The sequence below is a fragment of the Ovis canadensis genome, chromosome 13 (assembly GCF_042477335.2).
Source record: "Ovis canadensis isolate MfBH-ARS-UI-01 breed Bighorn chromosome 13, ARS-UI_OviCan_v2, whole genome shotgun sequence".
Taxonomy (NCBI): Eukaryota; Metazoa; Chordata; class Mammalia; order Artiodactyla; family Bovidae; genus Ovis; species Ovis canadensis.
Genome location: NC_091257.1, coordinates 82,520,678 through 82,571,449, shown reverse-complemented (window position 1 = coordinate 82,571,449; position 50,772 = coordinate 82,520,678). Strand labels below are relative to the sequence as shown.

At 47.9% G+C, this 50,772-nt stretch overlaps 1 protein-coding gene across 1 annotated transcript; it reads right to left on the bottom strand.

The window, feature by feature from the left end:
* Positions 1-5,475: 5,475 nt before the first annotated feature.
* BPI (bactericidal permeability increasing protein) lies at positions 5,476-36,656 on the bottom strand. The gene is made up of 15 exons (XM_069548549.1): positions 36,220-36,656; positions 32,975-33,089; positions 31,566-31,694; positions 29,548-29,709; positions 28,053-28,116; positions 26,291-26,354; positions 24,747-24,838; positions 20,479-20,655; positions 19,398-19,457; positions 16,685-16,852; positions 15,556-15,623; positions 12,934-12,976; positions 8,757-8,820; positions 7,454-7,530; positions 5,476-5,839 (listed from the first exon to the last, which is right to left on the bottom strand). The coding sequence occupies exons 1-15, from the start codon at positions 36,347-36,349 to the stop codon at positions 5,801-5,803; spliced, it is 1,452 nt and encodes a 483-aa protein (XP_069404650.1). The 5' UTR covers positions 36,350-36,656; the 3' UTR covers positions 5,476-5,800.
* Positions 36,657-50,772: the final 14,116 nt, after the last annotated feature.

Below are 50,772 nucleotides of genomic sequence, written 5' to 3'. Positions count from 1 at the left end.
CAACCTGGTTACCTGCAAATTTGTGTGTGTATGTGACACACACACACGCATACACATGAGCCCTGAGGCATGTGGATTTACCAAAAAAAAGAAAAGAAACAGTAGTCAGTGACATCCAGTTTGGTTCAAGACTGTATCCCCTGCTTAGGATGTCAGGACACCTCTGGAGCAGGACTAGCCAGGAGGACACATAACCACCCCCACCCCCCACCCAGGAAACTATAAGGAACTCAAAGACCCTCCTGTGTCTCCCTCCACCCGTTCTCTGCCTCTGCAATTGGCAGCATCTAAAATCCAATCTAGCCTCATTTCACCAGGTCTTCATAGCTTTGGGGACCCTAAGGAGCTTCTGTTAAAATGAAAATGTCTCAGCAAGAAAAAATTCTGTCATATTTGCTGGAGCTCACTTTATTGGATTCTTCTCCTAGAAGTCCAGAGGGCTCTTGCTTTTACAGATGGGGAGGCTGAGACCAAGAGAGGGAAGACAGGCCACACAGTGAATCCATCACTGAACCCAGATTTCCAACCAGGCAGTGGTTCTGATTCTTGAGGTCAGGAAGCCAGCCTTGGCTCATACTTTGAACACCATCACAAACTGGCTTTGAGCCATGCAGAGGTGGATTCAAATCTGGACATTTTAAAAATAAATGCATATTGAGTGCCAACCGTATGGCAGGCATTGACAATATAACTGTGGCAAGTCAGATAGAGTCCTTACGGTATAGTGAAAATTAGTGGTGCGTTAATGTTTAATGCTGATTTTGGTTACTGTTTGTCAGATCCCATAAGACAGATTTCACATAGATCTGATTCTCATAACAGCTCTATGAGGTGGTTATCATTATTTGTTGTTGTTCATTCGCTCAGTCACGTCTGACTCTTTGTGACCCTGTGGACTGCAGCATGCCAGGTTGCCCTGTCCATCACCATTTCCCATTATTACTATGATCCTCATTTTACAGATGAGAAGACTGAAGGACAGGGATTTAACTGCTCCAAGTCACACAGCAGATAAATAGCAGAGCAGGAACTTGAACCCACAGTGTCTGGGACCACGGCCCCTGCTCTTAATCACCACATCACGAGCTTATCACTGGTACCATTCATTCTTCCCAACAACCTTATGCCAAAGAGGAGGGCAAGGTTTTATCTCTACTTTTCAGAGGACGAAATAGAGGATCAGAGAGATTAAGTACCATCTGGAAAGTTCTGCAGCTCAGGACGGCTTGGGTTGACACCTCCCCTCCTCTTGGGTACCCCTGCTTCATATTTAAGTCAGAATTGCTGGAAGGAACCCCAACAGGGCAATGCTTAACCAGAAGTGAAGCTGCTCTGATGATGAGTTTTCAGGCAGTCCAGAGCGAGCAATTCTTTTTTTTTTTCCCCTTCCAACACCTTTGTTGACATGCATCTCACACACCATAACATTCACCCATTTCAAGGGTAAGTTGAGTGGTTTTTAGCATATTCACAGGGTTGTGCAAGCATCGCCACAATCTAATTTTAGAAGATTTCAGCATCCCCCAAAGAAACCTCGTACCCATTAGCCACCAGTTGGAGTGAGCAGTGCTCAGCCTGAAGGGAGAAGCCGCTCCAGTAGTGGTCTTGCAGGCAGCGTGGCAGATAACTGGGAGTGTCCTGGGGGATGCTCTTCACACCAGACCTCCAAACAACTGCCTATTTCTCAGCCATTAGCGAGAGCTCCCCAGGGCACACTGAGTTCCACTCACCAGTCTTTAGATACAAGAGATAATTGCACTTATTTCTATAGATAGCGTGGATAGGGGCTGCCTGAATGTCTTGGGAAGCAGAGGGTAGGGATGGGAGCAGGCTGACCATCTCCAAAGAGAGTAATGGGAGAGAAAGTGGTGGTTTTGGTGGAGGATAAGGGGAGGCTGGGCTATGTTCCCTACTTAGCAGCTGTGCTCCCACCCCAGGCAGAGGGGTCTTTAAAAAATGTGATTTGGAGTGTGTCCTTCTCTTGCTCAAAACTCTCCAATGGCTTCCCTTACTTTTTGGAACAAAATTCAGAGCCCTTCAGTTCAGTTCAGTTCAGTTCAGTCACTCAGTCGTGTCTGACTCTTTGCAACCCCATGAACCGCAGCGCGCCAGGCCTCCCTGTCCATCACCAACTCCTGGAGTCCACCCAAACTCTTGTCCATCGAGTCAGTGATGCCATCCAACCATCTCATCCTCTGCCGTTCCCTTTTCCTCCTGCCTTCAATCTTTCCCAGCATCAGGGTCTTTTCCAATGAGTCAGCTCTTCACATCAGGTGGCCAAAGTATTGGAGTTTCAGCTTCAACCTCAGTCCTTCCAATGAACACCTAGGACTGATCTCTTTTAGGATGAACTGGTTGGATCTCCTTGCAGTCCAAGGGACTCTCAAGAGTCTTCTCCAACACCACAGTTCAAAAGCATCAGTTCTTCAGCACTCAGCTTTCTTTATAGTCCAACTCTCACATCCATACATGACCACTGGAAAAACTATAGCCTTGACTAGATGGACCTTTGTTGGCAAAATAATGTCTCTGCTTTTTAATATGCTGTCTAGATTGGTCATAACTTTCCTTCCGAGGAGTAAGCGTCTTTTAATTTCATGGCTGCAATCACCATCTGCAGTGATTTTGGAGCCCAGAAAAATAAAGTCTGACACTGTTTCCACTGTTTCCCCATCTATTTGCCATGAAGTGATGGGACTGGATGTTGTGATCTTCGTTTTCTGAATGTTGAGCTTTAAGCCAACGTTTTCACTCTCCTCTTTCACATTCATCAAGAGGCTCTTTAGTTCTTCTTCACTTTCTGCCATAGGGTGGTGTCATCTGAATATCTGAGGTTATTGATATTTCTCCCAGCAATCTTGATTCCAGTTTGTGCTTCCTCCAGCCCAGTGTTTCTCATGATGTACTCTGCATATAAGTTAAATAAGCAGGGTGACAATATACAGCCTTGATGTACTCCTTTTCCTATTTGGAACCAGTCTGTTGTTCCATGTCCAGTTCTAACTGTTGCTTCCTGACCTGCATACAGGTTTCTCAAGAGGTAGGTCAGGTGGTCTGGTATTCCCATCTCTTGAAGAATTTTCCACAGTTTATTGTGATCCCCACAGTCAAAGGCTTTGGCATAGTCAATAAAGCAGAAATAGATGTTTTTCTGGAACTCTCTTGTTTTTTCCATGATCCAGCGGATGTTGGCAATTTGATCTCTGGTTCCTCTGCCTTTTCTAAAACCAGCTTGAACATCTGGAAGTTCACGGTTCACATATTGCTGAAGCCTGGCTTGGAGAATTCTAAGCATTACTAGCGTATGAGATGAGTGCAATTGTGCGGCAGTTTGAGCATTCTTTGGCATTGCTTTTCTTTGGGATTGGAATGAAAACTGGCCTTTTCCAGTCCTGAGGCCACTGCTGAGTTTTCCAAATTTGCTGGCATATTGAGTGCAGTTCTTTTACAGCATTGTCTTTCAGGATTTGAAAGAGCTCAACTGGAATTCCATCACCTCCACTAGCTTTGTTCATAGTGATGCTTCATAAGGCCCACTTGACTTCACATTCCAGGATGTCTGGCTCTAGATGACTGATCACACCACCGTGATTATCTTGGTTGTGAAGATCTTTTTTGTACAGTTCTGTGTATTCTTGCCACCTCTTCTTAATATCTTTTGCTTCTGTTAGGTCCATACCATTTTTGTCCTTTATTGAGCCCTTAACAGTCTTAAGAGCCTCCCGGCCTCATCCCATGCTGTGCTCCCACTTGTCCTCTTCTTCCAACCTAACACACTGCTTTTTTCTGTTGCTATTCAGTGCTTCCATTAAAGGTAAATAGAAAAAGATGCACCTTCTTGGGGGAGGAATTAGAGAAAGGATTTTGTTCCTTCAGCCTGGTGTCTTTTTACAGTGCACGACCTAGGCCACTGAGCCCAGTAGTCCTGCCTTTAATATGCCATGCCCCAAACAGACAAGATTTGGACATCTGGGAGAAGTGGAAAGAGCCTGGGCTCTGATGGCAGAAAGGGCAGGAATCCCAGCTCTGCCACTTGCCAGATGTGTAATCCGGGACGTGACTCAATCGAAAAGGACTGAACAGGTCCCACTCTGGGGGATGGAAAGTGCTGTGAGAATTAAATGAAATCATTAGTGTGCTGTGCTTGATCAATATCCCTCCCTTCTGCCGTGTGGCCCCAGAGTGTCTACCTCTATTAATGGAGAATCAATGCTGTTAGCAGAAGCATGTACATTTTTCTTTTTAAATTAAAAAAAACAACAACTTTTATCTGCTTTTTTTTCAATACAAATGCTTCTCTCTGTTTTTACTACCATCAGCCTGGAAGAAGTCTGCATGACAACAGACTCCTAATTCGTTCCCGCCCCCTTCCACTCTTGCCTTTCCAGTGCTTTCAGAAGTCACAACGTTATAACTAAATCTGGTCATGCCACGCTAAACCCTGCTGCCTGTTTCAAGCTCTTCCTCATCCTTCTGGTCTCAGACCAAATGTCAGCAGCTAAGGAGGACCACTTTATCACTTTCAAGTACAGTGCTGTTAGAATCCATCTAATGGCCTGAGACAGTCACACCTGGTGTCCCACGGCAGAAAATGGCCCATGGTCTCCAAGAAATTCACCAAGGATCCAAGGACGGTCCGGGTTGGTGATCTTGCTTTCACACCAGCCTGGAGAGTCATGCGTGCGTGCTAAGTCACTTCAGTCGTGTCTGACTCTTTGCGACCCCGTGGACTGTAGCCCGCCAGGCTCTTCTTCGGTCCATGGGATTCTCCGGGCAATAATACTGAAGTGGGCTGCCATGCCCTCCTCCAGGGGACCTTCCCCACCCAGGAAGTCTCCCGCATTGGGCAAGCAGGTTCTTTACCACTAGCACCAGCTAGGAATCCCCATCTGGAGAGTCATGGGGAAATGTTAATTTTAGCTGAGGATGTGACGGACAGAAAACTCCGATGGCTTCTGTCTCCTAGCCTAGTGTTCTGCTTTAGGCAGAATGACTGGGCAGAAAGCATGGACTAAGGGAGCCATCAACGCGGAGCCCAGGTATGGGGCAGAGAGAACAGGCTGTGTGGGCTAGCTGCTCAACAGCGTCACCATGTGGCGGTGAGAAGAGCCACAGTCGCAGTAAATACACAGGAAAAGGGTGGACTGTGAGGAATCACTGCTCAACAGCGACACCATCTTGTAGTGGCAGGAACAACATCCCAATGAACAGATCCACTCTACGGACCGCCCCCTGACATGAGGAAGCAAGACGTACTCCTTTTGGACTAAGTAAATCCCAATTATTTTTAGGCAGTGTGGAATGAGGGGTGTCCTCAAAAAGGGACAGTGGGACTTTCTGCTCAGGAAGGCATGTGGGAGCTCAAAAGGTTTATTAGAGAACTAAAAAGAGGTGATTATATCTTGGCCACACCAGGTACAGGCAATAAATGAATGAATGGACATAAAACAAGAAGAAACAACATGCTCACCAGAATTCGAAAGAAAAAAAAAGGTTTTTTTGTTTTTTAATGTAGTATGAAGCACAAAGAGAAATATTGTGATTACCACTGAAACGCAATTCCTGGAGGAAGTGTCCCTGCAGCCTTAGCCCTTGAAAGAAACAATTCCTAAAATACACACCACTCAGTTTTCCAAAGGACCAAGTTTCATGTTTAGATCATTTCTGAATCTGAGTTCAGAGAAGTCTGCAAGAGTCTCTGAGTCCCGAGCTAGAGAGGGAAGCCTAGAGAGGGGGCAGCCTGTGCCCCAGGGGCCTGTCAGGAACGGGTGCTGACAGCCCCCTGGCACCCATGGGGTCTTCAGCTGTAGTGGACATCTGCACCGAACAGCAGGAAATCCTGGGGGAGAGATGAGAACGCCATCAGATGCCGGAAGAGTATCCCTCGTTTGTGACGGTGGGAATGCTGGGGTTTTTACAAGAAAACTTTGGGAGCTTGCCTGCTGGGAAAGAGAGAGCCTTTCTGCTGACAGAGAGGCAAGAGTGAGTGGGGGGCGGGGGGCTGGCATCCCGCCCCTACGGTCTGCACACTAGCGGCTGCCCATGCCCAGGAATCTGTCAGCAGCTTCCCTGGCAGCTGTTTTCTGCTCAGACGTGCAGACCCCCGGGCTGCCGTGAAGGCCTTCATTTGTCATCCCTGCCTCTTGGCAGCTCCAGGGAGCCCTCCTTGCCATCAAGGCTGCAAAACCACTTCTCTTTTGCTCCTTCCTGCCCTTCACTCAAGAATGTTCAGAAAGGAAGGAATTCAGTTGCGCCCAGCGGGTCATTTTTTATTTTAAGGATGAACTGGGTTAGATGCGGGGGACGTGGGGGATGTGTTTCCTCTGCTCACTCAATTAACTTCTCCTATTGTCTCTTAGCCCTGGGAGTTCTCCCATTAGGTTGAAAGAATTGGGGACTGATGGACTGGATGTTGGGGGTGAGGGAGAGTGAGGAATCTGGGTGGGGGTTTCCCATGAGGGTCATCAGAAAGCCCTGGACTGAGGTAAGGAATCCAAGAGTGGGTGATGGCTTCCTTGTAGAGTTATCAGCTCTTTGGGACATAGTGGTGTAAAGAGCTTTAGAATGGAGACACTGAAGAAGCCAGCATGTATACTTCGGGCACATAGAAGAGACCGGAACCTCGGCCGGGTCACACAGAGGTGACTGTTGTGCTTATGCTGATGAAAGTGACCAGGGAGGAACTTCTTTGGTGGCCCAGCGGCTGAAACTCCATGCTGGTCAGGGAAATAGATCCCACATGTCATAACTAAAGAGTTCACATGCAGCAACTAAAGATCCTGCATACCGCAACTAAGACCCGGTGCAGCCAAACAAATAAATATTAAGAAAAAGAAGAAGACAGTGACCAGGGAAAGCAATTTTTGGGGAAAGGCAGAGGCCAGGGCAGGAACTCTGGAGAACTCTCTCTGGGAGGGGAAGAAGGAACCAGTAAAGGAGACCAAATAACAGTGAGAGGTGGCTGGAAAACCTGGAGAGAGAATCTTCAAAGCTAAGAGAAGAAAGTGTTCCAAGGATGGGGAAAATAGTGCCAGATGCTGTTGGGGTCAGACCAGGGAAAAGGGAAGAGGAGGCTGTCCATTTCGGTGTCTTAATCTGCCAGACACTGACCAAGGGCCTGGAAGGACTCTGGATGCAAAGGAAGGCATGCGTCACATATCTGTCAAATATTTAAATGCATCCACCTTATAAAGGAGGCTTGGGGCCACCAAGTGAGTTCCACTTTTACCGAGTATCGTGTGGGAGTGGTACAAGTCAGGGGTTAAAAACCGGGACCTGGCTTTGACTTTGGACTTCATTTAATGGCGGTGTGGCGTCCCTGAGTCTTAGCCTCTCTTCTGTTTAGCAACACACCCTGCGGGAGTGTTGGAAGGGTCGACAGCGCTTGATCCAGAGCTGGAGGAAGGTGGCTATCGAAGTAGGAGATTTGGCAAAGGAGACCCTGGAGACTCACCTGGTAAGGCTGAAGGATCAGGTTGAAGAGCTTGATGTAGGCGGGCAACGGGAGAGGGAAGCCTCTCTGTAGCTTCTCTGCATTGGAGGTTAAGGCAGAGGTTAAGGTGAAGGTGCCACCTCTGATGGGAGGGGCCGGGGGAGGGAGAGGGCGGGGCCGGGACTCGGGCAGCCAGTCCGCAGCCTCCCTGGACCAGCGCTCCGGGCTCTGGGAAGAAACCTAGGCAGGCAGAGTCTGCCCAGAGTCTCCTCTTCTCTCTCCTCCACTGACCTCTGGACACTGCAGACACAGGAATTCCCTCCCCCTCGGCCCCAAGACCACCCGCCCGAGGGTGGCAGCACTGCTGGGGCACCCCTGGCCCGAGGACAGCCGGGGCAGCTGCTTGCTGGGGTGTGGAGGCCTGGAGACCCCTGACGGATGTGCACATGAAGCCCCTCAATGTTTCGGATGAAACCAGAACTGGGTGGTAGCCAGGAGCCAGCTCCCCCTCCCCACCACACTCTGGCATGGACCTCTGGAGAATTCTAAGCTCCAGCCTAGTCCCTCAGGTCATTATGAAGCTGCACGTGTGAAGGCAGGAGGAGAAGCCAGAGTCGACATGTAACAATCCGTTGTCTTCATTCATAATTTCTAAGTGGCCTAAATCAGGGGTCCCCAGCCTCCGGTGATGTGAGGTGGAGCTGATGTAATAATAATGGAAATAAAGTGCACAATGAAGGTAATGCGCTTGAATCATTCTGAAACCGGGCCCTCCCACGCCGTCCATGGAAAAATTGTCTTCCATGAAACCAGTCCCTGGTGCCAAGAAGGGTGGGGGCCGCCGGCCTAAATGTCCTCATCATAGGGTGAGTGGCCCTCTATTTGCACCCTTGCACCTGGCTCTGCAAAGGTCAGGGGTTTCACCAGTGAGTGAGCTGAGTTGAAGCGTTGTTAGCCCAGGTTAGCCCTTCTTCCTTAGCCCTTCTCTCTTGGAAAAAGACCAAAGGTTCTGGCTTCAGAGCTGGGATCGAATTCCAGCTTCATCTCTTACCTCCTCTGTGACCTGAGAACCACTCATTTCTCTGATCTCCCATTCCCTCCCATGAAAACTGGAGGTATTATTCTCCATCTCAACAGACGGTCTCATAGTTCACGAAAGAGGAACTCAACCCTTTCCCCCTCCCTTTTCTGGGCCAGGTGTCACTTGAGGTTCATTTGAGGAGACCACCTCCAGCCTCCACACTGGGGGCCGGATAACGCGTGGCTCTAAGATCCACCCCCCTCACTGGGACTGAAAATCAATCCTTTCTCCAAAATTCCTTACTGTTAATCACCGGAAGCACGACGGTGGGCACGGCGTAGTTCATGACAGACTGCAGCAACTCAACCTGGGGATCGGGAGGACAGGACCCACGTCAGGGCATTGGGGCATCAGCTGTCCTCTGTCACCTGCCCTTCCACCCAGAACAACCTCAGGAAGAACTGCTGAGAGACGGACCCAGGGGTCACCTGGAAACACTGCAGCTCAAGGTCACCAAAGTGATCTCTTTTGGTTTAAAGGCTCCAGATGCAAATCACATTCTAGACTTGTAGGGGGCAAGGCGGAAGCAAGGAAGGTCATCACAGAGCATTGAAAGGTGAAAACGTTTGTGTAAGAAAATGCATTCTCTCAGACACTGCCGGCTAGGGGGGCAAGTTAAGTCAACCTTTCAGAGGGCTATTTGGCGATGCTCATCAGAGGGCTACCTGGCAATGCTCATCAGAAACCTTAACAATGTGTGTGCCAGGTGGGCCAGCAAACATGCCTCCAAGGCATTTATCCTAAAGAAATGAGGTAGTGCAATAAACAGAACCAAGACAATAAAAGCAACCTACAGGTCCAACAATTGCGGAATCATCTGTGGCAGGGTGGGGGGGGGCGGGGTCAGGAGGGTGGTGGGGGAGTGGGGCGGGGCTTGCGAGGTAGCACTTGGATAACAAGAGATACTATGTAACTATTTGGGGCTTCCCTGGTGGCTTAGATAGTAAAGAATCGGCCTGCGATGCAGAAGGTCCAGGTTAGATCTCTGCGTCAGGAAGATCCTTCGGAAAAGGGAATGGCTACCCACTCTAGTATTCTTGCCTAGAGAGTTCCACGGACAGAGGAGCCTGGTCCATGGGGTTACAAAGAGTCAGACATGACTGAGCAACTAAAACTTTCACTTTTCATATGTAATTATTAAAAATGATCTGGCAGAAATGTAGCATCACTGACTCAGTGGACATGACTTTGGGCAAACTCTGAGAGACAGTGGAGGACAGAGGAGCCTACAGTCCATGGGGTCTGGGGCGGTTCTACAGTCCACGGGGTCTGGGGCGGTTCTACAGTCCACGGGGTAGAAAAGCATTGGATACAACTTAGTGACTGAACCCACAACAGCAACAGAGATATATTGGGTCAACCAAAACATTCATTTGGGTTTTTCCATAACATCTTACAGTAAAGCCTGAACAAACTTTTTGGCCCACCTGAGAATTATCAACATAGATTTTTTTGTGACCTATTTTTGAGTTTAAAAAAAGCAGGCTAATGTATAACTAATTCACTTTTCTCTACAGCAGAAACTAACACAACACTGTAAATCAACTGCACTCCAATAAAAATTAAAAAACAGAAAAATCAGGCTACAGAAACCACGTAATTCCATCCTGTTATTAAATACGCATTGAAAAAAGTCAGGAAGGATATACACCAAATTATTAAGTAAGTGGTGAAAACAGGAGTGATTTTTATGTTTTGTTCTGCAAATCTGTAGGTTCTGACTGTTTTATAATGTACATGTTTTGCTTCTGCAATAATAAAAAAATTCAAAAATAACGTAACACCTTCGAGATGATGGCCTGTAGTGGTGACATTTACAATTTTTGTTTCTGGAATAATTGAGTTTCCTTCCCCCGGCTGTAATTCCTGGGGCTGACCAAATGTGGTGCCCTTCTTCCCATGAATCTGGGAACTTTAAATTTTTATTTTCTGCAGAAGCAGAAGTTAGTTCTGGCATCAGTCAATCCATGAAAATACAATGAGGTTGCTTTGGGTCTCTCTGTTTGTTGTAATCTTATCAGATGGGAATGGCTGGCTGGATTTCCATCGGATTTGGAGGGGATGTTGGGACTGACTTCAAGGTTGGGTGATGGGGGTGCATTTCAGAGATCTAAGGAAATATTCTCCAGAGGTTTGGCAAGAGGCTCTCTGGCAGACTCGGGCCGTGAGCAGTAAGACATGGTGGGAAGAATTAGCATCTTTTAATAGAGAAGGAAACAACCCACTCCAATATTGTTGCCTGGAAAAATCCCATAGACAGAGCAGCCTAGTGGGGTCGCTTAGAGTCAGACAGGACTCAGAGGACACGACTTAGCAACTAAATAACAACAACAATGGAAGTCACAGGAGCAAGGCTCATTCAGGTCGGCTGTTGAAGAGCATCTGACCTGCTGTTTATAGGGGCAGCTCCCCATCAGGGCCAGAGGGTATGATAGGAGAGGGAGCAGTTAACCTCCTGTTTTTAAAAATAGATTGTGAGAGGATGTGGACCATTTTTAAGGCCTTTATTGGATTCGTTACAATATGTTTCGCTCTGTTTTGTTTTGGCTGTGAGGCACGTGAGATCTTAACTCCCTCACCAGGAACTGAACCCGCATCCCCTGTATTGGAAGGTGAAATTGTAACCACTGGATCGCCAGGGAACTCCCAGTGGTGAGTCTATTTGATGACAGTGATTCCAGGTAGTGGAATCATCTCTGTGGGCTGGCGAGATACCTGTCGTCTCCCTCCCATCTGCCCTATTCTATTTGTAAGTGACTCTACCATTCATTCACTCATCTGCTCAAGTCAAAAATCTGGGAATCATTCTTCATTGCCTTCCCCCCCTACCCTGCACAGAAAATCTCTCACCAAGTTCTAATTCTGTTTCCGAAGTATGTTTCCCATCTGCCATCTTTCTCTTCCTTCCTGGCCTTGTCTCAGCCTCCATCATCTCTCACGTGGACAAATGCACCAGCCTCCCCAAGGCAAGGATCCTTATACTCTGACTCATCCCCCATAGTCCATTCCCCCCATTTCTGCAGGGGCATCTTTTATAAAGTGTAAATGGGATCATGTCCCTCCCTGCATGCAACAGTTCGCTGGCTTCTCACTGCCCTCTGAACACAAGCTACTCTAGCCTAGGAGGCTCGGGGTGGGCCCACCCCTGCCTGCCTGCCTGCCTGCCTCTCTCTGCCCCCTACTTATCTTGTTTCTCCAGCCACACTGCTTGCCCCCATTGCCCGAACAAGCCAACCTGTTTCACCACAGGGCCTTTGCTCCTGCTCTTCCCTCTGCCTGCAACATCTTCACCTTGTGGACTCCTTCAGCCCAAATATCACCTCCCCAGAGAGGCTTTTCCTGATCATAGGCTCTAACCCTTAACCTCACCCATCACTTTCTACCCCACCTCCACTTAGTTTTTCAAAGCATTGATCGTGGCTGAAATGATCTTCATTTCTCATTGTCTGTTTCTCCCCTACAATGGAAGTTCTAAAAGGAGTTGTTTTCTTGTCTAACTCATTAGCACATCCCCATCCGTGCAACAGGGCCTGTCACATAGTAGGTACTCAGGAAGGTAATTCACTTGTTTATTCAATACACATCTGTTGAGCAGATTCTCTGTACCTGATTGTGTACAGTTAATCCCATTTAAAACTCACTGCACTAACTCAGGCAGAAATTATTATCCTTGATTTGTAGGGAAGGTATGAAATTTGTTGAGTGGAGGTGACTTGCTCAGGGACCATAGTTAGTAGGTTTGAAGCTGCAATTCCAGCTCAGGTCTCTGTGCCAGCAATTGTGTGTGTGTGTGTGTGTGTGTGTGTGTGTGCGCGCGCGCATGCTCAGTCATGTCCGATTCTTTGTGACCCTATGGACTGTAACCCACCTGCTCCTCTGTCCATGGAATTTCCCAGTCAAGAATACTGGAATGGGTTGCCATTTCCTCCTACAAGGGATCTTCCCGACCCAGAGGTCAGCACCCTATCTCCTGTGTTTCCTTAGTATAGGAAAAATCGTAGTATATGTAGAGTTCCCTTCTATGTGTGGTTTCAAGCAACCCAAAGGTCTTAGAATATATCTGCTGTGAATAAGGTGTACTACTGTATTCAGTTAAGCTGTTCAAGAGGAAATAAAGATTTCATCACACAATTCATTGTGACAAAAACCTAGACTATCCCACTTTGCTCAAAGGTAATATGACCGTATATATCTTTTATGATGCTACGTCTCCAAATGCACTTGTCTCTACTTGGTCGTAGAGACATGGAAGGCAGTTGTGCACAAAACCCACAGTGCTCCTCCCCTCATTATTTCACATGCAAATTATATGCAAACTAATCAGTGGTCTGTCGAAATAATGCTATGAGCCCAGGTGGCCCTCAGGACAGTTACCTCAAGATCAGAGGAAGGAAGGAGCCACCAAGGGCCTCAGACTCACCGAGAAGGGGCCGACGTCTGAGTGCTTCAGTTCCAGGAGCAGCCTGTGAGAAGGGGAGGGGAAAGTTGAGACCACCATTTGCCTGACCCATATTAGAATTCAGTTACTGGGGAGAAGGGCTTCCCAGATGGCACTAGTGGTAAAGAACCTGCGTGCCAGTGCAGGAGACATAAGAGACGGGTTTGATCCCTGGGTTGGGAAGATCCCCTGGAGGAGGGCATGGCAACCCACCCCAGGATTCTTGCCTGGAGAATCTCCTGACAGAGGACCCTGGGTTGACAGAGTCAGACACAGCTGAAACAACTTCGCACAGCATTGAGGAGAAGGGACACTCTCTAGTGGGTGTTGTCTGCTCTTCCCATCCTGTATCCATTCCTCCTTCCTCTGGTGACAGCTCCCTGATTTTTGCTTTGGGATAGTCATCTGTTCCCTACAATGTTAATACTGGGTTCTGGGCTGGGCTGGCCAAAGGGCAGAGTCTACCTCCGCTGCCACAGCGATTGCTTCGAGAACTGACCACTAACCCATACTGGTCCAAGGACTTCTGCTGGAAATATTTGGAATGAGGTATTCTCTTTTCTCCAGCAAAATTAGCTGGTGACCATTTTTGCCACCACTCGGTGACAGCCTGCTGGGAAATGAAGCCAGTATCGGGGAGAGCAGAGCCAAGAAGAGAGTCCGAGTCCTAAGGATATCATTTGAGCACCTGGATCTACGTGTGTCTGAAACCCCCAGACTTTTGAATAATTTGAGCCCATGAACAATCCCCTATTTATGGACTTTATGACATCTTAACAATGATCCAGGAGAAAGGTAAATAAATGGCTATTTAATGAATCCCTTTTATTCACTATGTTGGATGCTATATCCCACTGAATTCCTGTAACACCCAAGAGGCAAGGGCCATCACACTCCCATTTTACAGATGATGTCCTTGACAATCAGAGAAGACAAGCAATCTGCCCAAGGGCACGCAGTTAACAATCAGCCAAGTAGAATTTCAGCCAGGTCTCCCTGATGCCAAAGCTTCTGTTGTCTCCAGTACCCTACAAAGCTCGGAAACTCTTGCCCTGTGGAGTCTCACCACCCCCCATTCCTGCATATTTTAGAAAGTCTGTGCTCAGCCATTACCCAGCTGTATTTTCTCCAGCTCCTCTTCTTGAGAGGCCCACAGGTGTTTCCAGGAAAATGAAATCCACGTTTCCAAAGCAGTAACACTTGTCAAAATGATGCCAGGAGAAATAAGCAGCATGCAAACCTCAGGAGCCAAGCTCAAGGTTAAGAAGGACAGCTCTGTGCCAGAGAGAAGGCAGAAACAGGCAGGAATGTGGGTCAAGACTCAATTTATGCAGAGTGAAAGTGAAGAAGCGGTAGATGCCAGGTCGGAATGCAGGGGTCATCACGTCTGCTCTGGTCATCTCCCTCACTCTCGATCTGTGTGTGTGTCTCTCTCTCCCTCTTGCCTCCTTTGGTGTCCTTCTGTCTCTCTGACAGTCTCCCTGTTACTGTGTCTCTGCATCCATCTGTCTGTCTTGCTCTGCTTTCTTTCTCAGTGTCTCTCCCTCCCTTACTGTGTCTCTCTGTTTCCCTATCTCTTTCCGTCTCTTCCCCTATTTCTGTATTGCTCTTCTTCTGTGTGCCCCTCTGTCTTTCTTCCTCTTGCTTGTTGAGCACTTATTATATCCTTCAAAGCGTTCTAAACATCACAACACATATTAATACAATGATGTGGCTGGCAAAGAATAGTAATTGGACTTATTTTACCAGCCAGGGAAAACGGCTAAAGTCTGAAGAGTTCTATGCTTGCCAAAGGTGAGCTGCACTTGAAAGGCAGCTGCCTCAGCCTCCGAGCCCATGTTCCTAACCCCTCCCTCCTCTGCTGGGATTCAAACCCAGGCACGGATTCCAGAGTCTCCTGGCAGGAAGTGGCTGATGACGCCCCAAGGATGGGGTGTGAAGAAGTTGAAGTGGGTTTCCAACTGTCAAGGAAGGCCAGGGACATGGGGTGGCTGGAGGCTGGAGGCTGGAGCAGATTTATCAACTGGCACTGCCCAGTCATGAATGGACTAGGATAGGGGAGTGACCTGGGATGCGGAGGTTTCAGTGCCAAAGCTGGGTCACTGCAGACAAGCCGAAATGGTTGATCACCCTACAACATGTGGTCTTGGGTGGGTCACTTCATCTCTGAGCACCAGTTTCACTACCTGCAAAATGGGGATATTGTACTTACTGTGCCCTATTTGAGGTTTAAATGGGATGAATGACCACAAAAGCTTGTAACTTTGTAAGGTCATTGTGAACTCACAGGCACCAAGATTGGATGGGCAGGACTTCCCCAGTGGTCCAGTGGATAAGAATCTGCCTGCCAGCGCAGGGGACATGAGTTCGATCCCTGGTCCAAGGAGATTCCACATGCCATGGGACAACTACTGAGCCTGCGCTCGAGCCACAGCTACTGATTCACATGCCCTAGAGTCTGTGCTCCCCAACAAGAGAAGCCCGAACACCACAACTAGAGAGTGGCCCATGCTCGCCGCGATTAGAGAAAGCAGACTCGCAGCAACAAAGCCAAAAAAGAATGGATGGGCAGGCCCCTCCTCCCATGCCCACTGGCCCACTTACTTGTCCAATCTGAGCTCTCCAATCAGTCTGTCGGACCTGGCACCAACAACCACAGAAAGGTTCAAGTTCTGCAAAGCAACAAGCCAGGGAGTGAAATCCACTGAGCCAGAATCCTGGGGCTCCGCAAAGCCTCTAAAACCAGAAGGTCTGCTTCACGAAGGCCCAGCAGAAGAGCCCACATTGCTGGGTCAGACCCATAGAACCCACGGAAGGGAGGAGTCTTCCTTTCGCCAACTTTGTGCTTGTTATGAGTCCTGGACTGTCAAACAATTATCATTTTTCTCCCCCTGCTTCTGGGACCAGTTCAGATTCCCAGGCCTCTCCCATGGGCTGTAGGAGACAGGCTGTGAGGTAGGAGTCCAGGCCAGCTCTATTTCACATGCATTTATTTAGTCATTCAACAAATGTTTACTCAGAAAACCAAGGTTCCCAACTTCAGCTTTCCTGTCCAATGTCTGTGTGACCTTGCGCGACCCCCTCAGAACCCACTGAATCTGCAAAGTGAGGAAAATGGGTCTCAACTTGAGGTTGGACAGACCTGAGTACCTGCTTTTGGGGAGAGTCTGGCCCTCACCTCCAGTGGCCAGAGTAGGTGCCACCAAATGTTTGTGGGGTGACAGAGTGATCAAATGAATGAATGTACAAGTCAACCATGGGATGAAAACTTAAATAAGTGAAGGATTAAATGCACAAAGGAAGGAATAAATAAAGATAGGCATGGATGAATAAGTGATTAATGAATGAAAGAACAAATACACAAAGGAATGATCCATTGAACAAAGATATAATAAATGAATAATGGAATAAATGCGTGTGAACCAGCAAAGATACAGTAGATTTCAAGTTAGCAGTTGAATGAATAACTGAATGACTGAATAAATGAATGAACAAACCCACAAGTGCATAACTGAATAGCCAAAGATATGCATGAACAGACTGGAAATAGTACACCTGTTTCAAGCCAACCGCAGAATGAATAATGGAATGAAGAAGTCAGAAGACAGTGGCTCTGGACACACAGTGCAGGTTTGAGTCTGGGTAGGCTTTACACCAGTCCCCCTGGCTCTCGGGGCAATGCTCTGAGCCCTGTCCAGGGCTGCCTGTCTGCTCAGACCCGGGATCAGCTTACCATCTCAAGCAGGAAGAGGGGGTCCAAGGAGGAGTTTGGGAGGATGGCAAAGGCCTGGGTGTCCAGGACAAAGATGAGGTTAAGGCCGTTGGGGTTCACGGTGAGTTTTGGAGGCAAAGAGGCCCAGATGAAGAGCTGCATCTGCATGTCAGGGAACATCTTGGCCACCTGCAACCCACAGGGGATGACCGACAGGAGAGGCCACTGATTAAAAAGTGTCTAAATGCTGAGCGCTGAAGAATTGATGCTTTTGAACTGTGGTGTTGGAGAAGACTCTGGAGAGTCCCTTGGACTGCAAGGAGATCCAACCAGTCCATTCTAAAGGAGATCAGCCCTGAGTGTTCTTTGGAAGGAATGATGCTAAAGCATCATTTTGGCCACCTCATGGGAATAGTTGACTCATTGGAAAAGATTCTGATGCTGGGAGGGATTGGGGGCAGGAGGAGAAGGGGACGACCGAGGATGAGATGCTTGGATGGCATCACCTACTTGATGGATGTGAGTCTGAGTGAACTCCTGGAGTTGGTGATGGACAGGGAGGCCTGGCATGCTGCGATTCATGGGGTCACAACGAGTCGGACATGACTGAGCTGAACTGAACTGAAATCCTATCTTGTCCTGGTCCTGCAGGAGCACTTCCAGTGTCCTCCTACTGTTGTTTTTGGCAGTGCTGGATCTTCACTGCTGCACGAACTACTTTTCTCTGGTTGTGGTGAGTGGGGGCTACTCCCTAGTTGTGATGCACAGGCTTCTCATTTACAGTGGCTTCTCTTGTTGCAGAGCGCAGGCTCGGGGCACTCGGGCTTCAGCACTGCGGCTCCCTGGCTCGACAGCACAGCCTCAATAGTTGTGGCGCACGGACTCAGCTGCTCTGCGGCATGTAGGATCTTCCTAGATCAGGGATCACTGAACCTGTGTCTCTTGCATTGGCAGGCAGATTCTTTGCCACTGAGCCACCAGGGAAGCCATTGCTTTCGGAATAAATTGTAAAGACTGTATAATTCAGCACCTGGCACCCTGCCAACCTCACCTCATGCCGACCCCCTCCACCGCTTCTACCACTTGCCCTCTAACTCCACCCACAAGGGACTTCTTTTCCTCAAATCTGACTCGCTGTCTTTGTATTCAGTTCAGTTCAGTTCAGTTGCTCAGTCGTGTCCGACTGCGACCCCATGAATCGCAGCACGCCAGGCCTCCCTGTCCATCACCAACTCTCGGAGTTCACCCAAACTCATGTCGATCGAGTCGGTGATGCCATCCAGCCATCTCATCCCCTGTCGTTCTCTTCTCCTCCTGCCCCCAATCCCTCCCAGCATCAGGGTCTTTTCCAATGAGTCAACTCTTTGCATGAGGTGGCCAAAGTATTGGAGTTTCAGCTTTAGCATCAGTCCTTCCAATGAACACCCAGGACTGGTCTCCTTTAAGATGGACTGGTTGGATCTCCTTGCAGTCCAAGGGACTCTCAAGAGTCTTCTCCAACATACATCAACTCAATTAATCAATCGCAGCTTTATGAGGTGAAGCCCTTATTACTGCATTTTATGTGTGAGAATACTGAGATACAGGCAGAACAGGCTCAGGAACATAAAACTAGTAAGTAAGGGCCGGAGTTCAAACCCAGATAGATCCCAGGAAGAGATTTATAATTCAAAACATCTTTTTGGATGGAATAAAAGTATCCTGAAATTAACTTAAAAAATTGCACTCTGCTCTCTTTCTGTCTAAAACTCCTTGCACTCTCTGTTCCCTCTCCCTGAGTGTTTATCCTGTGTTCCTCCTTAGCTTGGCTCTTTCCCTTCCTTCAAGCCTAGAGAGCAGTAGAGGGTTCAAGGAGGAACAAAGGAGAGCTTTGACAACACCCCCATCTCGGCTAGCCTCCGGCCAGTCCTCCTCCAGGTAAACTCACAGCCTGAGTAAAAAGAATGCAACTGCTATGCAAATGAAGTTTCCCTTTCCCTGACCCCTCTATGTGTTGCAGCTCCTCCACACCAGTACTGTCTATATAGAAATTTCTGGAAGTGTCACCATTAAAGAGGCTATTATGGACTGAATGTTTGTGTCCCGCCTGCTCAGCAAATTCATATACTTAAGCCCTAACCCCCAGGGTGGGCTTTTCAGGTGGTAAAGAATCCATGGTAAAGAATCTGTCTGCCAAAGCAGGAGCTGCAGGAGACCCAAGTTTGATCCCTAGATCGGGAAGATCCCCTGGAGGAGGAAATGGCAATCCACTCCAGTAGTCTTGCCTGGGAAATCTCATGGACAGAGGAGCCTGGCGGGCTACAATCCATGGAGTTGTAAAGAATATGACACGATTGAATGACTTTCACTTTTTCACTTATCACAGTCTGAGTTGTTTTTCTTTATTGTTTCAGGTGTCTGAGCAATCATTTTTTCTCTTTCCACTGGATGGGAGCTCCAGGAGGGCTGGGATACGGTCTGTTTTGCTGGATGCCCTGCACAGGGCCCCAGAAATGCAGTGGGCACTCAGAAACTATCTGTTGAATGGATGAGCCCTCCGGATCTACTCTCACACCTGGTCACATGAGTGCTTGGGGCCTTTCTCTGCACTGGGGATGAGCTGCACAAAGCTATGTCCACAGGCTCAGGCTGGGTTGCCTCTTGATCTGGACGGGGGCAGCTCTCAGCAGAGCTATTCTCAGCTCCCCCCAGGCCTTCTCATGAGATGACTAAAGGGGAACAAGTCCTTTCTCACCTGGGGTATCAGGGTTCCAAAGAATTTGGTTGTCAGGTGGAACGTGGATTCCTTTGGAATCTGTAGCGAGGGAGGAAGAGAAAAGGATCTTGGAAGATTATGTTATACATTGGGGGGCAAATTCTACAGAGGGGTGAGAGAATGAGCACATAAACAAACCGTGGCCAGATCACGTATGACCGAAGAATGCTGACCCAGAATGGTCAGTGACTGCCAGCTTCCCTAACTTTTGCACCGGAAAAATCAGATATGCTTTTCAATCCAATCACATAAGATGTCTGGCTTCTGTTAGCCCCACCTCCAGCTTGCCCATATCGACAGCCTCTGTAAGAGCCTACCCAGCGCCCTCCCTTTATTTAACATGAAGCGTTCCCACCACCACCACCACCACCCCCGCCCCTGTGTGCCATTGAGTCTGCCAAAGGCAAGAGTTCTCATTGGGATAGTCTTTGTTTATCTCCACAGGGGGACAAGTCAGGGCTCAGCATCCCTTTGATGCCTCTATAGAGGGGGAGAATCTGGCATCTCTTCTGAGAGCAGCAGAGGAGAAGCCCCGTGTGGCTGGTAAGCAGGGTGAGTCCCGTTACCCCTAGACTCTGGGGAGGATGGTCATTTCCTCATTCTATAGATGGGCAAACCGAGGCTCAGAGCAGGACTCAGCCACAGATATGGAGACAAAGACCTGGAGGATGACGACCATAATGGTGATACGATGGAAAGACTGGATTACAGACCGGCACACAGCAGGGACTCAGTCAATGTCAACTGTTATCATTAGGACTCAGGGGACTTCCTCCACACTCATAAGCCTGTGCTGGGGCTGCCCAAGTAATCATAGCTCATTCAACCTTCCTTACACCTTTTGGAGGAAGATACTATTATTGGTGTTTTACAGATGAGGTTCTTAGAGGCGGAATAACCAACCTACGGTCACCAGCATGGAAAAAAGGGGAGCTGGGGTTTGAACTCAGGTCTGGCTGACTCCAGAGTTCAGACCTCGATGTTCCTGGCTGTGAACCAAGATTCAGATCCAGACCATCTACTGCACCCTCTTCCCAAATTCACTCCCATCTGGCCTTACCATGTCGTCTCTGAGGGTCAGATTCAGGGCTCCAGCCTTCTGATACACGAACCCGGCCGTGTTGAAAAAATACTCCGAGATGCCCAGGTACACCATGCGGTCGTGGTCAGTAGGAAAGGCCAGTGCTGGCGGGGCAAAGGGTGGGGGGCTGCGGTGGGCCAGACTGAAAAACTCACCCTGTGGGCAGAAGCAGCAGAGTGAGCCTGAGCATCCTTCAAGAATTACAATTCGATGTCTCCCTCCCAGGAAAAAAATGGGCTAAGGATACGAATCCCAGATTCACAGAGGAGAAAGCCATGGCCTGAAACTAACAATAGCATTGCATGCCTCCTTGTGCTAATTTCTAAGTGTTTCCCCACCAAGGCTGTGTGGTAGATGAGATTGCCTGCATTGTACAAGAGAGGATGCTGAAGTTTCCCAGGTGGTTCAGTGGTAAAGAATCTGCCTGCCAATGCAGGAGATGCAGGTTTGATCCCTCGGTTGGGACGATTCCCCTGGAGAAGGAAATGGCAACCCACTCCGGTATTCTTGCCCAGAAAATTCCACAGAGGAGTCTGGTGAGCTACAGTCCACGGGGTCACCAAGAATCGGACACGACTGAGTGTCTGAGCATACAAACACACACTGAGGCTTGGGGAGGTGAAGTGGCTTGCCCAAGCTCACTTAAAAGGGTGAGTGCCAGAATCAGTGATTGAACCCAGACATCTGGATTCTGGCAAGCACATTCCTAACCATGCCATGGTCTCTGCCTCAACCTTGCAAATAAGTGCAGAAATTCTCCTAAAAGAACAAGGAGAATTCTGTTTGTTTTCACTTATCAAATTAGCAAAATATTCAAGAGAGAGGTAAATTGTTTTAAATGTGTATGTATTTTAAACTGATACTATCCAGTTTTTGGTGAGAGTATTCATGGGCTCCTGGGGAATATGTTTACATTTCTGAAGAGCAATTTGGCTACGCATTGCAAAAAACAGATCATTCACTTAGCTGAAAAACAATAATGTTGAGTTATAAAATAGCAAATTGTCGATGGATACATGTGTTAGAATACCATTTATATAAAATTGTGCTTTAGTCACTAAATCGTGTATGGCTCTTTGCGACCCCATGTACTATAATCCGCCAGGCTTCTCTGTCCGTGGGATTTTCCAGGCAAGAATACTGGAGTAGGTGCCATTTCCTTCTCCAGGGAATCTTCCCGAACCAGGGGTTGAAGCCAGGTCTCCTGCACTGCACGCAGATTCTTTACCAACTTAGCTATGAGGGAAGCCATTTATGTAAAATTAAAGGCCTAGAAAACATACTATATAAGAATGATTGACACCAGAGATAGAGAGCAAAAGTATAAAAACTCAGGCGAGAAGGACACATAGGGACATCATCCGCGTGATACCCTGAGGGGTAGAAGGTCCCCAAGGGGGCCTCAGCTATTTACTTCTACAATATTTCATCTCAAAAAATATTAAAGGTAAATATGACAAAATAGTAACACTTCTAAAATCTGGGCAGCGGGTATGTGATAATGTGTAATATTCTCCATACTTTTGGATTATTTGCCATTAATGATCATGACACCCATCTTAAATAGAGTAAATATCATGAGCAACTCTTAAAAATAGCTGCAAAAAAGACAAAAAATAAAAATAACAGGTGGACTTTTGTACCAACCAAGAACCATCTCTAATATATATCACTAGTCTCTGATGCTGGGAGGGATTGGGGGCAGGAGGAGAAGGGGATGACAGAAGATGAGATGGCTGGATGGCATCACCGACTCGATGGACGTGAGTTTGAGTGAACTCCGGGAGTTGGTGATGGACAGGGAGGCCTGGCGTGCTGCAATTCATGGGGTCGCAAAGAGTCGGACATGGCTGAGCGACTGAACTGAACTGAGGTGAGAAAAGCAAGTGAAGAACAATGCAAACAGCTTCTCAGTAAAACTAGATGGGCTTTCGTGTAAGTGTATGTGAATGCTCTGCTGCTGCTGCTGCTACTGAGTCGCTTCAGTCATGTCCGACTCTGTGCGACCCCAGAGATGGCAGCCCACTAGGCTCCCCTGTCTCCAGGCAAGAACACTGGAGTGGATTGCCATTTCCTTCTCCAATGCATGAAAGTGAAAAGTGAAAGTGAAGTCGCTCAGTCGTGTCTGACTCCTAGTGACCCCATGGACTGCAGCCTTCCAGGCTCCTCCGTCCATGGGATTTTCCAGCCAAGAGTACTGGAGTGGGGTGCCATCGCCTTCTCCGATATGAATGCTCAGGACCAGATTAATACCTGCCATGGCTGACAGCTATCACCTCTGGGTAGGAGCCCCGAGTGGGGGTGGGGGGGTGGGGGCAGTAAACAGGACATTCTCATTTGCTAGGGATAATCAGGCATTGTTTTAATCCTTTGTTCCATCTTATCACTTAAATTTTGTTACAAGTATACTATTTGGTCCAGCCATTTCACTTCCAGAAAATAATCAAAGATGGGCAGAGACCCAGCTTACAAGGATATTCATGGCAACTCTGGTTACACTTGTGGAAAAAATGGAAAGAGCTCAGACATCCCAAGAGGGGGCACTGTCTGCGTACCTTATCACAAGCTGTCTACTGAAAGACCCAAGAACCAGTTAAAGGACTAGGGGAGGACATTTCATTGATAGATGTATACCTTGCACCACTGTGGCTTTAAAAGTTGTAAAACGTGACTTGTATACATACATATGTTTATATATGTTGTTTTTGTGTGTATTTGTTTCCAGGCCTACATGTGTGTATTTTTGTTCCTGCCTCTTTTACATATGTGGATGTGTGTGTCTAATTTTCTGTGTCTAAGCAGAGGAAAGGATTGGCGAGTTGGAGAAGTGTAATTTGTGTCAACACACAGGTCTCAGTCATATTATTAGGGTAACTTCTCTTTTCTTCCCCCCTTCTTTCCCTCCTATTTATTTCTTCTGCTCCTATGTGGTTTCTACATTTTCTTTTGGACATTAAATGTGTTTTAGAGAAAATAAGCAAATAGTAAACAGACACACCAGTTGTGGAGGGACTGAGGTACATCTGGAGGGGATTCAGAAAGTGGGACATATTCTAGTTGAGATGGGGAAGGCTGCTTGGGGCATCCCAGCCCAGACCCACTGGAGGATAAGAAGAAGATGGCTGGGAAGAGGAAGGGAAGGAGGAGAGGAGAGTCCAGGCAGAGGGAATGGACAGGATGAAGGCCCTGAGGTGGAAATTAGCTGAAGTGTTGAGGAGGGGCAAGGCCTGGTTGGAGGGTAGAGAGTGAGGGGGAAAGTGGCATGAAATGAAACTAACTCACTCCATCCATCCATCCAACCATCCATACATCCATCCATCCAACCATCCATCCATCCATCCATCCAACCAACCATCCATCCATCCATCCAACCAACCATCCATCCATCCATCCAACCATCCATCCATCCATCCATCCATCCATCCATCCATCCAACCAACCATCCATCCATCCATCCATCCATCCACTCATCCAACCATCCACTCAACCATCCATCCATCCATCCATCCATCCATCCATCCATCCACTCATCCAACCATCCACTCAACCATCCATCCATCCATCCATCCATCCATCCATCCAACCATCCATCCATCCAACCATCCATCCATCCATCCACTCATCCAACCATCCACTCAACCATCCATCCATCCAATCATACATCCATCTATCCAATCATACATCCATCCATCCATCCAATACACATTTACAGAACACTTATTACACACAAGCATAGTTCTAGGTGCTGTGTATGGTAAAGAACAAAGCAATCACAGCCCCTTCTCTTTCACCATATTGAGGGAGACAGGCTTGTGACTGTGGTCTGTGTACCTGAGTAATAAGTGCTGCTGAGAAAAATAAAGCAGGATATAGGGGAAGAGGAGGGTACTGCTTTAGCAATGGTGGTCTGGGAGGGCTTCTCTAGGGAGAGGATACTTGAGCAAAGACTTGAAGGAGGGAAGAGAGAGCTGCTGTCAATATCTGGGTGAGAGCCTCATGGCTAGAAGGAGCACAAGTGCAAAGGTCCTGGGGAGGGAGCAGTCGTAGTGCATTTCAGGAACTGCAGGAAGGTCAGTGTGATTGGAGCCAGGAGAAGGCATGGAAGGTGGACTGGGGAGAGTGGTGAGGATGGATAGGAAGGGGGTGAGGTCATTGTAGATTTGTTTCCAAGGATGATGGCAAGCCCCCAGGTGTGGGGGTTCTGAGGCAATGGCGTGAGGGTGTATGATTCTTGATATGAGTCTCACCTTCAGCAGCCCATCCAGGTTATCGGCCGTGACTCTTGGAGGTGCCACCAGTGAGTAATCGACCCCAGCCACTTTGTCTAGTTTGGTTGTCACTAGGGGGAAAGCAGATGGACCATGAGCTGGCTCCCCATGGCAGCATCTCTGGAGCCTGGGATGCAGTCAGCATCTCCTAAAGTTAAATACAGACCTGCAGTGCTAATTCCATTCCCACTGCCTCCAAGGAGCCCTCCTCCCTGAGCGCCCTTCAAAGGAAAACGAGCCCACACCCCACATTCACAGAAACATCAACTCCTTCCCGTGGCTAAAGCCGAGTCAAGGAACAGAATGACTTGGGCTTAAATTGAACTCTGTGCGACCTTGGACAAGTGCTTTCACTTCCTCTGAGCCACTTGTTTTCATCTGTAGGATGGGGTACTACTAACGACTTTGCATATGCCCTGTACATGGTAGGGGTTCAAAAGCCAGAAGGGGTCATTATTGCAGTGATAACATCCCAGGCTGAGCCCAAACTGGCTTCAAGTCTGATTGGTTTCTCTGTTTCCAGCATTAATCAATGAGGATTAAATGAATATTGGTTTCTCCTTTAGCCCTGCTGTCCCATGTTAGAGGGAATAAACTGAGTCTCAGAATACGTAATTAGTTCTGGATGGCAAAGCTCGTGAGTGACAAGGCTGGGACTCAAACCAAAATCTTCTTCCTGCCCGGTGAGGCTAAACCCAGGACCCTGCAACTGTGTTGAATACACCCAGCATGAGCTCTGCACCTGGAGGGGCTGGGGCAGTGCCCGAAAGAAGGAAATGTATCTGAAATGGACAAGTACCAAGTGCAGGCCACACTAGGCTCTGTGGGGAGGTGGCCCTGGTAGAAGTTTGGGGCACAGGCTCTGGAGCAGGAAAACCTGAATTTGGATCATATTGCTGCTTCTTACTGGCCCTGTGAATTTGGGCAAGTCATGGCTCCTGTTTCCTGGTGTAAATTTGGCAGAAAACAGTGATCTCAGTGCAGCATTGGGAGGCCAAGAGGAAACATTACTACTGGGTACATGACATACGTCATGGGTACATGACACAGTTGGCCAGATGGGTCTTCCTGCACCTTCTGCAACCCTTCACAGTTTACCACGCACATGGGGAAAGAGAAGATTGTGTCCATTTCAAAGATATGGAAACTGAGTCCTTGAGAGGGGAAGTGACCAGCCTCAGATCTCAGATCAGCTATGTATCTCTGGCTTTAGGGGGCTGTGGGTACTTGTTGTTTGTAGGGAAACCTTGTAGGGTTTCTCTTCCATTTAACTCCTGGACCTGCTACAAGGACCTGGCCCCAAGGGATCTGATGCTAATTACCATTTGAAAATAACCTGCTCTATTTATTCTCACCCAAGCCCAGGCCTGCCTAGGAAACTTGCTGACTCCATCACACTCTCCCTATCTCCCTTCTATCCCAACTTTCCCCTCCCCCTTCTACCCCAACTTCTCCCTCTCCCTTCTACCCCAGGTCACCCCTCCCCTTCCACCCCAGCCTTCTTAGCCCTGCCCATTTCTTACCTGGCAGTGTCTGGAAATAAGGCTGCAGCTTGGAGGACACAGTACTAGTCACCACCTCGCAGATCTTGGGAGAATAAAAGAGAAGATCAGTGAAAGCTTCCTATAGTGGACAATGTCCTTTGGGAATAATTATCTGGACAGGTTTTGCTTGTCTTGAATGTTCCCTTGAAAATTATGTAGCTACTCAACCTTCCCTTTTCTCTTTGGCCACCAGGAAGCTCAGAGTCCAACATATAGCTTGGAAATAGTAGCTGTATATGACTGTATGGGGGCTTCCCAGGTGGTGCTAGTGACAAAGAACGTGCCTACCAATGCAGGAGGTGTAAGAGACGTGGGTTCTATCCCTGGGTCGGGAAGATCCCCTGGAGAAGGAAATAGCAACCTGCTCCTGTTATCTTGCCTGGAAAACCTCATGGACAGAGGAGCCTGGTGGGCTACAGTCCATGGGATCACAAAGAGTCGGACATGACTGAACAACTGAGCATACATATGACTGTATGAGATGCAATCTGCATTTTATTTCCTACTCGGACTCTAAAACCCATTTTATAATCTACTCTGTTGTGCATTTTGACCACCATGCATGGGTATTTTTTTCTTTTAATGTTTGACAGAGTGCTTTCAGATAGATGGTTGATATCTCCTTACCCACATTGTCAGTGTCTTTGACTGGAAGACCAAGGTCTCCCATCTGGAAGACTGCACAAGCCTCCTTGGTTTCCATAAGACGCCTGCCCCTGCTCTTGGTCCCTCCAGCCATTCTCACGGCAGCCAGACTAATTGTTCTAAAGCACAGATCTGCCCAGGTCATCTTCTTGCCTAAAACCTTCAATGGCTCCCCACTGCCCTCTGGAGAAAACCCAAGCTCACTTGGCTTGGAAGACAGGCTCTGGGGTTTCCTGGAAGCTGATGGTTTATTAACGGGAAGCTAGCCCAAAAAACCACCCCTTTTCTCAGCTGAGGAAGTTGGCTTGTAGGGGATGGGGGTTAGAGTGAAAGCAGGCTTGGGGGGACACAGTGATCTGTGTCTGTCCTTCATATCAGTTCCAGCCTCAGGACATAGCTTGGCTACACTCTAGTCTAGCAGCTTCATCAGCTGGACGTTTTCTGGGTGGGGCTCACCACCAAGGTGGAGAAGGCAATGGCAACCCACTCCAGTACTCTTGCCTGGAAAATCCCATGGACAGAGGAGCCTGGTAGGCTGCAGTCTATGGGGTCGCTAAGAGTGGGACACGACTGAGCGACCTCACTTTCACTGTCATGCATTGGAGAAGGCAATGGCAACCCACTCCAGTACTCTTGCCTGGAGAATCAATCCCATGGATGGAGGAACCTGGTGGGCTGCTGTCTATGGGGTCGCACAGAGTTTTGAACACGACTGAAGCGACTTAGCAGCAGCAGCAGCACCACCAAGGGGGTTCTGGGGTGGGGGATGAGGAAGCAGGCCGGAGGGGTATGAGGGCTCAGCAGGAAAGAATAGTAGCTTCTCTGCAGGGAGGGATGACGTGGGGGAGGGCAGAGGTGGCTCAAGCGTGGGGAAGTTTGCTGAGGGTGCGTGACAAGAACCTTAGTCTCTTGCTAGATTCCCAGGAAAATTGACATGACACATTGTAGAGCTGGACTTGTGCTCCCTAAAGGCTGTAGGGAACTGCTGAAGAGGTCTAGGTGACAGCGGAAGTGTCCAGCAATGCGTGACGTTTGTGGACACCGTGGGCCCCACCCACTCTGACGGGGGCGGGCTGAAACTCTAAGCCCCTCCTACCTTGCTGGTCATGGAGTTTTGGAGCGAAGACTCGATTCTTTTGTGGAAGAGTTGGATCAGCCACCTGGATTGACATGTGGGGACAGGCGTGAGGCTTTCCAGGTACTCCCCAGGCTGTGCTCAGAAGGCTGCCTCCTCTGGGAAGCCTTCCTCCCTCTTCCGAAGAGGCCTAACCGCCCTCATCCCTGGGCTCCGACTCTGTACACCCCCCATCAGACCCTTCTTCTCCTGTGTTCAGTGACTGGTCATGAGGTTATTTCTTCCACAGCGGGAACCCTGCCCCGTCTCAGCCTCATTCCTCACCACTCCCTCTCTCTCTGTCCTCCAGCCCCACAGCTCGGCCATGTCCTCCTGTGTCCTCTGCTTCCTCCCACCACAGGACCTTTGCACACGCTGTTCACTCTGCTCAAAACACCCACTGTCCCCAGTCTAATTAATTCCTACTTCTTTTCATCTCAATTCAAATGTCATTTCATCAAAGAACTGGGCAACCGCCAGACTAGGTCAGAACCTTCTGTTCTATGTGTTCACCACACTTTCCTCTTTTTCCTACTTCTAATATCCTTTCGTAATTCTTTGTGAGCCATTCATTAATGCAATGATTTGATTAATGTCTGTCTTCTCCACAGGCTGAAGCTTCAAGAGAACAGGGACTGTGAAGCTAAGAATCCGGGGGCTGGGAGTCCTGGATTGAATCCCTTCTCACTTCTCATTAGGTATGAAAACTCAGGCTACTTCCTATTCTTTCTGTGCCTTGATCTCCTCTGAAAGTGGGGTAATAATAGACTAACCTTAACAGTCTTTGTGTGGACAGGATTGGATAAGGCTCATGTCTGAACAGTGCTAGGCATCCATCAAGCCTCCAATCACTGTCAGCAAGGCCAGCTTTTTAGTGACCACTGCTCTTTCTTGAATGCAATGAACAAGCCTCATGCACAGCAGTTTCTTAGTTGATATTTGTTAGTTGGATGGAGAGATGAATGCCTACAGGCTTGTGATAAGGATTGTATAACTTGGTGCACTTAAAGTGTTTAGTGCAGACCCTGCAGTGCTCAGTAAATGTTTGCTGAATGAATATTGAATGAGCAAGGGACCCTTCAAGGCAGGGAGGGTGTATTCCATCTGTGAACCTTTGTCCCTTCCTTTCATCTGAGACCTGTGGACAAGGCTGACATGGAAGTGGCATTTGGGATGTGCTTTCTGAATACAAGGATGATTAGGATAATCCTGTCCCCCCTCCCAGGACTTCCCAGGTGGCTCAGTGGTAAAGAATCCACCTGCAATGCAGGAGATGTGGGTTCAATCCCTGAGTCTGGAAGATCCCCTGGAGGAGGAAATGGCAACGCACTCCAGTATTCTTGCCTGGAGAATCCCATGAACAGAGGAGCCTGGTGGGCTACAGTCCATGGGGTCGCAAAGAGTCGGACATGACTGAGTGACTGAGCGTGCATACACATTCATCCCTCCTCCCATCCACAGCCCCAGGAGATCATACCCCACACTGCTGCCAGAGATGCGTATGCGGACGGTGTTGATGTGACTGCTGCATCTGGGGCAGGTAACAGTGGAGTGGCCCGAGTCAGGGTCATAGCCCAGACTCAGAGCCGCCAAAATAGAGATGCCCTCCACACTCAGGTCAAAGTTGCCGCCGAGTTTGCTGAAGGGAAACACAAAGATGAGATTTGGAGCAAGCATTTTCTCCCCTCTGCCATTCAAGCTTCACACCAATGCTGGAAGGTAGGTTTTGCTATTATCCCCACTCAGGATGAGGAGATGAGAAGGCTTCTCTCTCTTCAGAGAGAGAAGGCTGCTTGCCCAATGTCACACAGCAGCCAAGTGACAGAACCAGAATTCCAACTCGAAGTGTGAAGCCATGTCTACCTGGCAGAACCCTCCTCTTATCCACTGCCTCAGCCTCTGCCTGTGCTGTGTGGCACTGGGAGTGTTTCTCAACCTCTCTGAGCTTCAGTTTCCTTTCTCAGACCTTGGACCAGCAGGGGGACACTAGTTTTGCCACTAGAAAGCTGAGTTTTGGGGAGGAACGTGTCTTTAATTAATGAATGACTTCAGAAAGCTGAGTTTTGGGGAGGGACGTGTCTTTAATTAATTAATGACTTTGTTCATTAAGTGGGGTTAATAACTACTCCCTCCTGAAATGAGTTTGGGATAAGACAGTGGATGTGAATGTAATTTGTCAACTCTTCTATAATGTGAGGAAGTATTGCTATTTATTTGTTTATGATCAGTAAGTGAAATGATAGATGTGAAAGAGCTCACATGAAAAATTAAGCAATTCCCTCTGCTGTATAACACAGGGAATCCTGCTCAATGTTATGTGGGAGCCTGGAATGGGAGGGAAGTTTCGGGGAGAATGGATGCATATATATGTATGGCTGAGTCCCTTTGCTGTCCACCTGAAACTATAACAGTATTGTTAATATAAAAAGCTAAAAAAAAAAGAAAGAAAAATTAAGCAATGCTTATTGTGGGGAATGACGGATCAGCAGTCCCTATAACGAAGGGCAGATCTACGCCTCTGTCCTCATCAAAGGGTCTGTTTGCTCCCTAGATTCCCCGCAAAGGAGAAGCTGCTAAAATGACAGGTCAGCCTGAGCTGCCATCAGCACTGCACAGTCACTGCAGTGAGAGCCCAGTATTTAGATTCACAGTTGTAGTTTGGATGATTCGCCCCAATTTTCACCCTCCCTGCGTCCATACCCTCTCCATTGCCTATCTTGGGAGGATACGTGTGTATTTCCATGTTCTTGACTTTGGACTTGGCCACGTGACTTGTTTTGGCCAGTAGTATATGAGTAGAAGTGACTATGGACCAGTTCAAAGTCTAGGGCTTAATATGCTTCTGGTTACCCTTTTTGCACCTCTGCTGTCACTAAGAATATGCTCTGTGTAGCCCATTCATTGGTCCAGGGAAGAGGAGGAGATACATGTTGAACAGGGCCACCCCTAGCTGAGGCCAACCTTTGGCAGGGAACCCCAGCCAACACATAGATACATAAGTGGAGATATATGACTTGCTTTAGGTCACTGAGTTTGGGATGGTTTGTAACACAGCAATTGTTAACTGATAAAGGGGTAAAGTGAAGGTCTCACTTAGCCGTCCATCCTAAGCCATATGTACCAACTCAGCCTTGCTTGTGTCCTGCATTGAGATGTGGAACATGCTCAGCTATTAACCAAGAGTTATGTTTAAACTTAGGAGAAGGCAACGGCACCCTACTCCAGTACTCTTGCCTGGAGAATCCCAGGGACGGGGGAGCCTGGTGGGCTGCCGTCTATGGGGTTGCACAGAGTTGGACACGACTGAAGTGACTTAGCAGCAGCAGCAGCATGTTAAAACTTCTTTCGTGAAAAATTTTCCCAGTAGCTCTGAGGGCGCAGATGGTATTCGGCCAGGCAAAAATTGGGCATGCTTGAGATCTTGGCTCTCCGCTCTTCCAAGTATCACCAAGAGCTTACCCACACACTCAACAAACAACAAGCTTGGAAACGTACATGAAGTTCTTTCGTGCCTTCCATTTTCCTCTGATCTTGATACTGGCGTCTCTGATAGAGAGATCAAGGCCCTCATCCGGCAACGGTCTGATCTGGGAATTGGGAAGATTGAATCCTTGAATAACCATGCTGCAAGGAGGAAACGATCAGTTAGTCTCCTCGGGGTCCCCACAAGGACTCAGTCAAGGGTCAGTGCAGACTCATTCCCCTCCAGCCTGGTCCTTTACCCCATCCCTTTTAAGAGAGCCCAAAAGTTATGACGAGAGCAGCCTTGGGAACTCTGTGGCTAGGCTTTGAAGTCAGACAAATCTGCATTTAAATCCTCCTCTTCAGTTTACTTTTGTGTGATCCTGGCCCCATCGCTTAATCATCCTGAGTCTCGGTTTCCTCATTTGCAAAATGGGCACAAAAACCTCTCTCTTGCAGGGTGTATGATGATCAGTGAAGATAACAAATGTAATTCCATTGACTACATGTTCTGTAAGGGGTGGAATGTGTCTGTCTTTTTTTCACTATTGTACAATAGCAAAGCCTGCTGAATCAGACACATAGTAGGTGCTCAAAAATATCTGCTAAGTGAGTGCATAAAATTCGTTAGAGGACATTTATGGGTTTTCTCCCCAGCACCCACATCCCTCTCTTGTTGATAACACAACTGCCATTTTTACTTTGGGGGAACTCTTCCCCACATCTAGCCCAAGCTGTTCCCAAGAAAGTTGACTTCACAGGTCATCTTCAGGGGGTGGAGCTTGAGACTTCAGTACAAGCTCATCCGTGTTTTCTATTCCCTGGCCACAGTGATTGGTCCAGCAGTGTGTATGGACCTAAAATGGACCAATCAGAGTGAATCCTAGGAGTTTTGCTTGAGTAAGAAGACAGTGCCTTCCTCTTACAGGGCTGGGAATGCTGAGAAGATGCTGATGGCCTCTGTATAGGGACATCCTACCCGAGAACTAGCCTTTCCAGAGGGAAGAGATGCTGAGAGATGGCAAGAGAAAAACAGGGTCCAGTGATATTTGGGCCTTCCTCAAGCTGAACCTGAAGCCAGATGATTCCAGGGACATCTCAGTCCTCTGAGCCCCTACATTTTGGTTAAGGTCATTTCTGATTAGGTTTTCTGTCATAGAAACCTCACCTCCACCCCTAATCCCAGTTAACATAAGGGCTTGGCACAGTTTGGGGATTTATGACATCCCCTCGGGAGTCATAGTGAGTGCCTGAAAGACAGTTTGGGTGGTTTCTTCTACATGCAGCTTGGGGACTGTATCCCCTCAGAATGATGTAAACATTAGCTTTAGGATCCTCTAACCTCTCTGAGTCTAGGAATTTGTGACTCTATGAGTCTAGGTCTTGGTGACCCCAACACACGACAGTCCTGAACACGGAGGACTGAGCTGGACAGGGCTTACCTGAAGAAGCTGTATTGCCCTTTCCCGAGGTATTTTATCTTAAAGTTTCCTGAGAAAGTGGGAATTGTTATCTTCTCCAACTCTTTCTGCAGAGTAAGCACTCCCTGCTGGCAGGCTGAGAGGAGAGAGGAAGCAGAGGTCAGAGGCATGTAGCTGGTTCATAGCAGAGATGGTGGGATTGGAAAAGGTCTATAGCAGGGCTCAGTTAAAGGCTGTTGTCAATGCCCCAATAATAAACATTTTCTGTTTTTTAGATCTTACTCTCTCCGTCACAACCACTCAGCTTAGAGGTTATTGTACAAAAGCAGCCATAGACAGTAAGTCAATGAATAGATATGGCTTTGTTACAATAAAACTTTACTGATAGAAAATGAAATTTGAATTTCACATCAGTGTCGCTAGTGGTAAAGAACCTGCCTGCCAGTGCAAGAGACATGAGAGACGTGGGGTCAATTCCTGGGTCAGGAAGATCCCCTGGAGGAGGGCATGGCTACCCACCCCAGTATTCTTGCCTGGAGAAACCCATGGACAGAGGAGCCTGGCTAGCTGAAGTCCATGGGGTCGCAAAGAGTTGGACACTGAAGACTGAAATAACTTAGCGTACATAGCACACACATCATTTTCACACGGCCTGAGACAGGATTCTCCTTTTGATTTTTCTCCAGCCATTTAAAAATGTAAAAGCCATGCTTAGGCCAACTAGTTTGCCATGCTTGTTCGCCAACACTTAGTTTGAAATATCACCCGCTCCAAACACCCAGTCATGCATCCTGTGAGTGTTTATTGATCATCTGCTCTGTGCTCTTCCCTCACAGACACTGTGTCTGTCTGGGTTTTGGACTCTCTCGCCACAGAATCTTTGCATGCACCTTTCCCACTGCCTGGGAAACCTTTTCCTCTCATCTTCACCTGATCAGCTTCTAGTCATCATTTCTTCTAGGAACTTTCTCTGGTTCATCAGAAGAGTGCGATCCTGCTTGTTATCATTCTCATGATGCTGTGGATATCTCTTTTGGAGCTCGCATTACCTTTTGTAATTATGCAGCTATTCATGTGATTTTTCAATTAATATATCTCTCCCCTACTAGATGTAAGCCGCCCAAGGCCAGGGACGGATGTCACAGATGTCTGCCACATTTACCACAGAGACTAGAACTTAATACCTGATGGATGACTAAACGAATGAATGTCCCCAGGGTCAGGAATTCTGCCATCCTTTATTATGTGCAAACAAGTTAAATGAGAAGAATAAGCGGTAAAATGATGGATCCCAGGATTTGTGTTTTTCCAAGAGCCAGTTAAGCATAGTAATAATAGCAATAGTAATAATAATAGTAACAACAACAACAACATTTATCAGGTTCTTACTCTGGTCCTGGCACAATTCTGGGCTCCATGCGTGTATTAAGTTACATACGTGTAACTGAACATAGGCGAATCTGAACAATCCTGGGTAGTAAGTCTGGTTGAAAAGAACTGATTTGGGACCCAGATCTCCCACACTGCAGGAAGTCTTTACCAACCGAGCCACGAGGGAAGAAGCCCAGTGGGTCTTTTAACCTCCCAATTCACAGACAAGGAAACAGACTCAGAAAGGTGACCACACAGCTGACAGCTGAGGGAGGCAGCATCTGAATTCAGGCCTTCTGTTCCCAGAGCCCACGCCCTGGGACAGGCCTTCTGGGGGTCCAAAAGTAAACCAGGCATAGACTGGCACTGCCTAGAGAGAAATGAAACTGTGGGATGGCCACCATCAGTGGATCTGCAGGGGCCAGGTCTCGAAGGGTCTCTAAGGCCAAGCCCAGGACGCCTTCTGAAGGCACTCAGGAGCCGCTGAATAGTGTCAGTAATGAGGGTCCTGAACCGCTCCACTGCACTTCAGGACTCTCATGATGGCTGTATGGGGTGTGAGTAGAAGGCGGGACCGAGGCTGCTCTGACAGAATGTGAAGACTTTTAGGCTTAAAGGCTGAGCCCAAGTCTCTGCTCCTGGGAAGCGACCAGAGGCGCTCCAGGTCTGAGTACAGGGCAGGGGCATAATCTTTTCTCCTAGCTCACAGGGAGCCTTCCGTCTGCAACCCTGGGATTCACAGGTGTCCTGCCTGAGCTGGGGTAGGAATTCAGGGATGGAATGCCAGGTGTCCTGTCCTGGGCTTTCCTGATAGCTCAACTGGTAAAGAATCCACCTGCAATTCAGGAGACCCTGATTCGATTCCTGGTCAGGAGGATCCTCTGGAGAAGGGATAGGCTACCCACTCCAGTATTGTTGGGCTTCCCTTGTGGCTCAGCTGGTAAAGAATCCACCTGTAATGCAGGAGTCCTGGGTTCAATCCTTGGGTTGGGAAGATCCTCTGGAGAAGGGAAAGGCTTCCCACCCCAGTATTCTGGCCTAGAGAATTCCATGGATTGTATAGTCCATGGAGTTGTAAAGAGTCGGACACGACTGAGCAACTTTCACTTCACTTCACTTCGGTCCTGTCCTGATTCCCCTGGGGGTCCACCGCCCCTGAGAGCCTGCCTTCTCCTGGGTCTGATGTCGCTGGCACCAGCTGTCCCCCACTGTTCTGCAGGTCATATCTCTGCCACCGAGAGGCAGCATTGAGCAGCCCCACGCCGATACTTCACAGACCAGAGCTCAGATCCAGGCCACCTCCTTCCCCCTCCCTCCTTCCAGTCTGTCTGCTCATCTGTAAAGGCCACTAGTAACATTTTGTGCTTTTGGCATAGTGCCTGGCACCAATCTGAGCAGGTCAGGAGGCTGCTTCATAACATTCTCTGCTGCGTCTGGGCCTGAGGGAGTGACCTGGGGGGATCCTGTCTGTGGCACCCGGCTGGCTACTGTGCAGAGTGTGGCTGCCAAGCGCCCCCGCTCCTCACGGAGCCGAAGCTCGGCCCACGCTGAGGACTGAGCCAGGGGCTGCCAGACGAGTATCAGGGCTGAGAACCAGCTAGGAAGGAAGTGAAGGGCCCAAGCCCAAATCGGGTATCGGGTAGAGGGAGGGGGACCATGAGGGGCCTGAGCACTGGACTCAGAGTCCTCCAGACTAGGGTTCCATCCCCTCCGCTGCGGCTTCCCAGCTCTGTGACCCTGGGTGACTCACCCTGGCCCAGCTTCTTGCTCTGTAAGACAGGGTGAGAGGGCCTCCTTGAAGGAGCAGTGAGCAGGCCATACTCTGGATTAAAGGGCTGCACACAGCAGGTGCTCAGTCAGTGATGGGAGAGAAGGAAAGGAAGGCAGCCAGTTACCGTAGTCTAGGCCTTTCTGGGTGACCCTGGCCACGATGCCTGGGTTGGTCGTCGTTGTCACAGCCGTGCCCAGGGCGACCAGCACCACCAGGGCTGCCCACCTCCGCGCGCTGCCAGGGCCGCTGGCCATGTCTTCGTCCTGCAGAGCTGCCAAAACCTCGAGGTCCTGGAGGGGAACCCGGGACCTATAAAGGAGGCAGCTGTGGAAATGCAAGTCAGGAGAACAAGAAAGGAGGAAGGAACACGAGCAGGGCCGGAAGAGGGGTGGGCGGCCGCCTGCCTGCGGTTCCCCACTGTATGGCTGGGGCCACAGCCCCAGAACAGCCAGCACTGAAGCCTGGGAGCCGTGTGTGTGTGTGTGTGTGTGTGTGATGTGTGTATGTATGTGTGGTGTGTGGTGTGTATGTATGTGTGGTGTGTGTGGTTGTGTTTGGGGTGTGTGTGTGGTGTCGTATGTTTTATGTATGTGTGATGTGTGTATGCATGTGTAGTGTGTGTGTGGTGTGGTGTGTGTATGTATATGTGGTGTGTGTGGGGTTGTGTTTGTGTATGTGGTGTGGTATGTTGTATGTATGTGTGATGTGTGTATGCATGTGTGGTGTGTGTGTGTGGTGTGTGTGTATGTATGTTTAGGGGGTGTGTGGTATGGTGTAAGTGTATGTATTGTGTGTATGTATGTGTGGTGTATGTATGCATGTGTGATGTGTGTATGGTGTGGTGTGTGTGGTGTGTGTGGTTGTGTTTGTTGTGTATGTATGTGATGTGGTGTATTGTGTGTGTGATGTGTGTATGCATGTGGTGTGGTGTGTGTGGTGTGGTGTGTGTGGTGTGGTGTGTGTGGTGTGTGTGGTTGTGTTTGTTGTGTGTGTATGTATGTGATGTGGTGTATTGTGTGTGTGATGTGTGTATGCATGTGGTGTGGGGTGTGTGGTATGTATGTGGTGTGGGGTGTGTGGTGTGTGTGTGGTGTGGTGTGTGTGGTGTGTGTGTGGTGTGGTGTGTGTGGTGTGGTGTGTGTGGTGTGTGTGTGGTGTGGTGTGTGGTGTGGTGTGTGTGGTGTGTGTGTGGTGTATGCATGTGGTGTGGTGTGTGTGGTGTGGGGTGTGTGGTGTGTGTGTGGTGTGGTGTGTGTGGTGTGTGTGTGGTGTGGTGTGTGTGGTATGTGTGTGGTGTGGTGTGTGTATGCATGTGGTGTGGTGTGTGTGTGGTGTGGTGTGTGTGGTGTGTGTGTGGTGTGGTGTGTGTGGTGTGTGTGTGGTGTGGTGTGTGGTATGTATGTGGTGTGGGGTGTGTGGTGTGTGTGTGGTGTGGTGTGTGTGGTATGTATGTGGTGTGGTGTGTGTATGCATGTGGTGTGGTATGTGTGGTGTGGGGTGTGTGGTGTGTGTGTGGTGTGGTGTGTGTGGTGTGTGTGTGGTGTGGTGTGTGTGGTGTGTGTGTGGTGTGGTGTGTGGTATGTATGTGGTGTGGGGTGTGTGGTGTGTGTGTGGTGTGGTGTGTGTGGTATGTATGTGGTGTGGTGTGTGTATGCATGTGGTGTGGTATGTGTGGTGTGGGGTGTGTGGTGTGTGTGTGGTGTGGTGTGTGTGGTGTGTGTGTGGTGTGGGGTGTGTGGTGTGTGTGTGGTGTGGTGTGTGTGGTATGTGTGTGGTGTGGTGTGTGTATGCATGTGGTGTGGTGTGTGTGGTGTGTGTGTGGTGTGGTGTGTGTATGTATATGTGGTGTGTGTGTATGGTGTGTGTGTGTAGTATGTGTAAGTCGAGACTTCTGGCTGTGAGTGTCATTCCCTTTCCTTTCCCCCCTCCCTGAACCCTCCACCCAAATCCCTCCATCCAAGAACTTCCGGGAAGCTGGGTGGTAGAGATATCAGAGTTGATTATATTGTCTTTTTTTTATGCTCTACTGAGGTATAATTGGCAAAATTGTACACAGTTGCTCCTTGAACAGCACAAGTTTGAACTGTGCAGGGGCATTTGTATACGGATTTCCTTCAATAAATATGTACTGCTGTCCTACACCACCTGTGGTTGGTTGAATCCATAGATGTGGAACCTCAGATATGATGGAACTGCGTATATGGAGGTCAGACTCTTAAGTTATACTCGAATTTTCAACTGCTTGGGATGTGGGAGTCAGCACCCCTAGCCTTGCATTGTTTAAGGGTCAAATGTACATTTAAAGTGTATGGTGTGATAATTCAATATATGTATACGTTGTGAAGTGATTGCCACAACCAAACTAATTAACTCATCTCTCTCTTCACGTGGTTATCATTTGGTATGTGTAGTGAGAATGAAGATTTACTCTCTTAACAAATTCCAAGTGTATAGTATTCTTAACTGCAATTATCATGCTGTGCATTAGATCCCCAGAACTTACTCATTTTATGACTGAGAATTGTATTTTTCTTTCTACTTCTGATTTCCTTGGTGTTTTCCACAGTAAAACCTTTAAGGAAACAGAGCCTGAAGCATTTTCTTGTCCTGAGAGGCAATAGTGGTAATAATTAAATGCTTGAATTTTGAGTCTGGTATTTTAACTGGTTTTAAAGCTCAGCTTTGCCACTCTGTGGTAGTTTGACCTTGGTCAAGCCCCTTAACCTCTCTGAACCTCAATTCCTCTTTGTAAAGTGAAGATAACCAGAGTACACCCCCCACCTCGGGTTATTGTGAAGACATAAAGGGCTTTAAATCATGTAAAGCACTTAACACAATACCCCATGCATAACATGCTCACAAATGGTAGCTATTACTGTCACTCTGGCTTTCAAAGTAATCCATGTTCATGGGCCAAAATTTGAGAAAGAACCAAAAAAATATAAATAAAAATTATGTGCAATCCTGTTCCAGAGAGGACAAGCAGAAGTGTATTATAGAGTATTTCTCTCCTCGCTCCCCACTTTTGGTAAGCGTAGATCAGGTGTGTCTTTCAACACAGAAATATGTAATCAATGCCGGTTTTGTGAAGTTCCCTTTTTTCATGAACAGTGTGTGCGGTTCTCTGTATTTCATTGCTTCCTTAACCTACAGTTTTCTTCACTAGGCTTTTGTTCTTATACCTTTTCCCCTTTCCTTTGACAGATGTGAAGCCTGAGGCTTCGAGAGGGGAAGTGTTCTTTCCACAGTCACGTGGCTAGGCTGCTAGCAGAGCTGGGATTCAAACACAGATACATCCCACACCAACCTGAGTCCTTCAGCATCTTGGGAGCTGGGGCCGGGTAGGGGAGGCTGGTATCAGCACACACAGTCCCCACCCTCCCTCCAACTTTCCAGTCAGAATTCTGTCTGCTAGGCCCCTGCCCCTCCCTTTGCAGCAGGCTCAGGTCCAGTGTAGGCGGGAACCCCACCAGGCAGTGGGCACCATCTCCATGGTGATGAGAGGAGGGGCGGGGCTGCAGACAGGGAGGCTAGCTTCTCTCCTGCTGGGTCCTCATCAGCCCCCTGATGCCCAGTCTCTCCGACTCTGATTTGATGAAAGTCTAATGAAGCCCATTGAGCCTGGAGGACATGAGACCTTCTGAATTTTTTTTCTTTCTTCTCTTTCCACTGTTTCTGAAAGGATCTCCCTTCCTGCCGCCACCCACCACAACAAGAATCCTTCTGGCTTGCTGTAGAATGAAAACAGTGGCTGTGGACAGAGCATCTACTATGACACTTTATATATATTGCCTTCAAGCCTTTAAATAACCAGTGAAAAGTGAAGAAATCGTTAGTCGCTCAGTTGTGTCCCATGGATAGTAGCCCGCCAGGCTCTTCTGTCCATAGGATTTCTCAGCCAAGATCACTGGAGTGGGTTGCCATTCCCTTCTCCAGGGGATCTTCCCAACCCAGGGATCAAACCCAAGTCTCCTGCATTGCACGTGGATTCTTTACTGTCTGAGCCACCAGGGAAGCCCCAAATAACCTGTGAGAGAGGAATAATTATCCTCCATTTTGAAGATAAGGAAACTGAGTCACAAGGCAATTATGTCCCTGTCAAGGTCGCAGTGTCTTTCTTGGAGAGAAATATTCTCTCTTCTTGGGGTAGTTTATAAGAGAACTTGTCACCCTGGGTCTTCACCCTAGCTCTGCCTTCCTGGGCCCCCAGACTCCCGTGTCTGTATCCGTGCGAGGAAGACACATGCTGAAACACATAGACTGATGACTTGTCAGAAAATCAGTTTTTTGAAAAGTTATCTTACACAGTTTTGAATACCTGCAGCTCTAACTGCCCCAAATTCCTGGGTCCCCTGGGTCCAGGCAGATATTGCCTCTGTGAGGATATCAGACAAGAAAAGGGTATTACGAGGAAACTCACAGAATGATAACTTAAATTGCCACAACCTAAGAATCTTAAAATCAACTGGCAAGTTTCTGAATAAGCCAGCCCCACTGGCTTCTGATGCCTGTGCTCAGTCAAATCCAGATGAGTCCATCAGCAAACCTCTGACCTCCTTTTCGGTTCTGCCCCTGGCCATGGTGTTTGGCCCCATTGCTTCAGACCTGACTCTTTACTTGGTGTGAGTGACAGTGTCTTCAACCCAAGCAACAGAAATCCCCAGCTCACATTGGCTTCAACAGTCTACCCATGTCTCAGAGATGAAGTTCAGAGAGAGAGCAGGTTTGAGAATCTGATTAATTCGACAGCTAACAAGACCTCCCTGGCATCCAGTGGTTAAGACTCTGCTTTCACTGTAGGAGTTGTGGATTTCATCCCTGGTTGGGGCACCTTTATGATCCCACATGCTGTCTGGCCAGGAAAAAAACCCCCACCAAATTTGCAACAAAAATGTGAATTAAAATAATTCATTAATTAACAGGAATTTACCATCTCTCCACACCTGTCTGCTCTGCCACCCTATTATCTCAGATTTACCCTTACAGTGGCTTCTTTCATGGTTGTGTGAAATATTTTATGGCAAGACAAGAAAAATTTAAACATAAAAAATTTATTTCTGTCCTTTGGCTTCCTCTCTCCCTTCTAACTGTGCATCATGTATCTGCATTAGGCATCGGCCAAATCTTCGCTGTTGGCAGAAATACCAGCTCAGCCCTGAAGAGAAGCATTCTCCCAGCATCAAGAAGACAACTCTTCTTGATGGAAAGGTAACATTCCTTCTTGATCTTGTAAGGGGCTCTCATCATCACCTTGTACTTGCATATCTAGATTGTGTATAATGTCAGTGATTCATCATCTAATGTACAGTCCTCTGTCTCAAAAAACTTATGTAACTGTGTCTTGACTTCTAATGGTAGAACAGCCCTCAGAACTTTCTGAGATGCTGTTCCTGTTTTTGTTTGAGATTGAAACAATACAAGTTTTATTCAGTGGCCAAAGAATGGAGAAGGGGAAACTAAGTTCACAGATTAATTTCTCATATTCCTGGATTACAATCCTCAGTTTGGCTTAAATAAAAATTTTCTTCTCTTTCTCAGATTGACTGAGTAATTTTTCATTGACAGTCGCAAGATGACTGCAGCAGCTCCAGCCATCGCATCTAAACAGGCTTTTTCCAGTGTCTCCTCCCCCTTCTCCTCTTCTTTTTTTTCTTCCTCTTTTTTGGCCTTTTTGTTATTATTGTAAAGTCTTCCAAATATAAAGGTAAGAACAGACTACCCAAATTTGTAAAATCTTAACAATATGCCATATTTACTTCATATAGTTTCTTTTACCTCTATGAATCGTTAATACATGTACAGCTATGTATAACCAGGATCACCATAAGAATATAGAATAGTTCTGTCATCCATTCAAACTGTCTCCTGTTGTCCCAACTCAACAACATAGGAAAATACACTACCTCAGCAGAAATTTAGAGGTGGGATGGGTCAAGAGTGGATGATTCATGGGCTGGTTCTTTCCACCTTTCTAATCCATGCTCCTTAGGATGTTGATTTTTTCCAAAAGAAAGTGCGTTTGGCTTGGAGCCCTGAGTTTATAGTTCCAGCCAAGTTATTTGCTCTGATCAAGTTATTTGACCCTTCTGAAATTTCGGTTCCTCATTTAAATATGGGGAAACAATGCCCACATGGCTGTTCTGGGGATTAAATAATAGGCGTGAATCGTGAATAATTGGCATGGAGAAAGTGCTCAAGAAATAGTCATAATTTAACCATCATGACCAGCTGGTTGGAGAGTCCTGGAGTCCCCAGGAAAACACTAGGGGCATCACACACTGAGCCGTCGGTTGTCAGGTCTTTGGGTTTGGGCTGGACATGTGCAGGAGAGGTCTAGTGCTCATGTGGCCTCTGTGAGCTGCCACTCAGCCAGGCACTGTGGGGAGAAACGCCCCGTCCCAGCACAGCAAGGCAGTTAGGAGTGTGGGCTGAAACGCTACAGACCTGGACACGGATCCCAGCTTGCCACTTACTTGCTTTGTGAACTTGACTTTGTCACTTAACCTTGCTGCACCTGTCTCCTCATTTGCCCCACACTCCATCCTCGGGGGCAGCTCTTCTTCAGGCCCCACCCAGTGTAACGATGAGGCCATCCTTGTGGTTGGTGGAAGTCCCGGAAACGTCTCCCTCCCCCTCTGCCCCTGATCCACCAGCTCTTTCCCTCCTGGCCCCACTTCCTCTGGGTGTCCGGCTTCCCGTGTATGTGGTCAGTTATTTACTGACCCTGGATTTGGGGTGCAGGAACAGGAAGGGGTTTGTGGAGGGTCCTGGGGGGTGGAGGGGAAGGGAGGAATAGGACCTCATGGAGATCAGGCCTCAGGGTGTGTAGTATCTAAAAGGCAATCATAGGACTTCCCTGGTGGTCTAGTGGTTAAGAATCCACCTTCCAAGGCAGGGGATAGGGGTTTGATACCTGGTTAGGGAACTAAGATCCCACGTGCTGAGGGGCAATTAAAATCTGTACACTGCAGCTACTGAGGCTGAGCTCTCTAAAGCCTGTGCTCCACTAGAGAAAGCCCTTGCACCGTGACAAACTAAGACCCAGAGCAGCCAAAAGAAAAAAAAAAAAACGATGTTTTGTACTATGGCAAAAACCTCTTGATGGAGAAGGGCATGGCAACCCACTCCAACCCACTCCAGTATTCTTGCCTGGAGAATCCCATGGACAGAGAAGCCCGGCAAGCTACAGTCCATGGGGTCGCAGAGAATCGGACATGACTGAGTGACCGAACAACAACAACCACCTCTTGAGCGGGTGTCTCCCCTATCTTGTTAGGCTAACAAAGGTCTCTTCCAGACCCTTGAGTCTCATAAAAAGGCCCCTTTGGGTACCTTGTCTTAGAGGTGAGTGTAAATCTTTCTCTTATTATTTTTATGACTAGTGCAATTCTTACAGTAGATCACAAGATATATTCAGTAGTGAGTAAATGAATACAACAGACTAGTGAATATAATATAAAAGAAGCGGATTCATAGAGAACAAACTAGTGGTTACCAGTGGGAAGGGAGGAGGGGTACTAGAGGGGTGTGGGAGTGGGGGGCATAAACTATTGGGTATAAGATGGGTTCAAGGATGCACTGAACAACATGGGGAATCTAGCCAATATTTTGTCATAGCTGTAAATGGAAAGCAACTGAGAGGGTAACGGGCAGGAAGCCCAGGGGTCTCCAAACAGAGGGAATAGGGTGCAAGTGTCAGACATTTTTTATCTCTCAGGCGGCAGGAGGAAAAATACAAGTATCAGATTTTTTTTTCCCCCTTCTCTATACAAAATTAAAAGGAGGTTTCTCTTAAAATATGTGTTGCCATGATACCTGGCTCCACCTGAACTTAACTTTTCTCAAACCTTGAGCTAACCAGTGTATGTCTTTCTTATGGAAATGTTTGTCTTAAATCTATGTTAATGAACTATGTATTTATCCTAGACTCAGTTTTTCTCCAAGTCAGTTCCGCTTAAGATGCAGAACCCATAAGTGAAGTGAAGTGAAAGTGGGTCAGTCATGTCCAGCTCTGAGACTCCATGGACTATACAGCCCATGGAATTCTCCAGGCCAGGATACTGAGTGGGTAGCCTTTCCCTTCTCCAGGGGATCTTCTCAACCCAGGGATCGAACCCAGGTCTCCTGCATTGCAGGCGGATTCTTTACCAGCTGAGCCACAAAGGAAGCCCCAGAACAGTCGTGTCTGACTCTTTGTGACCCCGTGGACTGAAGCACACCAGGTGTCCCTGTCCATTACCAACTCTCAGAGCTTACTCAAACTCACGTCCATAAAGTCAGTGATGCCATCCAACCATCTCATCCTCTGTTGTCCCCTTCTCCTTCTGCCTTCAATCTTGCCCGGCATCAGGGTCTTTTCCAGTGAGTCAGTTCTTCGCATCCAGGTGGCCAAAGTATTGGAGTTTCAGCTTCAGCATCAGTCCTTCCAATGAATATTCAGGACTGATTTCCTTTAGGATGGACTGGTTTGATCTCCTTGCAGTCCACGGGACTCTCAAAAGTCTTCTCCAACACCACAGTTCAAAAGCATAAATTCTTTGGTGCTCAGCTTTCTTTATGGTCCAACTCTTATGTCCATACATGACTACTGGAAAAACCATAGCTTTAACCAGACGGACTTTTGTCTCAACTTTTTAATATGCTGCCTAGTTGGTCATAGCTTTTCTTCCAAAGAGTAAGCATCTTTTAATTTCATGGCTGCAGTCACCATCTGCAGTGATTTTCCAGCCCCCAAGAATAAAGTATGTCACTGTTTCTGGAGTTTCCCCATCTATTTGCCATGAAGTGATGGGACCAGATGCCATGATCTTAGTTTTCTGAATGTTGAGCTCTAAGCCAACTTTTTCACTCTCCTCTTTCACTTTTATCAAAAGGCTCTTTAGTTCCTCTTCACTTTCTGCCATAAGGGTGGTATCATCTGCATATCTGAGGTTATTGATGTTTCTCCCGGCAATCTTGATTCCAGCTTGGGCTTCATCCAACCCAGCGTTTCTCATGTTGTACTCTGCATATAAGTTAAATAAACAGGGTGACAATATACAGCCTTGACGTACTCCTTTTCCTATTTGGAACCAGTCTGTGGTTCCATGTCCAGTTCTAACTTTGCTTCTTGACCTGCAATACAGAGTTCTCAGGAGGCAGGTCAGGTGGTTTAGTACTCCCATCTCTTGAAGAATTTTCCACAGTTTGTTGTGATCCACACAGTCAAAGGCTTTGGCATAGTCAATAAAGGAGAAGTAGATATTTTTCTGGAACTCTCCTTTTTCAATGATCCAACAGATATTGACAATTTGATCTCTGGTTCCTCTGCCTTTTCTAAATCCAGCTTGAACATCTGGAATTTCACAGTTCACATACTGTTGAAGCCTGGCTTGGAGAATTTTAAGCATTACTTTGCTAGCGTGTGAGATGAGTGCAACTGTGAGGTGGTTTGAACATTCTTTGGCATTGCCTTTCTTTGGAATCTGAGTGAAAACTGACCTTTTCCAGTCCTGTGGCCACTGGTGAGTTTTTCAGATTTGCTGGCATATTGAGTGCAGTACTTTCACAGCATCATCTTCTAGGATTTGAAATAGCTCAACTGGAATTCCATCACCTCCACTAGCTTTGTTCATAGTGATGCTTCCTAAAGCCCAATTGACTTTGCATTCCAAGATTGTCTGGCCCTAGGTGAGTGATCACACCATCATGGTTATCTGGGTTGTGAAGATCTTTTTTGTATAGTTCTTCTGTGTATTCCTGCCATCTTCTGCTTCTGTTAGGTCAATACTATTTCTGTCCTTTATTGTGCCCATCTTTGCATGAAGTGTTCAACTGATAAGGGCCCAACAAACCTGTATGTTTTACTCATACACTGTTCCCCTATTCTATGTTAATGAATCTCCATATTTACTTGGAAACCTGCCTTTCTTCAAGATTTATGTCAGTCGTTTTAAGGCCAGGGATGACTCACCTGGTGCCAGTGTTATCTCAAAGTCCATGTTGTGGTTGAGAGACCTGGTGCCACTCTGAGTTTTGAGACATCTCCTTTTTCTAATTAACAGCTTGCTGATAGGTATATAACATCCTGCTAAAGGAGAAATATCAATAACCTCAGATATGTAGATGATACACCCTTATGGCAGAAAGTGAAGAGGAACTAAAAAGCCTCTTGATGAAAGTGAAAGAGGAGAGTGAAAAAGTTGGCTTAAAGCTCAACATTCAGAAAACGAAGATCATGGCATCTGGTCCCATCACTTCATGGCAAATAGATGGGGAAACAGGGTCAGACTTTATTTCTGGGGCTCCAGAATCACTGCAGATGGTGATTGCAGCTATGAAATTAAAAGACACTTAGTCCTTGGAAGGAAGCTTATGACCAACCTAGATAGCATATTAAAAAGCAGAGATATTACTTTGCCAAGAAAGGTCCGTCTAGTCAAGGCTATGATTTTTCCAGTGGTCATGTATGGATGTGAGAGTTGTACTGTGAAGAAAGCTGAGCACTGAAGAATTGATGCTTTTGAACTGTGGTGTTGGAGAAGACTCTTGAGAGTCCCTTGGACTGCAAGGAGATCCAACCAGTCTATCCTAAAGGAGACCAGTCCTGGGTGTTCATTGGAAGGGCTGATGCTGAGGCTGAAACTCCAATACTTTGTCCACCTCATGTGAAGAGTTGATTCATTGGAAAAGACCCTGAAGCTGGGAGGGATTGGGGGCAGGAGGAGAAGGGTACGACAGAGGATGAGATGGTTGGATGGCATCACCGACTCGATGGACATGAATTTGGGTGAACTCCAGGAGTTGGTGATGGACAGGGAGGCCTGACGTGCTATAATTCATGGGGTCACAAAGAGTTGGACATGACTGAGTGACTGAACTGAACTGAACTGAAAGGCTACCGAGGGGCACTCTTTCTGCCCCCTTCTGATGTCTATGTCTGAAGCTTTCTCTATCTCTTTTATAATTTAATAAAACTTTATTACACAAAAGCTCTGAGCAATCAAGCTGGGCCCCAGATTGAATTCCTCTCCTCCAGAGGCCAAGAATCCCAGCATCTTTCGTGGCTCAGCAACAACCTTCCTTTCAGAACCTTTAAAATTTTATAAAAATTGAAAGTTTAGGAGAATTCCCTGATGGCCCAGTAGTCAGGACTCAGCGTGGCAGTTAAGACTGCTGTAGGCCCAGTTCAAGCCTGGTAGAGGAACTAAGATCCTTGCAAGCAATTTTTTAAATTAAAATTTAAACATATATTGTCAATAAATGAAAGAAGAGTCACAGCCCAGAGCATAAATTCCAGACAATAAGTTGTTTGAAGCCTAAGGAGGACAAGTGCAGCTTGACAATCCCCAGAGGCTTCCTGGAGGAGGTGAGAATTGACCTTGACCCTGGAGGGGCAGCCTTGGGTTTGAGAGAAGCAGGTCACTTCTGAGCCTGAAGGTATTGGCTTTGCAGGAGGGACAGTTTCTGGTGAGAGCTGAAGGCCGTGGGACAGGGAAACAGAAAGCAGAGAGGTTCTCCTAGGGAGCAGAGGGGAGGGAGTGTGTCCCTCTCACTTCTCATTTCTCTCTGGAAGCTGAAACACTTCACCAGGGTTACAGTGTTGGTTCCAGCAGGCTGGGCCTCCTCCAGCCCCAGGGACATCACAGGAAGTAATGCAACACATAGTTGCCAAATGTCCAAGGAACACCCAGAGCCATTTCCCCCCAGCCACATTGGGAAATAGGTGTGTACTCGGCCTGCCCTGGAGACTGCTGCTGGTAAGGAAAAAACCATTGCCAGCCTGGCCCTGCTTGGTAGTGGTGAGAGCACAGGGCTGGAGACCTGGGCAGGTTGGGGTTAGGGGTGGCCAGTGAGGACTGGGGCCAGGCTTTTAGCCCTGGCTTTGCCTCTACTCGGCTATGTGAACTTGGACGAGTCTTTGCACCTCTCTGGGTCTCAGAGTCCTCATCTGTAAAGAGCAGCCCTGTCTTTGGAGGATGTAAACGAATCCCTCGGCAACAGCCAAGCCAAACCCTTGGCTAACATTCCCTTTTAATAATCCTCACCTGTCTCTGAAAGTAGGTATCATTGGCTCTATTTCACAGATGAGAAAATTGAGGCTCAGAGAAATTAAGTAGCTTCCCCAAGGCCACACAACTGAGAAGTGGCATGTGGATATTGAGGACCTCAAAAAGAGGGGAGGGAGCACTTCCTATGAGATTGCATAATGAAATTGACTCTGAAATGTCAGGATTCCTGCAGAAGCACATCCCCTTAGACCCCTGAGCAACCTCCATGGACTGTGTGGGGGAACGGTAGGTCAGGTGGAGGTAAGCAAAGGCAAGTTGTGGTCTTGTTCTCAGAGCGCAGTGTCCCCTAAGTTTTTCAAGTATGAAGATCCTCATGTGATAATAGTTAAGTTTGCAGCCAGTAAGTTGAAAAAAAGCCACTGCAAATCTAGAGACTTTTTAAAATGAATTTGCATTTTTTGAGCTCAGGGTTTAGAGACGTTTGAGATGAAGAGGCAGGGGCACATTTGGACGATCTTTGATAGTTAGGCTAAGGGACCTCTAAATGACAAAAACTTGCCCGACCAGTTCCCCACCCCCTGGCCCCCTCTGCACCTGGGGAGCTGAACTCAGACTGTCACACTCAGAAGCAAAGTAGTGATTCATTGTCAGTTGGGCCAGTGGCCAGTGGCCGAGGCTGGCCTGGGACCCAGAGGCAGAGGGGCAGGTCTCTTCCTACGTCTCATCCCCTCCCAGCCTTTGGCTGACTGCGTGGGGGAGAATCCCCAATGGCTGGCTTGGGTGGAGAGAGGGAGAGGGAGAAAACCAGAATGAGCTTGGGTTAGGCTTACCGGTCACATAGCACAGAGCAGAACTGAAAATGGGTACCTGATTGTGTACCCTTTAGACCCCCGAGACTCCTGCCCACCATCAGACAAGAACCCATGAGCGTTCTAGAATCCAGCCAATTGGAGTAGCAATTCCAGATTCCTAGGGGGAGAGGAGGATGGTGAGAGCAGGGAAGCAGGTGGGGTTGAGAGCATTTCTTACCCTCCTGGGGAATGTGTGCTGGCTTCCAGACAAGCCTTCCTGAACTATTTGGATTCCTAGATCTTTTGAAAGAATTCAGATCCTCCACCCCACCCCCACCACAGCCTGAGGCCAGGACTACGTTGGTGACAGGAGCTATTAAAGGATTTTGAACAGAGGTGTCACATGAAAAGGTTATTCTTCTCTTAGCATTATGGAGCACTGCGAGCAGCATAATACTATGTGTGCGTGCTAAGTCGCTTCAGCTGTGTCTGACTCTTTGTGACCCTGTGGACTGTAGCCCGCCAGGCTCCTCTGTCTCTGGGCTTCTCCAGGCAAGAATATTGGAGTGGGTTGCCATGCCCTCCTCCAGGGGATCTTCCTGACCCAGGGATCAAACCCGCATCTCTTATGTCTCTTCCATTGGCAGGCGGGTTCTTTACTGGGCTTCCCTTGTGGCTCATCTGGTAAAGAAGCCACCTGCAATGTGGGAGACCTGGGTTCGATCCCTGGGTTGGGAAGATCCCCTGGAGAAGGGAAAGGCTACCCACTCCAGTATTCTGGCCTGGAGAATTCCATGGACTGTATAGCCCATGGGGTCGCAAAGAGTCAGACAGGACTGAGCGACTTTCACTTTGATTCTTTCAGTGCCACCTGGGAAGTCCAATACTATGTGTGCCTCTCAATTAATTTTAATTAATTAGTTCACTCTGCTTTCAGAGTTAAGACGTAGAGATTCCTGTGATTGCATAAGCCAAACTTCTGTCTTTTCTGTACATTCCTTTTCCTGCTCCAGTCAGCACACCTGCCTTCTGTTGCTGCCATTAGGAACACTGGTTAGAACAATACCCGTGTGTGTGTGTGTGTGTGTGTGTGTGTGTGTTGTACATAAGCTTGCATGTGTAGATATGCAGTGACCCCAGTGATAAGAACCACATGAATCAATGTCTCAGGTTCTGTTCCCAGGTGTCTGATAGTCTGAAAGTGGAGGCTTCTTTTCTCAGAGAAAAGGGCAGACAAGCATTAACAAAATGCTCCCAGGTACTACATTTCACTGGATCCTGTCCACTCAGGAAGGAGTTAATATTTGTATTTTTATAGATGACACCGAGGGTCCGAGAGTCTGGAGGGCTGCCAAGGCTTCAGAGCTACTATGGGGTGGAGCTGAGGACAAGTTCAAACCCTGGCCCCCTCCCACTGTTATCCATTGCTTTTCCCCTGGAGCTCAAAATGAGTGGGAGATTGGCCAGTTGGGGGTCTTCAAAAGGGGTGGAGTGCTCTGCCAGCATGGGGTACTGATCTCTATAAGCACACAGCAAACCCCTGCTCCACACACCGCCCCAGCACATCAGTGGATTCTGACGTGGGCCATCCATGGCCCCTGAAAGAGATCTGTCCAGGGGGCGTCTTCAGGGGCTCTACTGGCCGCCAAGAGCCTCCTGTACATTTTGCCCAATGGTATACCTTCCCTGAGGAGTGAACAACAGTGGGGCTCTGCCTGGAAGTTGCTGCCAATCCAAATGGGATTGAGATGACTTTTGCAAAATGAGGCCACCATGGCTAAGCCCCTCCTGTGCTGGCTGGAGCTAGAGCTCTCCATTTGTAGTGGACATGGCTGTTGATGACTGGAAGTGCCCAGTCCTGCCCACTAAGGAGAGTCTGGCTCAGCTTCATCCTGT

What these genes read in the sequence shown, in the direction of transcription:
- BPI (XM_069548549.1), bottom strand. Translation starts at nt 36,349, where the DNA reads ATGGCCAGCGGCCCTGGCAGCGCGCGGAGGTGGGCAGCCCTGGTGGTG. An exon ending in AAGGCACGAAAGAACTTCAT is followed by an intron (nt 29,710 to 31,565) that starts GTACGTTTCCAA and finishes GTTTCCCTTCAG; the next exon opens with CAAACTCGGCGGCAACTTTG. An exon ending in CAGACGTCGGCCCCTTCTCG is followed by an intron (nt 8,821 to 12,933) that starts GTGAGTCTGAGG and finishes CCCGATCCCCAG; the next exon opens with GTTGAGTTGCTGCAGTCTGT.